Here is a 72,089-nt window from a genome sequence, read left to right as displayed (position 1 = left end):
TACCAGTCTCTGGACACTGGTGCCACCTGCAAAAGCATCATCATCCTATTGTTCTTATGTATTTGGACAAGAGTGACACCATGCTCAGGCCCTAGAAACATGAGTACAAGAGTGAAGTAACCCTTGATGATGAGTTTTCTCAGCAAACACTGTTGTTCTTGAGACTAGAACATATTGAACTCCTAGCAAAGGTTAGTAAGTATTGAGTCTCCCCTTCCTTTACTTAAGGATTACTAAGGATTTTCAATGCGGGGAGAAAACAGCATTCTTGTAGAAATAAGAACACAAAAAAAAATATCTATAAAGAAAATTAAAAATCAAATCCAAAGTTCATATGATCACAACGAAAAGACAGGTTTTGCAAGATTATACACCAACAAGAGATATATATTAAACGCATTAGAATGTGTTCTTGCAGTTGAAAAGGAAAATGGGACTGTGGATAAAGAGAATAAATAGAGAAAATAAACAAAATAGAATTTTAAAAGTATTTGTTTATTGGGGGCATGAAGTAGTAGTGACAGCAGTACTATTTTCCTACAAGAAATATCAATTCATTATGAACCATATCACTTGACCTGACTACATAAGGAACTCAGGTGTCAAAGTTGTTAAGTCTATGACACAAATTTGTAATAAAATCTTACATTCTGTGGTTTTTATAAGAGTGTCCTGTGAGAGCTTTATTAAAACGCAAAATGCTGTGAATTACTGCATTCAACCAGGACAGAGAGGCAGCTTGGAATGAAAGGAAAAAAAAATGCCAACTGAAACACATTGTTGGGCCAATTGGGTTTACTCTATCTAACACCTAAGGTTTCACAGGGCATTGTAAAATGACCATTTGGTTTTCTTTTGATAATGAGCTACTGAGAATATTAGCATCCTGACAATTTCTACATATGGGGTGAACACAGACTGTGGCAGAGATTAGAAGGAAAAAACTCCAGGAAAATGAGGGGGAGCCTCAAATGAAGCCTAGGGTTTAATCCTGAAAAGTATGTGGAAAGAACATAGATTGAGGCAAGAGGAACCACGGAACCTACCGAGACGCAAGGCTTTCTGCCAACAAGGAGTTTTTTCTTTGCAGGATGAACTTATACATTCAGGAAATTCAGCAGCAGTTTTAATTTTTAGTTGGCTATTTTAAAAATATGAAACATAAGAAATAGCTGTACCCCTCAAAATATATGGCCCCTGGAATCCAAAGGAGGTTGTTGTCATAAAATTTAAAGCCTAATGCAACTTTCCACAAAAGTTCTTATTTTCTGGCCCTCCACCTTCCCCCACACTTCATGAATAGCCTGTTTTCAGCAGCTTTCATTTCTGTTCCTATGTAAGGTATTAGCTCACTTTCTTTTCCCCTTGGCCTCTGGCCTTGAGAGAGATTTTGAGTACTACATGGAGGAGAGCAACACAGGACAACTCTTCAGCCGCTCCACTTCCTCCTCAGGTGTCAACCAAGTTCACCCAGCACCTCTTTATTTAAGAAGCCTTGTCCAGAAACCAGAGGATACTGGGAAAAGTGGTGAGCTACAAGGATTGGCTACATTCTAAACCATTTAACGACTACCTTCTCAGAGTGACACTAGAGAAAAGCAGGCTGGCTCCAAGAGGCTTCTTGACAGTATGGAATAAAAGTCCAGAATAGTCCCTCTGTACCATGTCTGTTTGTTAGAGTCACCCAGGGGAGCTTTAAACATATACCCATGCTCAGGTCCACCCCAAACTAATTAAATCAGAATCTCTGAGGGTGGGGGTTAGCCTGAGTATTATTAAAGCCCCTTGGATAATTGTAATAGACAGTCAGGGGTGAGAAACTATTGTTCTAGAAGATCTAAGGAACAGATAATTAATATAATCTAGTTGCTTATTAAGGGCGGTTTTCTAACAAAACATTTAATTAGTAGCTAATCAAGGCAGCTGAAATGGAGAATTAACCCCAGGCTTTGTCTCACTGCAGCTTTCGAGATCAGAGCCAGATGCTAATTTATAAAGTGACAAAGTACAGAAGGCTGAGAAGAATGGAAGGGAGTTAGGTGTGCTGGAAGGTGGGTGGACTTCAGCAAAAGGGAACTTTCCCAGCTTCTGCGAGTGGGGACTGTTTCAGTCATCTTGGAATTCTCCTCACCTAACATGGTGAGTGTCTGCACGTAGTGGGTTTATAACTCCCACAATGTGACTGAACAGTCAGGATTCTTTTGGTCTGTGCAATAGATCCAGATTTCCAAGTGTTTTCCTTCTGAAAAGCAGCATCCTTTCAGTGGGCACCTGCAGGCAAGATGGGCTAGTGACATGAGGGCACATGGGACTGACTGATAATTTGGTGCCTCTAACAACTGATAATCACTTTCAATGGGCTGGCCATTGTTTAGGAGAAGCCAAAGGCTCCATTGGGAAAGGACAGAGAAAGTGCTGGTAGTAATCTGGCTCTCATTTAGTATATAAACGAATCAGCACTGGTACCAAACTTGAATACAGGGCTTTGCAAAACAAAAGCCCTGTAGTTAACTAATCTACCCTACTCAAAGTAATTTAGTGACAATCTGTTGTCACTTAAACTTGTTGCTGAAGGTATCATCTCAATCACCCCCAAGTGGTTCCTTTTTCAATATTTCTACTAACTACATCAGTATTTTCCCTCAAAAGGACCCTGGGAGATAAAATTCGGTGCTTGTTTATAGTTCCTTGGTTCCTCAGAAATGTACGTATGCCTGGAGAAGGTTCATATCCAGCTTATTTTCCTGATTAATTTTCAATACTGCCACATTGCAAGGCAGAAACTCAGAAATTTTCTGGGTCCTATTGGAAATCTCATTTTCCTTGCCAGACCCTCTTATTCACCTTCATGTTTTCCCATCTGAAGCATTACTCAATTCCCCGCACTGGCTTCAGGTCAATTCCCCACTGCTCCTCCTTGGAAATTCTGTGCTTCCATCACACTGTTAATACTTGACTATCCACGAATTCAACCCACTCTTGGCCACCTGTGAACATTTTATCATGCTGCTTCTTATCTTTCATCTCGGCTACAAAATCTAATCTAAAAAGTTTGTCTCAAATGTCATCATGTAATAAAACTCTTTTAGAACCAATTATGATTTTCTGTTTCCGGAGCCTCTATGACATTTGGCAATTCTTTTGTAGCACTCATACTGTTTTACTCCATGTACGTGTAGGTCTGTCATAGATGGAATCTTTCAGTTATAAAACATAAAACTCACTCATGCTGCTAATACAACACAATATTTAACTGAGAAGTTGAGAAATAGAACAGACTTTCAGGCATGGTTAAAGCAGAAGCTGAGGTCCAAATATCTGTGACTCTTCAATTCTTTTCACTCAGTTCTATGTGTTGGCTTCGTCCTCAGAGATGACTTCCCTCATGGTGGTATGTTGGCTGCTGGCAGCAACCATAATTTTCTCTTTCACCTATGACAGATACAGGATATATTATCCCATAATAATTGAAAAATGAAATTTTGAGTTTCTTGCTGACTGAACCTGCTTGCCAAGAATCTCTTTTAATCACAGAAATGTGATACATTGATTGGCTCCAGCCTAAACTGGTCACTGTAGCACTGGAGTTTGTTTTAGATCAGGGGTTGGCACTGCCACAAACTGCATAGATCAAAGGGAGCAAATCTGGCCCACAACCTGCTTTTGTAGATAAAGTTTTATTGTAACACGGCCATACCCATTTATTTATGTTGTCACTGTGGCTATTACAAGGGTAGAGGTAAATTGCGAAAGAGACTAGTCAGCTCCATAAAACCTAAAATTGTTACACTCTGACCCTTCAGAGAAAAAGTTTCCCAATCCCTGGTTTAGACAAATTAAGACACATCCTTGAAACTGGGCTTAGGGTCGTTTAGCTGCTACAGAAGGAAGGAGAGATGGGTTCCCAAAGGAAAACCTAGGTCTCACTAGGAAAGGGGGAGAGGATCTTTGAAAGCAGTGACCAAACTGTACTTATTTTTTTAATGCTTTATTTATAAATTATATGAAAAAATATACTTAATTTACCATTAATATAGTCACAGGTAAAATGCACTCTTCAAAACATACAATGGATTTTTTTTTCTTTTTAAGTTCCAGGATATATGTGCAGAATGTGCTGGTTTGTTACATAGGTATAAATGTGCCATGGTGGTTTACTGCACCTATCAATTCATCATTTAGGTTTTAAGCCCTGCATGCGTTAGGTATTTGTCCTAATGTTCTCCCTCCCCTTGCCCTCCACCCCACCAACAGGCCCTGGTGTATGTTGTTCCCCTCCCTGTGTCCATGTGTTCTCATTTTTCAACTTTCACTTATGAGTGAGAACATATGGTGTCGGGCTTTCTGCTTCTGTGTTAGATTGATGAGAATGATGGTTTCCTGCTTCATCCATGTCCCTGCAAAGGACATGATTTCATTCCTTTTTATAGCTGCATAGTATTCCATGGTGTATATATGTCATATTTTCTTTATCCACTCTATCATTGATGGGCATTTGGGTTGGTTCCAAGTCTTTGCTATTGTAAATAGTGTTGCAGTAAACATACGTTTGCATGTGTCTTTATAGTAGAATGATTTATAATCCTTTGGGTATATACCCAGTAATGGGATTGTTGGGTCAAATTGAATTTCTGCTTCTAGATCCTTGAGGAATCACCGCACTGCCTTCCACAATGGTTGAACTAATTTACACTCCCACCAACAGTATAAAAGTATTCCTATTTCTCCATGCCTCGCCAGCATCTATTGTTTCTTAACTTCTTAATAATTGCCATTCTGACTGGCATAGACTGTACTTATTTTCATACTTTGCACAGTGATTTGAATCAAATTCAATTCAATAATTTTATGGGTAATTGAGTTTAATTGATGGATTCTTTCCTTTTAACTTCCTTTTCCCTTTCCTTTGGGAATGTAGGTATTGAATACTCTAGAAATTCTCTTGGGTATAAAGCAAAGTTTTTTCAGTTTGCTTTTTCCATATTTTGTTGAGAGAAATTAATGGATGTGACATTGGACTTATAGTCACCTCTGTTTATGTGCCCCCATCAACTATAAACCCTAAAAACACTACAGGAACTTCAAGAAGGGAGAAGGACATGTATTTCTTAGAAAAAAATAATACTGAAAATTCTATAATCACACTAAGTAAAATCTCCTTATTTTGTCTCACACACTTTACAAATATAGGTTAAGTTTTAAAGTACAGTCTTCCTTTTTTATAAGCCTACAATAAATTCATATTTTCATGGAATAACCAAGACAGATCTGCAGATTTTAGTTTAGATTTCCTGGGTTTCTGAATGATATAATTCTCATTATTTGAAATGAAAATAAAGCTAAAAGTACATATAATCATTTAATATTCATAGTTCTGCCATGAGGAAATCATACATCTGAATGGAATATTTTGACTATAAATGAAGCCTACATACCTAAATTATTTTGCTTAATAAAATGCCAATTGTTTCATGAAGTCAGTTCATCAACTGTCATTCCTGTTAGGTTATTAGCAGGCATATATTAGCCTTACTGCTTTATCCCTCTTATACAATGCTAATTTTTTAAAAAGCAGGGGATAGGATAAGGACTAAGTATGGAGAGTAGCAAAAATTACATATTAATTGCAATAAAAATCACAGCACTATAAAAAATACGCTACACTAAGAACCAAAATAGTCAATGTTGTATGTGAATATCAAACAGAAAAAGTAAAAATAACCTAATTTTTTCAAAACAAACTGCATAATTTCATGCTGAAAAGAGAAATTGGACAGATAAGGATTTGATGCCATGACTTATGCTGAGTTTAGAAACCTGCAATTTCTAAGGATTAAAATACTAGAAGATTCAAAACTATAATTCTGTCTGGCATTTGAATAGTCATTTACTATTCGGTTCCCTCCTGATCACTCGAAGCAAACAAGTATTCTCCGGCTGCAAATTGGAGAGGACTGCTCCTGTGGCCCCACTGCACACCACAAAGGGAAACGTCTCGCCTCATAACACCTAATGTCTTCTCTTCCTATTTGGATTATGCATTGCCCACAATGGATTTCAAAACAACCTTGAAATGTTATATTAGAAACTCATTACTTGATATTACCCACTGATTCTTTTCTGTCCAAAATATAATTTTATGTCTTTAATGTATCAGCATAAACAAACCACTTTTGATACCTGTGTCTACTCACACACCGTGGAATTGGTTGTAACTCAGATTCAGTTGTTCTGATTTGCCACAGCTGTTTAGGGCAGCCTCTAGAGTCAAATACTCTGTTTCTTCCTTGCAAACTGTAACCCACCCTTGCCTGAAAGCTATGTGTAATTTGTCTGATTTTGCAAAAATACACAGCCTGTAGCACTATAGATTGCAATGAAACATAGAAACTTTTACTTTGGTTCAAACATTCAGTCTCCTCAAAAACCAACTTTAGTCTCTCAAAACCTTTTACCACCCTGTAATTTTTACGGTTCCCATCTCTATATTGTCAATAGCTTCTGACTCTTCCACTCTACTTCCCACTCTGTCATTGGGAGTAAGAGTTCCAGACAACAGAACTGAAACTGTTTCACCTGTTTTATAAAACATCAAAGGTTAGGGTGAAACTTATGTCACTTTTTTCATCCTCAGTAGCTTTCTGCTTCCTTCTATCCTACCTGATCTGGTCTTCAAGTAGTCATTTATGAACTGTTTTGAAAGTTCCTTTTTATTTTATTTTATTTTGAGACAGAGTCTCGCTCTGTCGCCTGGGCTGGAGTACAGTGGCGTGATCTCGGCTCACTGCAACCTCCGCCTCCCCGGTTCAAGTGATTCTCCTGCCTCAGCCTCTAGAGTAGTTGGGATTACAGGCACATGCCACCATACCTGGCTAATTTTTGTATTTTTAGTAGAGACGGGGTTTCACCATGTTGTCTAGGCTGGTCTTGAAATCCTGACCTCAAGTGATTTGCCCATCTCAGCCTCCCAAAGTTTTGGGATTACAGGCATGAGTCACTGCACCAGGTCAGCTCTACAATTTAGATATGACTGTGTTGTAGTGTTGTGTTCTATCATAGACTTGAGAAAATTGGAGAGAGAGATATATATACACATATATATAATTAGTATGTGTAATATATGTAATATAATACTTATATATAATACTTATATATTACATATATTATATATTACATATTTATATATAATATTCTTCTCAGATGCTATGGTCTGCTGCTGTTTAAGACTTCACCTACGTAAAGCTGGAAAAGGAGAGAATAATGGCATGGTACCTTCATATCTGAAGTTACACTGAGATATAGATGAGGGTATTGTCTGTTCGTGTGTGTGTGTGTGTGTGTGTGTGTGTGTGTGTGTGTGTGTGCCTGTCTGTCTTTGTGTCAGCATGGGCACATCCAAGTAAATCCAAGTGACAAAGTGGAGATAGGACAAAGAAAATGTATCAATAAAAGGATGTATCAATAAATTATGGAAAGGAGAGAACCTACACAATTTAGTCCTACAGATATGTCAAATGAGTGTTGAACGAACGAATCAACAAGATACGACAACGTGGAATTTATTGCTAACTCTACTGAGTAAGAGTCTTGTAGGGGGCAAAGCAAGGTCTGACTCCTTGAGATTTTGGAGTCTGGCTTAAGGCAGATTTTTCAGTGTGGGGGTTTGATTGGGATGGAGTAAAGATCTTGGTATAATAGGTTTGGATTGGTAGAAACAACAAAGTGGGGATTTTGAGGTGAGAGTTTCAAAGAGTGTTAGAAAGTAAATACACCACTGGCAATTTTTTTTTTTTCCTTGAGATGGAGTCTCACTCTGTCACCCAGGCTGGAGCGCAGTGGCAGATCTCAGCTCACTGCAAGCTCTGCCTCCCGGGTTCATGCCATTCTCCTGCCTCAGCCTCCTGAGTAGCTGGGACTACAGGTGCCCGCCACCACACCTGGCTATTTTTTTTTATTTATTTATTTTTAGTAGAGACAGGGTTTCGCTGTGTTAGCCAGGATGGTCTCGATCTCCTGACCTCGTGATCCGCCTGCCCCAGCCTCCCAAAGTGCTGGGATTAAAGGAGTGAGCCACTATGCCCGGCCACCATAGGCACTTTCTATTGAACAGTGAATGGGCCAGGAAATCCCTGGAATGAATAATAAAGTTAATCACAATCTTTATCTTCCTGGGCAAGAGTCTCCTGGAAGAGCAAAGTCATGTTGATGCAGACATAGTGATAACAGATCCTACATTTACAATCTCTGCAAACTAGCAAATCATTTACCATCTGTATGTCTCATTTTCCCCATCTCTAAAATGGGAATACCTTTTACCTTGCAGCTTGCCTATAAAGACTAAATGAGGTATTTGTTAAGTTCTAGGCATAGTACCTGACATAAAACAGGTCTTCAACAAATACTTATTTTCCTTCCCTCTTCCCTAATTTCTGACTCTCACTCCAAGGATTCAGCCAGCTTTTAAATCTACCTCACGAGTTGCCTCTTTCCACTTTCCTGTCTCCGAGGACAGCTGTCAATAATGACACAACCCTCCCAAATGTGTTTTGCTGGGTGTTGTGGGAAATGAGTACATGAGATCTTTTCATTTTAAACTTTTAGTTTTAATCACTGTGGGGGAATAGAGGTGAAGAAATTGTACAAGTTCCAAATAACTCAGGAAATGCATGTCCTAGTTATTCCCAGGTTTATTGACACATCCAAGCTAGGCCTCTCTTTATTTCTCCTGGCCAACTTATTTCTTAGAGGTGTCTTATATTATTTTCATATTTGTATTATATTTTTATTCATTTTTTAAATTTATATTTTTAGTGACTGATAACAGCTTAATATGCCACCTGTTGTAAAGTAATGTGCATATCAGATGAGAGGCTGTATATACAGATTGACAGTGACCAGACCATGTATGAAAATAGAACTCTGACCAGCAGCCTCTGCCACAATCAGTTCAAGAAGTCAAACCGTGACTTTTGCAGTAATTGCAAGGCCCAAAATAGTCAAGACTTGCTCAACAACTGCCAGATTCCCTAATTTTTTCTCTGTCCCCAACTCAGAACAACTCACAGAATAGGAAACATATTTCCCAAACCAATCATACAAAATGCCACATTTCTAATTAGCACACCTCCAGCTTTTCTTTGCCAACTACTTCTAATCACAGCACACATACAGTCTTCCTTTTCTTCTTTTCTACTTTTTTGCTATAAAGCTTTACCATTTCCTGGCCTGTCTTTCAGTCGCTACCAAATGCAAGTGATGGTGGCTGACTCCATTGTTGTAGCAAGCTCTGAATAAATAGCCTCTGCTTGTTCTCATTTAGGTATTCTTTATTCCGACACAACAAGCCTTCCACAAAAGCCAGAGTCCACAGTCACCTTCAGATATCCACTTGCTGAACAGATCACTCATATGGGAACACCTGGTTTCCTCTTATTCTTCCAGCACTCAATGGAAAGTGCACTGAATCGGAGCAAGCCACATGCCTCCCCACCAGCTTGTGCCAGAAGCCAGGGATTAACATGTAATGATTTTCATCACCCCAGTCTGCAAAGCTTATGTTGAAGACTCACTGAGTTAGATCCTCTGAGTTCAAAAATTTATCTCCAAAGAGTAGGCCTCAGGCACCAGAGCACAATTAGGTGGCAAAGAAATTTAGCTGCTCAACAAAGTAACTGATCCCCTGCTTACTGAAAGTCAGGCCATAAAAATAATGACAGGACAATGCACTGGATTTCAGACCCCATTTTAGTTGGCCAGAAGAACACCCATGTGCCTTCTTAACTTTGAGTAGATTTTATGAGTCTGTGTGAGAAAGAGAGATTTAATTCTCAGAGAAATCCTATGACATCAATAGGTGAGAAAACCGAGTTCAATGACAAGAGCATACCCACAGCCAAGCAGAAACTATCTGGCTGCTAAAGGACAAGTACATATTGCCTGATTCTGTTCTACCCTAAAGAAGTAGATAGTGTGTTTCCCAAAGAACAAGTTCACATGAGAAAACCAATGTCAAGCTCATGGAAATGTGAGTCATATTAACATTCGTTCAACTTAGGAATTTAATTAGCTCTTCCTGAGTGCCAAATACAGCAGGGGATCTGTATGGTATTTTACTGCTGTTATGGCCCTTATCACATTGCTCTGTAATCATCAGATGTCTTTCAGTCTCTCCTTGGTGTTAGAGACCAAGGTTTTTTTGTGTTTTTTTTTTTTTTTTTGTATTGTAAATCTTAACACACTTTGCAGCATATTGCGGACAGACAGACTATAAATGTTTGCTTAATGAATGTGGAAATTTTGTGAGGAATTCAAGAGATTTGAGACAGAGGGCTATATTGCCACAAAGTAACTGTGAAAGTCAGGTCAGCTAACCTATCTGGCACTGAGACAGGAGAGTTTCCCCTGAACCCCTCGTGGGACTTGTGACAGGGTTGGCTCATTTACTTGGCCACCATGCTCAAACCCCTTGTGGGAGGGGGAGCACACAGGTAAATGGGTGCAGGAGCTGCAGCAAACGCATTTGGGTATCGGTGAAAACAAACCCCATACTGGCCCACGGTAGCATCTGGGGTTTGCCCACAATCTCTGGAGCCCCAGAGGGCATGTATTACAAACAATGCTCTTTTGGCATTTGCCATCCGCAGACAGCTAAGTGTTAAACCAGCTCAGTGAAGGGTCAGGGTGACAGCCTTTTACACCCTGCCCTCTTGGTACCCAGGTTCTTGTCTGGCAGCCAGGAAGAATCAGGTCACATGGACTTGAAGGATAATGAATGCAAAGATTTTATTGAGTGGTGGAAGTGGCTCTTAGTGGGATGGAGAGCTGGAAAGGGGATGGAGTGGAAAGATAACCTTCCTCTGAAGTTTGGCAAACTCCTCTCCAACCATAGTCTCCAATGTCCAGCTGCCTCTTCTCTTCTCTCCTTCCCTGCCCATGCCACTCTGCTCCTCTGCCAGTGGAGTTTGGGTTTTTTATGGGCACAGGATACAGGGCACGATGGGTCAAAAGGCAACACTGAAGCTGGAAAATGGGGGTGTGACATTCTCATTTAGTGTCATGAGTCCAAGCTTGAGGGAGGAACTCTTGTCAGGGACCCCACACTTCTCTACCTAGTATTTCCCTACCCAGTCCATATCATCCCTGTTATACAATGTGGGACTTGCCCTAGATCAGTGCTTCTCAATCTTTTTTGTTTCATTATTATTCCCTAAGAAGTCACTCTGCTAAAAAATTCTACCACACCTATACTACATATAGGTTTATGGAATATATTACACCTGTGTTTTATAAGACTTTCTTCATCTCCCATTTGATTTCTTAAATTTTACCAATTATCACAAATTGTACTTCAGCCTCCAGGGAGGTGAGAAGCCACAAGTCCATAATTTTGACAATAAAAACGATAGGATCACGACAAACATGAAGCTTATTCTGATTATACATAATCAGATTCCTCCTCTTCTAAGAATATTGCCTTTGGATCAAGGAGCAGGGAGCAGGTAGAAATCTCATGGTACTGCTTTATGTTTTGGACTGTTTTTCTCCCAAGGGCCCCCATGCTTCTAGACCTCACTCAGAAATGGTGTACAATAAAGGAGAAGCTGCCACTCATGAATCAAGTCCCGGAGTGAGCAAGCTAAAGCCTCTAACTGTGAACTCCTCAACAGGAACTCTAACATCACACATTTAATCTGAACGTTCTGATTTTTGCCCTAAGTATTTAAGTCTCTTGGCTTAAAATCAAGGAACAAGCATATACTTGACAGTAGATTTAATTAATAATTTGTGCCTGAATTTATTTATATTGCATTACAATTGAATAAAGATTAAAATAACGATTTGTCTCCTTCAATACAACATGCTATGCCGAAGTTATCTAGGCTCGTTTTTACATTTTTATGCAATAATATATTTCTCTGTTATTTGTTCTCCCCCCACCCCCCTTCCTCCATCCCTCAGAATTCTTCAGTACTTTCTCTCCTTCCCTCAGAATTCTCCAGTATGATTGATGGACAAATGAAGTCTACAACAAATCCAAGCTATATCATAATAGGTCATGAGGGAACATTAGAGTGATACTGACTTCAAAAATATCGCCATGGTAACTAGCAACATTTGGTTTTGAATGCAGTGAGAGAAAATGACTGTCTCAACAAACAAAAGAAAAAATATCAGTCAAGGATACAGAGTGATTTTGCCTTGTAACCTGATTAACAAAGCACTGTGTGAGGAGCCTCACTCCGTGGTAGCATTATCCTTCATTTCCTTGGCTTTGACATGAATAAACAGTAGGACAAGGAAAACAAACTAGGACTGGATAATAAGCTAATGAAAACTCCAGTTATAAAATGTGATATCTGGGGCTGGGTTGCCAGAGACTGGGCTTTGAGTGAATAGATCTCGGTAGTCATTTACCAAAGGGTATGCTAAACCAGCAATGTTAAAACCCAGGTTTAGTCAATCTCTGTTAAATTTGGTTCAAGATAGTCACAGGTCCCTGCTGAACATGATTTCAAAGCCTATGCTATCCTCTCACCAGACTTTCCTAAATATACAAAGTCAAACTGATTCCCAGAAGGTTTTTTTTCTTTTGTTTTCAGATAATCTCTTCATCTCCCACCCAATCAGATGGGCTTTCCATACATTTTGTCCTGTTCAGCTTTTCAGATTTGGTTTTACAAATCATTAGAATACGCTTGTCATTAAAAGATGTATGTGCTGTTGCATATTTGATGATATTGTTTTGAAGTTAGAGCCATCCTGTTTGCAAACAGCAGTTTCCATAGGAACAGGTTTTCCAACTAGATCTTACAAGGAGAAGTATGTCATAAATAATTGGCAATGCCCTGAAGGAGCTGTTAAACACCCAAAGAAAGCCAAGAAAAGAAAAAGGAGAGAGATACCAGAGGACAACCACACAATGACATTCCGTAAGGGTAAAGCAAATGCTGTCTAAATACCCTTGATACTGACTGAGGTGATAAATTAAACTTTCAGATTCCAAATCAATACCTGAAATGCAGTGCTGAGTTAATTCTAGCGCAGAGTTAAAAGAAAAGTGGTCATAAATAAAAGACCAGATCACATTCAGTATTAATAACTCTCTATCCAGGAGTGAATTAATGGCACTCAGTTCCCTATTACATAAATTAAGACAAGTTAAAAAAAAATAAAAAGAGCATATATTATTGTTCAGTGAGGCTTTCTTAAATGCAAAGATTTCTCTTCAGGAAGAGCTACTCACCCATAAAGAACTTGGCAGCCGGGACGCAGGAATCAGCCTGATGTTATGACAGAGACGGGGAAAGTGGCCACTTAGGCCCTTTGCTCTGGGCTCTTTTTTGCATAGAATGTTAATTTTTAATCTTATCTCTTCCTTTCATTTTCTCTCCAAGCCTGCTCCTCCCACTTTAATCTCTAGCTATAGCTCTATCTTTGCTGATTTCCCACAGGGAAAGATGTCACTTAGAATTTAAAACTAGCTAGAGGGAAACAAAAAGAAAAACCTATGGCCTGTATCTGGGATTCATGTGAAGTAAACAAAACAAACAAAAAAAGTATGTTGGGCCGGACGCGGTGGCTCACGCCTGTAATCCCAGCACTTTGGGTCGCTGAGGTGTGTGGATAACCTGAGGTCAGGAGTTTGAGACCAGACTGACCAACACGGTGAAACCCCGTCTCCACGAAAAATACAAAGAGTCAGCCGGGCGTGGCGGCAGGCGCCGTAATCCCAGCTGCTCGGGAGGCTGAGGCAGGAGAATTGATTGCACCTGGGAGGCGGAGGTTGCAGTGAGCCGAGATCACGCCATTGCACTCCAGCCTGGGCAAAGAGATTGACATTCCGTCTCTTAAAAAAAAAAAAAAAAAAAAAAAAAAAAAAAGTATGTTGGAGACCTAGAGTAAGTATGGAAAATGTAAAGCTATTCTTTGAGATACTTATTTAGGAGATCGCTCTGTAAGGACTCTGTTTACATGGACCCTCCCCTGCCTTTAGTTGAAAACTGACGAAAGATTTAGCCCCTGACTGCAAGATGAGTTCCTCCTCCTCTTTCAGGCTCTGGTCGGTTCCCCAGACCTCTGCAGGGGCAGCTCTTCATCCAGTGAAATACTGGAGCCCCTCACACAGCTTCTTTCCTTACTTCCCCTTACCATAGCTGTGGCAGGCCAGCTTATTTTTCAGATATAAATCTACTACATACTAGGATAATTCAACAAGAAAACAATTCAAAAGAATGGAGACCACGTATCTCCAGACAAGTTTTCAAAGTCCATGATCATAAAAGGAAAACTCCCTAATCCCAAAGTTGTCAGAAGGTACCTGTCTTGTCCTAGCTTTGTTTCTCTGATGTCTTCATGTGGTGAATGTGGTTTACATGGAGTTAAGATGCAAAATTCTAGGTTTTAATCAAAGGAGTATGTTTGCTGTACTGCATAGAAAGGATCATTAAGCCCAAAGATTTTGGCAACAATTAGGATAACTCTTTTGCAGTTTACAGCCAGAGAAAGGGCAGGCAAAAGATCCCTTTGAAAATAAGTTGCCTGAATTAAAAAGAGAAGAAAGGAGGAGGAGAAGGAGGAGGAGGAAAAACATGACAAAAGTTTTTCAAAGTGTTTTGTAGGAAAACAGAACTTTCTTAAGTTTTCCATGATAAAGCCCAGAATATATGGTGGATAAGAATGCTCTTTTAAAATCCAGAAACTAGGCAATTGCACACTATGTGGCTAAGAATTCCCTTAATTTACTCAAGTAAGTAGTGGGATAATGCATACGCTGGTCTCAGAGAGAAGAGGAGAAACCAGAGCAAATCATGAAGCAGATATTGCTTTTAACCACATAGGATTCAGAGTGCCATTATTTCTCAGAGAGAAAAGATTTGAAAATACATATTATTAAAATTAATTTTAAATAGTAATAGTAACTGGATATAATTTTCATACTATTTTATCTCAGTTTCCTTTGATGGACTCCTCAGCTTGCAGACCTCTAGATGGAGAAACCACAGCTTACTCTCTGTGATGGGCAATTTTATATATCAACTTACATGGGCCACAGATGCCTAGATATTTGGTTAAACATTATTTCTGGATGTGTCTGTGACAGTGTTTCCAGTTGATATTTGCATATGAATCCATAAACTGTGTAAAGTAGATTGCCCTCCCCAATGTGGATGGGCCTCATCCAATCCACTGAGGGCTTGCATAAAACGAAAAGGTAGAGAAAGGAGGAATTTGCAGTCTCTGCTTAACTACTTGAGCTAGAACATCAGTCTTCTCATGCCCTCATACTGGGGCTTACACCACCAGCTTCCTGGGTCTCCAGCTTTCAGAAGACATATCATGGGACTTAGCCTCCATATTTGTGTGAGCCAATTCCTAAATATTATACACACACACACACAATGTACACATATATGTGCATCTATATATAGCGTATGCGTATATATGTATATATTTAAAACGTGTGTGTGTGTGTGTGTGTTTCTCTGGACAACCTTGTCCATTTTCCATGTTTATATCCACTTTCTAGAAAATGATATCATCTAGTTCAATGGTTTGTTGTTGTTGTTTTTGAGACAAGGTCTCACTCTGTCTCCCAGGCTGGAGCACAGTGGCGTGATCATGGCTTACTGCAGCCTCCACCTTCTGGCTCAAGCAATCCAACCACTGAGTAGCTGAGACCACTGGTGCGAGCCACCACACTTGGCTATGTTTTAATATTTTTTTGTAGAGACAAGGTCTCCCTGTGTTACCCAGCTGGTCTTGAGAACTGGCCTCAAGGGATCCTCCCACCTTGACCTCCCAAAATGCTGAGATTATAGGCATGAGCCACTGTACTTGGCCCAGTTCAATGGTTTTAAATTATGTCTATACACTGAAAATTCAAAAATTTGTCTATTCCCTATGTTCTCTAGATTGTAGACTTGTATATAACTGCCTATACAATATATTCATTTGTATATGTCATAGGCATCTCAAACTTACTATGTCTTAAAATGAACCCAATCTCTCCTACAAATCTACTCTTCTCATCTTTTACATGTCAATAAAAGGCAACCTCATTCACCTAGCTAGGCCTGGAACTAGGTATTATCCCTGACATATTTCTCTCCCAAAATTTATATTCAGTCCATCAAGAAATCCTGCTGGTTCTTGCCTTCAAGTTAGATTCAGTATTCAATTGCTTTCTATAGCTTTCACCTTTACCTAGTGAGCCCTAATGAATCACATAGCTCCTTGAATCCATGCCCATTTGTAATATGACTTTGTGTCCGCCCCCTCCAACAGGTGGAATCTATTTCTCTACTTGTTGACCTAAGGTCAGGATTTATGGTAAATACAAGCTCTTATACAAGGAACAGTAGATAAAATAGAAATCTTAGAGGTACTCCTGGAACTGGGGTTAATCAGAAGTCACCATGGCGAATTAGCATCCAAGGTGGAGTTTCTTTAGCCTCCACGCTAGTCCTTGAAAGTTGTAAGTTGCTTTGACCAAGACCAAGTTCAATGCTTCTCTTATGGAAAAGTACTCACATTATTCTTTTTGTTGTGCACTAAACTAACTGGTTTATTTATGAAATCACATTTTGACTTGAAAGCATATCTGACAAACTACAGTTATTCAGAATTGAGTATTTGGAAGAATATTGTCCTTAAAAACGAACAAAGAACCTGTCACTTCAAGTATAAAAACAGACAGGATTTTATTCTGGTCATAAAATTTTGAGTTTACAAGGGAAAATTAGAATTTTGGAAAACTTGTATTTACTACTGTGAGGTACATAGCTTTCCAATACTTAAGGACTATACTCACGAGAATGGTGGCAATATTAACAAATTGAATTTTTGTATATTTTATAATAATATGCATCAATGTTTTGATAATCTGTATAACCCAGGGAACCTAATATTTTCCAAATGACCAATGCATGATGTCCCAAAATAACATTCAAAGTGTAAGAGAGACCAATGGATTTTAGTGTAACAGAATATTAAAAGCACATTGATACGGTTGCAGATTTATCATTGCAACTTACCTTTAAGAATCTAACACCTGTAGAATTTTAGCATAGTATCAAAGAATATCTATAATTATCTTTAAAAGCTAATAAAATACTTCTTATTGCCAAACATGTTTGTGTGAGGCTGACTTGTCTTAGAATACTTCAACCCATATAACCTATAACGATTGAATTCAGAAGCAGAGATGAAAATCCAACTAACTTCTAAGAAGAAAAGAAATCTGCAATAATTGCAAGAGATTTGCATTAAAAAGATTTTCAGCAGTTTAAAACAATGCCACTCACTAAAATTTTTTTGTTTTAGAAAATATAGGATTTTTTCATATAATATTATTTATGCTAACATTCAATGAGTTTATCCTAAATGAATTAATAAATGGATGTTTTTAGCTTTTGTCAGTTTAATTTCCAATACATGTAATACATATTGATTAATATTGGTCACACAGAATAAAGTTTTCTGTATCCTCAATAATTTTTAAGAGGCTAAAGGAGTCTAGTGACCAAAAACTTTGAAAATTGATTATTTAAGAAATTCTGGTCTAGACTAGTAGGGGATGAAAGACTAATAGCCTCAGCCAACTTCCACACATGTATATCTGACTGTGTGAGGTCGATGAGCCCCCTGCTATCTTGACAACTGTCTGAAAATACACAAGTGAGCCATGAACATGCCAAGCACATTTCCACCTCAGGTCCTCTCAACTTGTACTCTGCTGGGAATGTGCTTTCTTCCAAACAGAGCTGGCTTGCTACCTCACTTGATTCTGGTGTCTGCTCAGATGTCACTTTATCAAAGATACCTTCTCTGATTACTTTATATGAAACAGTGAATAGAACCTATCATTTTCTATCATGTTATTCTGATTTCATTTTTCTCTTTTAAATGTTAATTTTTCTTATGAAAACTTGTAAAGTACAGACAACAGTATAACAAACTCCTGATACACTCATTACCTAGATTTTTAATTAATAACATTTTAACATGTTAACTGAATCTATTTTCTTATTGATGAATTATTATTTAAAGAAATCTAGACATCATGACATTTTACTCATTTTATACGCTTCAGTATATGTCCCCAAAACATAAGGATATTTTCTTGTATAACTACAGGATTGTCATCATACTTAACAAAATTAACAGTTTTTAATACAATCGTATTTCCCAAGCTAACATAAAATGTTGTTATTGTTGTTGTTTTTTATTACAAATTCTTAAGGGTAATATTTATAAACTGTTAAAGATTTTAACACTTCCAAGAAAAAAAATGGCAGTTCTAATATTTCTGCATCTGCCACAATATTAGATAATACTAGTCTTTTTTATTGAATCTGTACTAATGGATGTGTGGTAGTATCTCATTTTAGTGTTTTTATTTGAATGGTGAACAATGATGTCGAATGCTTTTCATGTGCTTATCATTCACATCTTTGCGATGCACGATGCTTATTGGTCTTTTGTCAATTTTTTTTCTTGCTGTTTTTGTCATTTGTCAGATAAACATTTTATGAATGTGTTATCACAGTGCCTGTTCTATTTTCTTAAAGCTATCTCTGTTATGAATGGAAGTTTTAAATTTTAATGGTATCTAGTTTCTTATTTTTATGATGTTTGCTTTCTGTGTCCTAAGAAATCTTTGCTTACTCCATTCACGAATACATTCTTCTATGTTTTCTTCTACAAGCTTTATAGTTTTGCTTTTATGTTCATTTTCAATCTCAAATTACTTTTGGTGTATGATGTGAGGTAAAGGTTGAAGCTCATCTTTTTGCATATGTGTATCCAACTGTTCCATGTGTTGAAAAGACTTTCTCTTCTCTGCTGAGTTAGAGTAAGAAAAGCATGGCTTTATTACTGCGGTATTTGTGCCAAAAATAATTACCTGAATCTGGGTTTGGTCATTAGGAAACATTAAATGGACCAAGGATGAATGTCATTTTACAGAATCTAAGGCTTGTACTCTTAATTTAAAAGTATCAATGATATGAAATCCAGGAAAATACTGAGGCCTGCTCCAAGACAGAAGAGACTGAAAATAAATCATGACCAAATACAATGTTTGTTCTTGGATAAGATTCTGGAACATAAAGAAAAAAGAACCGTTTTACATCACTTGATAGAATTTGAATGGTGTCTGTGGATTTGAGGGTAGTGTTCTATCAGTGTTCACTTCCTGACTTGGAAATAGGTATGTGGTCATGTACTTTGTTTTGGAGTGTTTAGGGACAATGGGGCATTAAGAGTACAACTTGCCCTCAAACATAGTCTAAAAAAATAACAAATGATAATGGAGAAAGTGAGAAAGTGATGAAGCAGCTGCAATGAGATAGTAATAGCTGAGAAACCTAGTTGGAGGGGTAGGGAGGATATAATTCTTTGTACTAAACTTGCAACTTTTCTGTTTGTTCAAAATCATTTCAAAATAAATTATTATAAAAAAGAATTAATCAGAGTGGCATTCAAGACACATTGCTTTAGGCCAGTTCAAAAGTGATTGCAACACATTTGGAAATAATTTGGGTAAAATATAATCAAGAATCATAAAAAAGTCTGTATTCTTTGACTCAGTAATCCAATTCTTGAGAGTTTATCTTAATATTAATCATGATAAATGAAGTATGCAGAAAATAAGCATTGCAGAATTATATGTTGTGGAAAAAAATTATTAAAGAGCCCCAATGTTTAACAATGAGGGATAGTTTAAATCATAGTACACTAACTTGATGAAATATGAAAGTTAAAGTACAGAGACCTTTTAGGAGAAATGAAATATATGTTTAATTTGGAAGCAGAATACAAAAATTTATCTCTAAAAGTTTATAATTTAAACAGTGTACTTTTTAAGTACCAAGGAATTGGAGATACATTTGTGTTTCTTCTTATGCTGGTATAATGTTTTTTCCATAATAAATATTTTTATGGGAGTTCTAGCACCAAGTGACTAAAACTCCATGAGTTTGAATTTCAATGGAAATCAAGTAACAATCTAGTAACAGTTATCAGGAGCTCTTTTAATGACTTCCATCCATTAACATAGAAAAAATGGCAAGATGAGCATGAGTAAAAATTAAAATGTGTGCAGAAATTGGATAAGCACATACAAATAACTTTATCTTTGCTTAAACACTTCGTAGCTACTCTATGAAACACAGATAATAATAATAATATAAATGGTCGTGGCTGTGAAAAGAGACATTTTGAAAAAAATGTCATTAAAAATGATGGAATATAAGTTGAATTCAGGGTTTTGAACTTAGAAAATTAGCAAAACATGATAATGCTATTGACTGAGAAAATAATTGAGAGCAGAAATTTGTTTTATGGGTAGAATGATGAAGTCACCCTTGGGGATGTTTCATCTAAGATGACAACAAACTTAAAAGTGTGCATTTGGGAGTATCATGGTAATACAGTTCAAAGAGGATGGAATTAGAGGCATAACTTTTAAAAGTTTTATTAATGTAGTTAAAGGTAGATAAAGATGATTTATATTTAAAGGCAACATCTTGAAAGCAGAGACTGAACAGCGAAATAAATAAAGCTTTCTGAATTTTTACTTTAAACAAAAATGTCTCTCTTGTTGATGGCTTAGAGCTCCTTTTTGATACTCTTGATACTTATCTAGTCTGACAATCTGTGCCTTTCAATTGGAGTTTTTAGTCCATTTTCATTTAATATTATTGATATGATTGTATTTTGGTCTATTATTTTTGTTATTGACTGCATGTTTATGTCCCCTCAAAATTGTATGCTGAATCCTAACTCCAAATGTGATGATATTAGGAGGCAGAGCATTTAGTATATAATTTAAGTCATGAGGGTGGAGCCCTCGTAAATGGGATTAATGCCCTTGTTAAAGAGATGCCTGAGAGCTCTCTTGCTCTGCTCTTCACCGTGTGGACATACAACAAGAAGTTAGCTGTCTAAAGCTTGGAACAGGGTTTTCTCCAATGTCTTCCTAAACTGCAAGACATCTAATATGAGTTGACCTCTTCTAGCTCTCAGCCTTGAAGCAGGAAATCTCTTCTAGGTCTTGTGAATACTGCCCTGCATATGTGCAGCTCAATCCTTGGCCAATTATATATGAGGAACTTCCACAAACTTCTGGATTTCCCTCACTGTTCAGCTCCTCTTCTTAGAGGAGCTGTTCCATACCTGCAGTATCAGCAGAATGGAACTTTGATCCTCTACTTCCTCAGCCCAGCAATATGACTATTCTGCTTGGGCTCTTTAGGTTGATTTAATCGCAATCTTAATTTTTGGTGTTATTTATTATTGTTTTATTCATCTTTCTAGTTGTGTTTGTTATACATGAACACATATATGTGTTCTTTTACTTCTAATTTCCAGATGACATGTTTACTATATATAGTCTATGATTTTATACTAAACACTATTGTTGATATTCATATGTGCTGATGCATGTAGCTGTGGCTTCATTTTCTATGATCTATCAACATATGAATATACTAAAATATAGTATAGCCATCTTACTGCTGATGAACATTTGCGCTGCTTCCACTTTTTTGCTATTACAAAAATTTTGTGCAGGATGGTGTTATACACATCTTCAGGTATACACGTGCCCATGTTTCTGTCAGGTCTGTATATCTGCAAGTGAAATTTTTGAAGTCTTTGGTATGGAAATTTTAAAACTTAAAAGATAATTTCAAATAGGTTTTCAAAGAGCTTGTTTCAATATACACTCCGAAACCCAGCCCATGAGAGTTTCCATTGCTCAGTGTACTTATCAATATTTAGTTCTATCCAACTTATAAATTTTAGCCACTCTGGTGGATGAAAATCTTATTTTATTATACTTAATGTGCCTTTCCCTGACTACTAAAGAGGCTAAGCATATTTTCATTTGTTTGTGGGTCATGCATATTTCCCCTAGCAAAAAGTATCTATATATACGTATTGCCCACTTTTCTACAATGTTGCCTTTTTAAATGTATAGGCATTCTGTATATAGTATGGGTATTAATAATACCTTGGTTATGATGTTTATCAAACTGCCTCTCCCAGTTTTTGGCTTATCTCTTTCTCTCAATGGTCACTTTTGAAGACTAGAAGTTTTTCATTTGAATATAACCAAATTTCTCTGTCTTTTCCTTATCATAAGAGCTCTTTGTGTCTTGTATAAAAATCCCTCTATACCCCAAGGATGTACCTTTATTCTCCCTTGTTCTTTTCTGAAGTTTTACAATTTTACCTCTCTTATTATTGTTCCAATTTAATTTGATGTTTGTATATGTTATGAAGTAGAGATTTATATTCACCTTTCCATATCAACAGTATTCCCAGTACCATTTATTGAGGAGTCCCTTTTTTACTCTCTGTTCAGCCACACCAATTCCTTTAATTATCATACTTCCATATTTGAGCATGAATCCATTTTTAAGCCCACTATTTCAGTCCATTGTTACATGTGAGCTGGCGGATCTCCTTTTTAGGTTGCTGCTATAAGTGTAGTCCCACTCCCTATATTTTCTGGTCTCTGTGGCTTTTTAGACTTTCTGGCTATAAATCCCAGTTTCATATTCACAAAAAGAGGATCCAGTGGGCCCAAATTAATCAGATGTCTACTCCAAGCCCCATTAGATGTAACATGGGATCAGAGTCTCCACATAGCACATATATGGCCACTAGGGGCCCACCTCTACATCCAGAGAAGATGAAGCTATTGTGGATAAAAGAGGCTGCTCGGAGCCTTTTGTTCCCAGGAATGGTGGAAGCATCATACTGTAGCCATTCACAGTCACAAAAAAGTTTGACCAAATTTGCTTCTCAGCAAAGAGCCCCCAAAATAATTCTGACAACAAAATATACTTATTAACAAGACAAGGATTTATTCGAGTGATGATTGATAATACTCCAGAGGGTGCTATGGAAAGCGTATGTGTATGTTGATGGCAGGAACTTACGTCCATACAACTTTTCCAGAGAGCAAATAAGCAGTATCTATCAAACACTTTAAAAAGGTGTAAACCTTGTGATTGAATAATTCTAAGACATTATCTTATGAGACTAATCATTAGTTTATGAAAAGATGTCTTAGGGCAGTTTTCCCAGAAGCAGACCCCAGGCAGGGATTTATTGCCAGTGATTTATTAAGGAAATGCTCCCATGGGAAAGTGGTAAACAAGTAGAGGAAGTAGAAGCAGAAAAAGAGAGGAAGCCAAGTAAGGGTGCGATTTCAGGGAAAGTTCCAGGCAAGCATCAGCTGATTCTTCAGGGAAACTCAGGAGTTGAAGTCATGCCTCAGTGTTGTCCCATCTGAGACAAAGTTCCTGTGCAGTCATAGCTGGACACCTGCCAGTCATTGTTTAAGCACTGAATTTCCAAGGCACTTACTGACGTTGTTACAACAGGTGTTTTATTCACAGAGTTAATTATAATAGAAAAAAGAAACCAAAACAAAACTGAAATGATGTAATTAACAATAAAAAATAATAAAAATGTAATCATTAAACATCTAAAATTTAATATTTAATACTATTTAATATTTAATAAAATGGCAAAATGATCATGACCATGCATTTTAAATAGCAAAATATAAAATTATGCATATAGTAAGAGCTAAATTATATTGTAGGAAGAGAGGGATCCCACATTAACATGTATGAATATAAATAAGTAAGTTGCCACAGGCTGGATGCCAAATCCGTTGTGGACTACTGTCAATGGGAAACTATTTGGAAAGTGCTTCTCTCACCTCATCCTTAATTAGTCTAGCCAACATCTGGTTACTTATTCCCTTTTTATAGGACAATGTGTGTACCATAGCTTTGACTTAACATGCCTTGATGATCCTAAGTGCTATGGCTGTGTGTGTGTGTGTGTGTGTGTGTGCGCGTGCGCATGCTTAATTTCCACAGGATAACACAATGAATTGTTCCATTTGGTACATTCGAAATTGTAACTTGGAGCCGTTGCACAGAAGACAATGGGGTGGATTGGACTAACTTAGAAAGGCCTCGGTGAGCTAGAGGCCTCATTCTCGCATTGCTATAAAGAAATACCGGAGACTAGGTAATTTGTAAAGAAAAGAGATTGAATTGGCTCATAACTTCACAGGCTGTACAGAAAGCATGATGTTGGCCTCTGCTCAGTTTCCTGGGAGGCCTCAGCAAACTTACAATCATGGCAGAAGGTGAAGGAGGAGCAGACCCCTCACCTGGCTAGAGCAAGAGCAAGAGAGAGAGTGAGCACGGGGGTGCTACACACTTTTAAATGACCATATCTCAGGAGAACTCTCTCACAATCACGAGAAGAGCACCAAGGGTATGGTGCTACACCATTCATAAGAAACCACCCCCATGATTCAATTACCTCCCAGCAGGCCCCACTTCTAACATTGGGGATTGCAATTTGACATGAGATTGAGATTTGGTGGGGACACATCCAAATCATCAGAAATGCCGAGCTGCTTGGGCCACTGCTGACCACAGGAAGAGCTTCTGATCTGCCACCTCTCAGTAGACAGTGTTTCACAGGTGCTGATGTGGATCTTCCCAGGAGAAGCCCCAAGGAGTCTGCTAGGGTAGCATCCTACATGAGCCAGTGGTTATCCCTACAAGCAGGACACCTCTTTCAACAGTCTCCTCTTTGCTATTTCCAGTCCAAATTATTCCAAGTCAAGTAAAAGCACTACCTAAAGGCCAAATCTGTTCAGATGATCAAATTTTAAAGTTATTTCAAAAGCATTCTCTAACTGAACAACAGCCTTTCACATTTGGATGCCTCAGATTTGGCCAAATGAAGTTTTGTGTAACCTCACAATATGTGGCTGAAATTTAGATGAAGCATGAAAAATTTCAGCAAACAAGACTTTAGAATATATACATACAAGAAATAGGAATTTTAAATGGAAATGACTTTTTCAACCTTAACTATAGGATTGGCACTTTCACATTACTGTACAATCCATTTAACATCCTTGGGCAACAAAGAACTTTATCATCCATGGTTTACACCTGTTTCAAGCAGCATTTTTCTCATCTCTTTTAAAAAATGAATTCTAGATTATACCAGATTATGTAAATGTATATATATATGTGTGTGTGTGTGTGTATATATATATATATGACCCCATCACATTCTTTACATTAGGGTGTATTTTACTATAGTAACAGTCCTCACAGTAAAGCAGAATCTGAAAATCCATGTGGAACTGTAAATTAAATGTTAATATCACATTTTATGTTATTGCCTCTAACAAAAATGAATCATTTATTTTAAAGTTGTTTAAAGGTTATTATTCTAGAGATATATAGCAAGAGCATTATCCTAACTATGGGTAAGAAATTTGCTTTGAAAGATAATTTATTTATTTTTAAAAATTATTTATTTTTTATTGCTTATCAGCTTAAAGAGATTGTGAGCTGAGACGATGGGGTTTTCTAAATTATACAATCATGTCATCTGCAAACAGACAATTTGACTTCCTGTCTTCCTATTTGAATACCCTTTATTTTTTACACATTATTCCTCACTTGTGAAATCAACTCTATTCTTTTTTCATGTTTTCAGATACTATTTATTTTCCAAGACCCAACTCCAATCCCCCCTCTGGTGATATTTCTTCAAATATGTTGGCTTGGATTTCTCCTCATCTCTTCACTTACAGGCACTGCTACACAGTTTACTTCTTGAATGGTCTTGGTTTAATGTATACCTTACATCTTGTTTTGCTCCCAGCTAGACGGTAAAATTAGAGAGGGTAAATACTCTAGATTCTATTCTTGTCTATACAGCAACCATTACAGTTAAGGGATTATAGTAGGTTTGAATATATATATATGTATATGTATGTGTGTGTATATATATACACATATGTATACACATATATACATATGTATACACATATATACATATATACACACACATGCATATATACATATATATGCATTGGCTAGTAATACTTTGTCTCTATTCTATAGAAAACCATTTACTGTCTAGTTGGATAAACAGCCAATGAAATTAATGATTGCAATATGTTTGATAGGTAATTTTAGCATGAAGAACAGCCATCATCACAGAGAAAATGTGGAACCACCAAAGGATTTTACCCATAGAGCGACATGATTAAGTTGCATTTTTTTAAAGTCACTGTCAGCATGATGGCTGGAGATGGGGAAGCTACGGTGATAAGTCAGGCACTTGTCTAATGGCAGTGGGATTGTAGAGAGACAAAGAGATTAGATAAATACTTAGGAGGTATAATTAATAGGCACAGCTGTGGAACATATAGGGAGGTTTAAATGGCAGTTTTCAGGATTGAATAGTGGAGTGGACAGACACATTATTTAAGAGAAAAGAAGAACAGGTATGGGAAGATGACGGTTTCATGTTTGATCATGTTGAGCCTGCGGTATTGAATACCCAAGTAGAGACACTTAGGAAAATATGCTAAGATGAATGTCACGAGAAAAATGTTTGATGGAGTTGAAGATTTGGAAATCACTTGCATATAAATATTAATTATACTTTAAAATCATGGAAGTAGATGGGCTTTACCCAAAAAAGAGGACATGGTAAAAAGAGAAAAGGACCTAAAACCCCAAAAAGTACCAACATTTAAAAGTTAAATAGAATAGGAGCTCTCAAAGAAAACTGAAATAAGAGACCAGCAAAACAGAAGGAAAATCAGGGGAGTGAGATCTTTGGAAGACATGAGAAGACAGCGCTTAAAGGAGCAGTTAGTGGTTTATAATGTCAAATGTTCCCAAATGACCAAACAATAAGAGGACTGAAATGTGGGCATTTAATTTATAAATAAAAGTCATTGGTGACCCAAATGATTGTGCTGATGTAGCAAAGGCAGGGCCAAATGACAGTAGGAGGAATGAATGGAAGATAAGAGAGTAAATACATGAAGTAGAGAGAACTCCTTCAATTGTCTATTCTTTTGTCTATTCTATTTACACCACAGAGTATATTCCAGAGTTAGTTGATTTTCTAAGTCAGTATAAGGCCCAATCAAGATTAAAGTTTATGCAAATTAACTGTTATTTTTAACAACAATCTATTAATCTATTAAGAAGTCCTTAAAATAGATTACAAGGACTTCTTTGATTTGTCTCTTATGTGGCTGAATTCCTTGACCTTTGAGGCCACTACCCAGCATCTCATCACATGTACATCCTGTTACCCAAAAGTACCAGAGTGTTTCATGCTTCCCATTTTTATACACAGTGCTTTTCTCTGCATGCATTGCATTTTACGTCATACTTTCTCCACCTGACAAACTCCTTCACATCCTTTTATGATTCATTCAGCTCTCCTTCTCTTCAAAGCCTCCCATCATATTTTCCTCCTTCAAGGTAAGAGAGATGCCTCTGATACCAACACCATGCTTTGCATCTGTCTCTTTTATGGCAATTATATAGTTCAAATCCACACACTTTTTGTATTTCCTTAAAGGACTTTGCCACATTTTATTTGAATAGAGACAAATTCCTCAGAAAATCTTAGTTAGCAATGCCTATTTTATTATAATCCACTGGGATCTTATGTATTTTACGTAATTTATGTATCTTATGTATTTTATGTTACAATACCTAAAAATAATTTTTGGTTGTTTCTAATATTAAGCAGAGATGACTTATATTAATACTATTGGTATCTGAAATGAACTGTAGCACCCACTTCCATAATAGAAATAGTTCTTAAGGTCAATTTAACCATTTACTGAATTGTCCCATGCCTCACAAATGTTATCAGCTTCAGAAAATAATGAGTGTGCCACTCTCAGATGAAATTTAGAAACATTAGGAGCTACCATGTTGGAAATGAATACGAGGGAAAAAAAAGTTCTATAGGAAATAAGGATTTGGGAGAAAGTAAAGAAAGATCTTTTTGTCCCTCAAGGAAGAAAACAACTCTAATGGTGATGCTATAATGTACAAGAAATGGTAAAAAATAATAATCCTCTTCCAAACTATTAGCCATCATTAAGTGGAAAATAAAAGTAAAAATAAAGAAAGTAAATTATATAATTTTCAAATTCAGCTGAAGTATTGATAAACTAAAATGATAGGAAATAAGATAAAAAATGCATTGTTAGTAAAATGCATGAAAGGGAGATTCCATCCTGAATATAGATGCTAGTCAGATATTGGAATTACAGAGATTATTATGCAAATATAATCATTCTGGAGGAAAATAATGTGATCAAGTTTGTTAAAACCTATTCAAACCTATTTTTGTAGCTCATTATAGAATAGAAAAGGTAATTAAACATGTAAAACTGCTACCAAATCCAGTTTCAAAGCATTAAGCCTAGAAATATTTATATTCCTTTTAAAAATAAATCTAACATAGAACTGTAGATTCAGAGAGTACGAAGCAGAACAGGATAAATAATGCATCCAATTTACTTAATAATTTTTCTGTTTTTTCTCTAGACTGAAACTCTGCACAGGCGTGGAAGCAAATTGCTTCAGAAACTATGAGAAAGGAAATCAAGCTAGTAATATGGAATTGGACCAAACATAGACTATGATGTCAAAAGGATTTTTTTTTTTCAGAATCAATAGGTGATGAAAGACTTATGAAAATCATCCAGAGATTTATTTGATCAAAACCAGATGGCTTCCCAACCAAGGCAGCTTTGTAGTAAAACTAGTCAATTTTCGTATGGTTGGTGCTCAAAGCATACCTTTTTTCGTAACAACAAAAGTAATTGCCTTTCAGTTTCAAAAATATAGCATGTTAATATTATTTTTAAAAATGTTGAATTGGTAACACATTCACGCTTTTCAATATGAAAGCAATACAGTAGAAAGTCTGATTGCTTTCTTTGTCCCTCATTCAAACTTTTGTGAGTTTCTTGTTGCATATCCTTTCAGTTTCTTTATGAAAATGAAAGTGAATATGAATACACCATAGTGTTTTCACCCTTTTTACCCACAAAAAGTTATAGCCACTGTTTCTCACTTTATTCTTATTATTAAGTGCATATATTAGAAATCTTTCTATGGCAATAGCATTTTCAGATTTATATGAATTAGATTGGGAAAATATATACTATCTCATAGTGTTTATGATCTTCTAATTTTCACTGTTTCCAAATTGCTTTTACTTTTTTTCAGTTTTACATTTTTGCCTTCTTTTTTTGATAGAGTTAGATTGTGGTTTATCTGTCTTATGATTTGTTGAAATACAAATAAGTACACATAAAAATATATACATATATAGTTTTACATGTATACATATATAATTTACATATATAGTACACATATATAATTTTAATGGAAATTCCACTCTACATTAATTTGGAAAAACTGACTTCTTTATAATTTTTGTCTTCCCATCCAAGAACAATGATATGATCTTAATTTTGCCCAATCTTTTTTGTCATTTAGCAAATTTTATTTTTCATGTTTGTTCCTTACCTTCTAATTAAATATCTTAGCCTTCTTTTGAATGCTTGAATAGTAGGAGTCTAACAGTTGAATATTCTTCTTTATATTCAGAATGGTTCAAAGTGCTGGATTCCTTTTTTTGTTTATTTGTTTTTGCAAAACATAGTTATTAAGCGAAAGTGTTTTGGAGTCCATTAGGTTGTCTTTGGACCCATACCTCACCATGTTCTAACTGTAGGACTTTGGGCAAGTTATCTAATCTCTGTGAGCTTCATTTTTCTCATCTTTGATATGAGAATGATTATAATAACAGTGCCTTTATCATAGGCTTGTTGTGATAATTAACTGAGTAATAGATACAATGGCCTAGTAATGTTTCCTGGCATAAAAACCACATGAAAATGATGATAATGATAAAGTAGAAGAGTCACTTGATTTGATCACCCTTGCAAGGAATGTGCAAGGGGTGGGTATGTGTGTTTATGTTTGTCTCAATAACCATCTGCTTAAACAAATTCAATTTGCTTCCCTTTAATTGTCACAAAACTAACTTATTACCAATTATCCTCTTTTTCAAGACAAAGTTGAAGAATACACCCCTTATTCCTCTTTCTCACGAGCCAGTCCTGTGGTTTTTCCTGTAAAATATAACCTGATTCAGACTCCTGTGCACACTCTCCAATGCAAACACTGCATTCAAACCCTTCATCTCCAGCGTGGTCTGTTGTATGCTCTTCCTAACACTTCTTCCTAGCTCCATCTCTCATCCTCACACAGGCTTTTCATATAGTAGCCATAGCGTTGTTGTGGTTTTTTTTTATTATTATTTTAACTTAAATTAGATTTCATTATTCCTTGCAAAAACTTCCTAGTGGCTTTCCATCAGATGAACTCCAATTTATCTGCAGTGGCTTAATGGACCTCCATGATGTGACTTCTGTCTGTATTTCCAATGCAAACTGGCATTCAGCTCCTCCCTCAATCCACACCAGCCACAATGGCTTTTCTGCTGTTCCTTGGACAGCCATGATCTTCCTGCCACAAGACTTTGTATTTTTTGTTGTTGTTGTTGTTGTTGTTGTTTGTTTTTTTAATATTAAAATCTAACCCTCAAATCTACTATATAGATGGTTTTCTCACGGTTTTTAGGTCTTGGCTCAAATGTGGGGTTGTCAGATTAGAAAATAAAAATGCAAGACACCTAGTTAAATTTGAATTTCAAATAAACAATACCTAATTGTATACTCAATGTCCCAAACATTGCATGTGACATATTTATGCTAAAAAGTTGCCATTTATCAAAAATTCAAGTGTAATTGCTCATCCTGCATTTTATTTGACCACATTACAATTATCTCCTCAGAGAGGTCTCCTCTGATTACTCTGTATACAATAGACTCCTCCTTTTCTCTCTTACTCTCTAATTTCCTACTAGCTTTAGTTTTCTTCTTAGTACTTAAAACCACCTGAAGTGTTTTTTACTTTTTGTGTTTATGGGAGAATTTTTCTATGTAAAAATGTAGATTTTATGAAGACAGAAAATTTGTCTTTTATTAAACCCTATTTCCAATGCTCAAATATAATGGATGCTCAAAATATATGCAATGAATGGGTGGCAAACAGTTATGCCAAACTTAACACACCCAAGATCCTTTCATACATTTTTTTTGAACATGGACTATTTCTAAAGAAATTTAAAGGTAATTCTATCATACAGACTCGGACAATTTAAAAATCAATGTGAGACTGTTCCCTAAGACACCTTCACGGACAAACCATAAAACGTCATCTTCTTCACTTTTATGTTACCCTTATGCAACATCCAGTCTCAGTTAAGATTTTTTCTTAGATGGTTAAAAACAAATTAAAATCTAAAGCAGAACATTAACTTGTAGATGTAGGAGAAAATTAGAATTCAACCATTAGAAATATGAAGTCTCAGAAACATAAAAGATTTTCCCAATGCCATGAAGTTAACATAAGCTAACTTTTAAAAAATACGTTTTACTGTTTTATCTCTTCTGTGTTACAAGTTCTGCGAAAACTAAGCCTTTACCTATTCAGTTGACTGACTGATTGCTTACAGCACCTTCAAGAGTCCTGACGCATGGTAGATACTCAGTAAATATTTGTGGTTGCTGATGAATCGATGAACTCCTGTGACCTTCAGCCAAATGGTCTTCCATAAGATATGACATATTGTTATATTTAACCATGATGGGCATTTACTTAATTAAATCAATTATTTCATTTAAAAACCTGAAGAAAAAAATAATTTATCATATTATAAATAAGCCCCAAGGTATTGGCATTTAATTAAGTCACAATATCCACATATAAAAAGAAAATCCCATCTTTAGTAATTAATTGACTCAACCCTCATAAAATTATATATGAGAAACACAAAGCTTTACATTTTCTTTAATTTATACAAGAGGAGATTTATGAGATCAAATACTACTAATGAACGTCTTTGGGGCATATCAAATAATAATCTGTCTTCAGTATATTTCAATGGTCATAAAGCGTGTGCTCATTGTCTTGCTAAAAGAACAACTGCTTTGCCAAAGGATTTGATGACAAGAGACAATTTTATGAAAGCGAAACAGAGCAAGTATTATATCTTCAAAGGTGAGCTGTGTTTTCAGAAGTATAAATCGGGGGATTTTTGTGTGTACTGGAGACATATGAGTGACAGAGAAGCACAGGGAAGGTGGTCCACCTAAATGCTTATAGGGTCTGATAGATAAATGAGTAAAAAAGGATATCAGAAGAATACATGTTTTACCTAAAACTATAATCTCTACTCATCAAGAAAAAACATGGCCCTACCATGACCAGATCTTTCAATTTTTCAAAAGAAGTTAAAATTTCTGATTTTGTAAAAATAGGAAATAAGTTGTGTTATAAATATCATATAAGCCAAACAAAATCGAGGGTTAGACTGAATATGAATGTGAGAGATGAAATAAACATACAGAAAAAAGAAGTTGAATATACAGATAATATAGGGAGAAAAACAATCACTTTTTTAAATTTAGCTAACATAAGTGGAAAGATAAAATCATTATATCCATTAAAAATGCTATTAAATTATTTTTTAAAAAATGAAAGAACTTTAAAATGAAAAACATAATAGTCAAAATGTAAAATTAATTGTGTGGAAAAAAATCACTTGAATGAATGGAGGTTAAAGTCAAAATAGCCTTTCAGGCATTATAACAAAAAGGCAATTGGAGAGAAAAAAAAAATAAGAGAATTAGAAGATCAAGGATGTCTTTCCTCTATATTATAGGAATTTCAGGAAAAGACAAATGTGAAAATGGAAGGGAAGACACTGTCAAATCAATAGTGCAGAATAATTTCCCCAAAGTGTTGGAAATGAATTTCTAGTTTGAAAGAACCACCAAATGCCCAACAGAACACATTTTTAAAGATCCACATTTCATTGTAAAACTTCAGAAGACAGGGAATAAAAGAAACCTCTTAATATGTTCAAATGGACTTAGTAGCCCCTCAGTGCAGAACTATAGCTCATAAACAATGAAACAGACATCAGAATGATGTCAGGTTTCTCAACTGCAATCCTAAATCCTAAAATGGCCTCAATACTTTCAAAATTCTATGGAAGACTGATTTTCAAGCTAGGATTCTAAATAAAGTCAAACTATCTATAATTATGGCAAAATTGTCATCTTCACACAAATATTTAGTAACATTCTATGCTACTTTAAATCAAGAAACAAGGATATATATAATTCAAGAAATAGGAGATTCAACAACAAAAAAATGATGTTCTAAAACAACAAGTGTACTGTAGTCTTGGAGAGGAATTAGTTCAGACGGGAGCAGGAGAAGAAAGGTTAAGGGAGAAGGAAGTCTCCAGTACAGATGTGAGGAGTGCAGAGTGTTTCTGTGTTAGAGCAGCACTTTGTTTTGCAGGATGAGTGAGTGAGAGAGAGAGAAGCAGAGAGACGCAGAGAGAGAGAGAGAGAGAGAGAGAGAGAGAGAGAGAGAGAAGAGGAGGAGGAGGAGGGGGAGGAGGAAGAGGAAAAGAAAAGGAGGAGGAAAGACAGAGGAGTTGAGGTTATTCACAAGGAAGTTATGATAATTATCAATGTGGGGATCTATGCTGAGGAAGGATACAAGTGGAGACCATGAGTTGTCATACAGAGCAAATGGAAAACTCTGTCTTGAATCTTCAACTCTGTCTCCTAAATTTTAAACTGATTCCCTATCACTTTATTTGCATGTTTACTTGAGTACTCTGCAGGTCCTTAAGCAGAATTTCCCAAAAGGAAGCCATCATTGTCCCTAGATGTTCTTCTCCTCATGTAATCCCTCTTGAAATGAATGATTTATAATCCAGAACCAGGAAGTTATGATTATTTTCCTGCAACTGAAACATACTAAATATTTCCAAAGTACATTATTTCCTTTTCATCTTCCCAGACATTGCCTTAAAGTTCTCATCAATCTTTACTGATCTTTTATTATAGCCTCCTACCTTTTCCCCTGCTCCTAATTTCTCATTCTTTCAATATATCCCCTACATTGATTTTATTATTCCCCAGAAGAAACCATTTAATAGTCTCTTGTTCCCATAGAATAATGCTCATCATGGCTAGTAAAATATTTAAAGAGAATTTCAATCTATCTTCGAAGCTTCATTTCCTATTGTTCCAAATCCCCTAAATGACTTGACATTACCTAATGTACTTTTTCTCAGATCCTTGTCTAACTAAAATACCCCAAAAGTGAGTAGGGCTGGAAAAATGATTCAGAAAATGATCCATTCATTCTTAGCTATAAAAAACCAATGTGAATGACTCATGCATTAAATCATTGTACTGATGGTTATTTTGTAACTTTATGTATTTCTCACAGCAACTCTGGATTTTGGGATTATTATCATTTTACTGGTGAAGAAAATTATTCTCATGAAAGTTAGTCAATTTGATCAGATCATAAAGCAGTAAATGACACAGGGCCCATATTAACCAAAATTCTATGTAAATTAAAAGCCCATTTTTCAGAGATGGCATGATCTTGTATATAGAAAATTCTAAGGAATCCACTAATAAACATTTTAGCAAAGTTGCAAGATACATCAAACATACAGAAATCAATTGTTTATACACTAGTATTGAATAAATCTGAAAATAAAATAATAAAATATTCCATTTACAATAGCATCAAAAATTAAAATATTTAGGAACAATTTTAAAAGAAAAAGTTCAAGGTTTGTACAGTGAAAACTAAAATAACATTATTGAAATGAATTAAAGAAGACCAAATAGATGGAAAGGCATCCCATGTTCATGAAAAGATTTAACATTATAAAGATAGCAGTATTCCTCAACTTTTTCTACAGATTCAATGCAATCTCTATCAAAACCCTAGCTGCCTTTGTTTGCAGAAATTGGCAAGATGATATTAAAATTCATGTGGAAATGCAAAGGACTCAGAACAGTCAAAACAATTTTGAAAAAGAACAAAGTTGGAGAACTCAAACTTTAAGATTTTAAACTTACTACAGAGTTACCATAATCAAGACACAGTGGTATCAACGTTAAGGATAGACATAGACCAATAAATCAATGCAACAGAATTTAGTTTCAGAAATAAACCCTCACATTTAGGGCCAACCGATTTTCAACAAAAGTGCCAAGACAATTTAATATTAAAAGAATAATCTTTTTAATAGATAGTACTGATACATTGCCAAATGCGAAAGAATCAATTACAACTACCTCATGCCACATACAAAAATTAACTCAAAATAGATCAAGACCTAAACGTAAGAACTATAAAACTCTTAAAAGAAAACATAGGCATAAATCCTTGGCCTTGGGTTAGGCTATGGGGTTTCTTAAATATGACACCAAAAGCATAAGCAACAAAAGAAAAATAAATTGTATGTCATCAAAAGCAAAAGCTTTTGTACTCCAAAGGACACTATTAAGAAAGTAAAAAGATAGCCCACAGAATTAGAGAGAATATTTGCATGTAATATATTTCGTTTGGGACATAAATTCAGAATATATAAAGAACTCTTGTAACTCAATAATGAAAAGACAGATAACCCCATTTTTAAAAAAGCAAAGAATTTGAATAGCCAATTTTCTAATAGATTTATGAATGGCCTATAAGCACATGAAAAGTTGTTTAAAATCATTAGTCATGAGGAAAATGGAAATCAAAACCACCATGAGATACAACTTCACACTTGCTAGAACAGCTATAATAATTTTTAAAAAAGTAGAAAATAACATGTGTATGAGATTGAGATGAAATTGAAACCGTCTGTATTTTGCGTTTTTTCATTGTTGATTTATATTGCTGATGCAAATGTAAAATGGTATGGCTGTTTTGTAAAACAGTTTAGCAATTTCTCAGAAAGTTAAACATAGAATTACCATATCACGCCGAAATTCCACTAGTAGGTATATATCCAAGATGTTCAAAAACATGTAATCACACAAAAAGTTTTACATGTTAGTAACGCTATTCATAATGGTCAAAAGATTAAAATAACCCAAACGTTAATGATGAATGGATACACAAAATGTGGTATAACCTATATAATTGCGCACTGAAATTAGCGAAGTACTGATAATGCTACAAGGGTGACACTTGAAAACATGCTAACTGAAAAAGCTAGACACAAAAGGCCATGTATTGTATGATCCCATTTATATGAAATGTCCAGAATAGCAAATCTATAGAGACAAAAAGTAGATTAGTAGTTGCCAGAGGCTTGGAGGTGGGAGGTGAGAAACAGGGAGTTATTTGTAAGAGGTTTATTTTTGCGGTGATATAAAGTGTTCTGGGCCGGGCACAGTGGTTCACGCCTGTAATCCCAGCACTTTGGGAGGTGGAGGCGGGCGGATTACCTGAGGTCAGGAGTTTGAGACCAGCCAGGCCAACATGGCAAAAACCTGTCTCTGCTAAAAGTAGAAAGAAAAAAAAAATTAGCCGGGCGTGGTGGTGGGCACCTGTAATCTGAGCTGCGCGGGAGGCTGAGACAATGAGAATCCTTTGAACCCGGGAGGTAGAGGTTGCTGTGGGCCGATGTTGCACCATTGCACTCCAGCCTGGGCAACAAGAGTGAAATTCCATCTCAAAAATAAATAAATAAATAAATAAATAAATAAATAAATAAATAAATAAATAAAAACTGTTCTGGAACTACATAATGGTGATGGTTGTATAACTTTGTGAATATACTTAAAATCAGCATATTGTATAATTTAATAGCATTAATTTTATGCTATGTGATTTATGTTTTCAACATTAAAAAAAAAATGGTTATTTGGTTCAGAGTATGACCATCACTCACCAATGAGCCAAATGTTTAAGACCAAAAACTAGAACTTTGCTGGAGATTTCTAAGGTGGCAGAAATCAGGAAAATAAAATAGTTTTTAGCATTTAACTTTAATCAAAACAAACAAAAGACTTGCCTCTACTTGCAGAGTTCAAAAGTGCACCAAGCAGGGGGAATGTCCATGAGAGAATGGAACAATAGGAAATAGGACAGTTGTTTTGTATGCTGGGAGTGTGAGATGCATATGGGGGACTAATGGGTAATATTTGGGAAAATATAGACAAGGGTCTATTATGATAGGATAAGGAAATAAACCAAGTAGTTCTAAAACTAGCATTACTTAAAAGTCAGCTGGGAAAATTTTGAAAGTTGTGCACTTTCCTAGTTGCTATCACTGCAGAGCTGCTGATTCTATGCATCTCAGAGGGTCCATAAATCTGTCATTCCAGGTGATTCTAATGTGAATCCAGGTTCCACAAATGTTCTGGTAGGCAATGTCTGTAATGAAAGTCCTGGTAAGTACTGAGGAGGTTCTGCATTAAAGCAGTAGTAATGAAGGTATAAAGGAATGCAAAGATTAGAAGGACATTAGAGACGCTTAGTAAAATTCATTTCACAAACTCATTCTTTCAACATATTTTAATTAAATGAGGACCTGCTCTGTAGGAAACGAAGGGTCTAAAATGGCAAAATCAATCCTCACAGAGCTTTTAATCTATTTGACAAAATACAGGATTACAAAAGAGGAAGAATTTAAGTGATAATGTTAGGCTTTCTAGAAAGACTGGCTGAATAAGTGGTTGATGTTGGCACCATTCATTAGAATAGGGATTATAATGATGGTAGCAGCAAGCCTCTGTGTGCCAGATAGGGACTTTACCCACATTCACTGATATTGAATGAGTGCCTCATAGTGGGCATATCTGAATCATCATCCCTGTTTTGGAGTTGTGCAAACTCTGGCACTGGGAGGAAAGCCCACTGCCGCATGTGCTACACCAGGGGTTGAAAAGATGGAGCCATATTTAAACAAGTTCTGGCTCTTGAGAGAGCCAATCGTGAAGTCAATGCTCTACTCATTTCTGTTGGATTACCCCACCCTAATTCCCATCACCAGAGTCCTCAATATTTATTCTAGATATGACACTCTTCATTTTAGGTCTACAGTTGAGTTTCAGGATGTCCATGAATCCTCGAAATGGAATGGAAATTGTACAGGTGTGTGTGTGCTTACTTGCATTCTTCTTGGAGAGAGACTCCATAGCTTCAGTAAAATGAGTTTATATCCAAAAATGTTTAAAAATCTATATTTTGGCATCCATTTAACCCATTTCATCACATGTATGAAGAAATTTGTAGGAGAATGCTCCCTGTGCATGAGTCTCGTCATGATGCTTTAGCCTAGAAACCCCTCCTCTCCCACCCTCCTTCCTAACTCTCTCAGGAACACATTGTCAAGCAAGATACCAAGTCTTTCTGCATGGTGCATCCAACCTTAATGCACAACTGAGGCCTTCCAATACAGAGAAAATCATGGGTCTGTTCCTTTGCCATGCTTTTTAATACTAAAGTTTTTCCTTGTCTCTAAATACATTACTACTAAATTTCATGAATTTACTAACATGTCTAAAAGTGACTTTTCTGAGCTGCTTGTCTCACATCTTGCATGCTCGCTTTGCTCTCCTGCAAAGTGTATCTGACCACAGTTCCCATTGACTTCAAAGAGAGCTCTCCCCTTGAAGGGGCACCACAGGTTGAGGGGGCCACATCAGTTGGTCCTTGAGTATCTCTGTGGTGTCTGCTTTACCTAGGAAAGGCATGTCTCTTCTAATAGTAGCCTAGTCTTCCAAGACAAAGTTCTAATTTCAGAACATTTTCCAGTTAGGTTTAATTTTTAAAGAACATTTTGTGGTAATTGTATTAGGCTGTTCTTATATTGCTATCAAGAAATACTTGAGACCATGTAATTTATAAAGAAAGACGTTTAATTGACTCACAGTTCTGTAGGGTGTATAGGAAGCATGATGTTGGTATCTGCTTGACTTCTGGGAAGGCCTCAGGTAACTTAGAATCACGGCAGAAGGCAAAGGGGGAGTAGGCACTTCACATGGCCATACCAAGAGCAAGAGAGCAGGGGGAGGTGCCATACACTTTTTAACAACCAGATCTCATGAGAACAGATTCATTGTCATGAGAACAGCACCAAGGAGATGGTGCTAAACCATTCGTGAGAAATCCACTCCACCATCCAATCACCTCCCACCAGGCCCCACCTTCAACATTGGGAATTACAATCCAACATGAGATTTGGGTGGGGACACTCCAAACCATATCAGTAGTTTTTCAAAAGCAGTATCTATTGTTGCTGCATATCTTGGGAGTTGGGGGAAAGAAGGAAGAGAGAGACATTTTAAAGGCCAACTCGGTATTAGAGCATTTTTTTTTTAATGTGGCTAATGAGTCACCAGTATTAGAACCACCAAGGATTCTTGTTAAAAACTACAGATTTTGGCTTTCTACAGTGGTTCACACCTGAAGTTCAAGCTACTTGGGAGGCAGAGGTATGAGGATTGCTTGAGCCTGGGAGCCCAGGAGTACAAGGCTGCAGCATGTTATGATTGCACCACTGCACTCTACCCTGGGTGACAGAGTGAGACCCTGTCTCTAAATACAATACAACACAGACACACACACACACACACACACACACACACACACACAAATGTTCTGAACTGAGCTCTTCATTGTTAACAAGCTCTCCAGAGATTCTTATGTGATCTGGAGGTGGCCTAAGTGGCTGCGAAATATAGGAAGCTAGATTTCATAGTGGAGTATTGAAATTGTGGGATGCTGTATCATATTTCTAGAGGTTGTTCAGCCAAACTGCTACTTCCCTTTAATTCCTATACAACCTCAAGGGCAGAGAGATTGATGCAGACTAGAGGCAGGCACTGGGTGGTCCCCTATTGCCACAGGGCTTTCAGAGTCACTAACTAAATCCCACCTTCAAGCAAATGCTGTGGCTTGGGGAGTCCAGCTTACACTTTCTCACAGTGCTGACTTCCTTGCAGCAGGTTTAGCAGTGTAAGCTTTGCAAGCCAAGAGGCTCTATTGGGGTAAACATATTTCAAGAGCTTATGAGAAAAAAGGTTTCGGGGCATAGAGATGAAAGAAAGAATTGTTTTTAAATCCCCCTCCTTGTGTCATTTCACTCCCAACTATTTACCCTGGACTGAACTCAAAAGTGAAAGTGGGGAAGAAAGACCCAGCTTCCAAAACTGAACAATCTGGGTAGTTAAATAACTATGGAAATGCCCTCCCTTCCTTTGCCCACTGCCAAATCTCACTTTGATCTCCTTAGTTTTCAGTCAATTCTTCAAATACCCTCCTAACTCAATCTTTTCGGTCCTCTGACTCTCTCAAAGGCTTAACCTCCAGCTCACCCCCAAACGCCCTCCTATCTTGCTCAATCCCAGAACCACCCACAATCTCCGTTTTAATGACTCATCCCAACAGGCACAATCTCCCACAGAGCCAACCTTTGGGCTCTGCTCATCCTCTCCAATGAACAGCAGGTGCAGAGTCCTCCTTTGTTCTTTGGTCTCCTGCAGCAATTAAGAAGAGAACTAAAGGGCCATTTGATGAGTGGAATCGTGCTGGTCAGGAGCAAGCAAGCCCGAAGAGACTGCTTACTTTTCTCTAATTTGCTTTGATAGAGCTGCCACAGGGCCGCATGTGTTACAGTCACAACATTCCTAATCATAACCAAACTCTAATTTTAAAAATAGCTAAATTCCATGCGGCTGGCCCTGTGTTAACTGCTTTAAATACAGCATGCCATTTAATCCGTTCAACCATCCAGTAAGTTGAACTCCATTATTTCCCCCATTTTAGAGATGAGAAAACTGAGGCTTAAAAGGGTTAGGTTACACAGTTAAAATGTAATACAATTATTAATTTATGAAGCTGAGATTCAAATTCAGGACTGTTTGATTCCATAGTGCAAACTCTTTAACAGGATTATGTCAGTTTTGTATCAATAGTATGGTTTTGCCTGCAAATAACAAAATATCTAAGACAAGATGGGGTAGCTATTTCAGATAACAAGACTAAAGTCACGTGTTTCCAGGATTAGCGAAGTCATAAGCTCTTCAGTGTCAGGGCATGGGTCATATTCTGTGGACTGTTCTAGCCTTTATCCTCAGGATCATAAGATGGCTACCATGTTGCCAAACATCATTTCTTCCTGTGAAAACATCCAAGGGCAGAAAATAAATGGGGAAGATGTCTCTTATTACATGTGTCTTTTTTTTTTTTTCTGAGATGGCGTTTCGTTCTTGTTGTTCAGGCTGGAATGCAATGGCGCGATCTCAGCTCACCACAACCTCTGCCTCCCAGGTTCAAGCAATTGTCCTGCCTCAGCTTCCCGAATAGCTGAAATTACAGGCATGCGCCACCACAGCCGGCTATTTTTGTAATTTTAGTAGAGACGGGGTATCCCCATGTTGGTCAGGCTGGTCTCGAACTCCCGACCTCAGGTGATCCATCCGCCTCGGCCTCCCAAAGTGCTGGGATTACAGGCGTGAGCCACCGTGCCCGGACTACATGTATCTATTTTGAACAAGAAGAAAAATATTTTCCAGAATTCCCCAACAAACACTCCCTTCTAAGTTGCTGGTCAGAACTGAGTCACCTGCCCTACCCTTCCTTAAGCAGTTGCTGGTGAAAGGGAATAGGATTATCTCACCTTGTTTAAGTCTAATCGTGATTTACCCTATGCAGCCTGAAAAACAGCCCATCTCCCCTGGGCACACTGCTACTCACGTGAATGCCTGAAAAAAAATCTGTCAGCTGAGAATGAGAGGGCAAATGGCTATTCTGTATAGCAGTGCCCCCTACACATATTTTTCCATTTTGCCCCTTAACTCTCCCGGATAATCCAGATTTCCATTTGTTTATCCAGGTTGCTGAATCTCCTGTCCAGTATGAAAATGCACCATGTATTCTATACAGTTTTAACCAATCAGAAAAAAAAATACTAAGTATGAAAATTTTGGTGTATTTTGTTTGTTTGTTTGTATGTATGTATTTATTTATTTTGAGACAGGATCTTGTTCTGTCACCCAGGCTGGAGTGCAGTGGCGCAATCTCAGTTCACTGCAACCTCTGTCCCCCAAGCACTTCTCCTATCTCAGCCACCTGAGTAGCTGGGATTACAGGCGCACACCACTTCTCCTGGTTAATTTTTGTATTTTTAGTAGAGATGAGGTTTCACCATGTTGGTCAGACTGGTCTTGAGCTCCTGACCTCAAGTGATCCACCTGCCTTGGCCCCCCAAAGTGCTGGGATTACAGCCATGAGCCACTACGCCTGATCAAATTTTAGTGTATTTCAAATACAAAATATGTGCGTCAAATGATAATGATTTGGCTATTATTCTCAAATAATCATCAGACTAAAAAGGTCAAATTATCTTTCAACTTATAATGTTCTGACTCTATGTCACATAATCCTCTTTCATAGCTTTTTACTGACGTTTCATAGAGCTTCTATTTTCTCTTATAAACTTCCTATTTCTCAAAATTTCTTCATCGTCTACCTCCGTTTTGTGTGACAACAGTTATTTATGGATGAGAGAGGTTATAAATTTTTCTGTTATTTTTTTAATTGTCCAAATACTTCCACAAAAAATAATGCTATTTTTATGTTATTTTCTGAGTTGGTCCAATACCTTCACAAAATATAAATTGACTTGAATAATTGGAAGTTTATGTCATTGGGTAGTCCATCACACTGAGACATTCTGTTTCTAAATGTTGGGTAATTGGAAGCTTCTAAATAAGAAGGATATTTTATTTATGCGTAATTTTTTTCTTGTCTATTTTATGTAACAAATCTCTTCAACCCATTGGAACCCCTTTGCAGTAGAGAAGCTTCTGTCATCTTGCGTCTCCCACAGCCCTGGCTCATACATACCATACATAGTGCTGCAGGTGCATTTACATTCTTGCTTCTAGCAGTTAGTTCTTTCACATCTCCAAGTTGGCCTGACTCGACTAATCCCCCATTTTGTTTTATTTTAAAACACCAGTTAGAAGCCTTTTGAAACTTACCTGTTTTTAGAAAAGTACCACTCATTCTAAATCATTCTTTCCACTCCAGAACTCACAGAATTATATTTTCAGGTTAAAAATAATATTAGAATAATATTGCCAACTTCTTCCATTTTATAAATTAGAAATCTTGGGCCTGGATGAAGCGAGGCTGCTTGTTCACCATCATGCAGCTCCTTCAGAAGATTTTCTGCTCCACAAACTAACAAGAATAGGGATGACAGAAGCAAATGGGACAGCTGATGGGGCATCAGTGAAGGGAAAGAGTAGAAGATCTAGGAGTCCTGGGGCAGAGCAGAGGAGAACTTCCATCTAAGGGCTGAAGAAGCAGGGTGGCATGCACTTAATGTTTCCTTGTCCTTGACTATAGACCCTCCTCTCACCAACTTGCAAATAACTCCCCTCCAAGAAGAGTTCCATGCTTTTGACCTTGACCATCCCCAATTCAGCACTGCTAGGCAGTCCATTACTAAATTCTGCAGGGCAAACAACTTTGTTTTCTGCAAAACTCATCTCAAGAGAAACAAACCTATAAATGAGATTGCATTACTTGTGTCTGTTAATTGCAAGTGACTGAAACTCATATTTCAATTGTGCATTAAGCAATGAGGCTCAGATAACCAAAAATGTTACCTGGATTCTTGCTCACCATCCATTTTCTCTACTTTTCATAGTGATATACCAGCCTCATTATTTCATAGTGATGATGAACTTGGTAAGAACACTCGCAGTCTCACTGGCAAAAGGAGAATTGACCCCTACTTTCCCTAGTTCCCCAAGCCCAGTGTGAGTCATGGGCCTATTCTTCCACCAGAGAAAGATAATGCAGGAGAAGAGAATTACCTGGGATCTGCAAGACCTCAGTAGCTGCCATGTCCCTCCTGGGTGGGGGCAGGAGAAGAACTTCTTAGTAGACAGGAAGAATGGTGAGGTGCTGAGTAAATAAATTATTAATTGTCCACTACAAGCTTGTGTTTGGGAGGCAGTGATAAAAGTGTTCTACTCAGTAAATTTTTCTTTAACCTCAAGGGAATATAATGGTATTTCAGGGCTTTATAACATATAAGTATAGACAAATAGATGTCAGATAACCAATAACTGTTAAGAAAGTTGATATAGGGAACCAAAAATAACAAATGTAAAGTAACCAAATCAGTACTCATAAGAATATCCTACTGATCTCAGCACAGATATGTCATGTTTTAATTAAACTTGTGATATTTGCTTTGAATACCTATAGGATGTCATCATTTAAATAAATATATATACATAGTTGTATTTAGATTTGTTGTGTTTAATTGCATTTAGATTACTTAGTTGCATTTGACAGAACCTTCCAATATTTTAAATATGGATACACACTCACAAATATATACATATAAATTATAAATATATAAAATTTATTTTACAAGTATTAAAATCCCAATTCAAAGTAACTTAAACAAAAAAAGAAGCCGATTTGTTTTCATCATAAATAGCAGTAAGTCCTGGAGATAGTTGCAGCTCCATCCTAGAGTGGTTTGAATTTTTCCTGACTGCTTTGGATTCTGATTGATAAAGAAATGCATTTATCTCCCTCCTTCTCATGACTGGATATTCCTAATTTTAAAAAATCTTTTATTTTGATGAAATTAGTTTTAAGTTATAAATTTTTCTGTTAGTTATATTTAACATGCCTTCATATAGTTATCGTTTATATTTCCTGTTCTGGAATTGCCTGTACGTACAATTTGCCCATTTCTCTATTTGATGGTGTGACTTTTTCTTAATTTTAGGGAATAACTTTATTTTATTTTATCAGAGTTGAACCTTTGCCTGTTATTTTATTGCAAATATATTCTTGCTACGTTTATGTTATCTCTTGCAATCCAACCTTTATTTTTATCTGCTCAAATCTATTATATTTGCCTTTATGATACATATTACATTATTTATAACCAAAAGTTATCCAAAATATTCTTGTGTGGTTTATTCTGATAAATTATATTTTCTTTTTCTAATGAGATTTTTTCATTCATCTGGAATTTACTTTTATATTTTATAAGTTGAATATCAAACTTTATTTCCTTCTAAATTGATAGTCAAAACATATTTATCAAATAGTATCAGTCAAATAGTCAAAAAATATTTATCAACTAAGCCATTCTTTTCTCTACAGAATCGAATAGAATCTCTAGCATATGTTTAATTCTCATGTATAGTCAAGCTTATCTGGGGCCCTCTGTTCAACTCTGTTGCTCTACTCGCTCATTCCTTTTTTTAATCAGTACATTTGTTGACAGTTTTAATATCTGGGGTAAGACAAATCCCCTTCTATTACATATCTTTTTCAATATTTTCTTAGCAATGTTATATACGCTTCTTTAACATGGCATTTGATGTCCATGTTTGTCTCTACAATTCCTCCCCCACCCCCCCACTCCTGCCTTTACCCTTCTGCTCTGTATGTTGGGATTCTGACATCTGTGGACTGTTTCACCCTGAATCTCTTACCTCTTGTTTCCATTTGAGTTTGGCCAATGAGAGGCACTGACAGAAAATTGAAGGGCAGGCAAGGTCTTTGTTCCCTCAGTTCCTTCCCAGCAGGGCTACCAGTCCCTCCCAGCTTCCCTCCTGTAGGCCACAGTTCTCCAGTGATCCTCTCCTGCAGCTATGATTGGAATTCTGGTTGCAACTACCTCTCCTGTCCCCTTTAGGCCTGGGAATGGTAATGTGAGTTCCAAGTGGCTTGACTGTCTCCTGTGGGTCCCTCTTCACCCTATCCAAACCTTTGTAAATCATCCGTTCATTAAACTTTTCTCAGTTACTCCATTTTCATGTGCCATCTGTTTTCTGCCAAGAAGCTAATGATATCTAGGGAACTGTAGAAAAAACTCAGGAGATACCACTAGGATTATTATAGGAACACATTAAATGTATGTAATAATTTGGGAGGATTTCTATGTTTGTTAGTGCATCTTCCCCTTCAAAGCATGGTCACTTCTCATTGTTTTCTTCAATGAATGTTTTTTAAGCAGTTTTTAAAAAAATTTCACGTTAGTTTATTTTTGGGAAGTTTATGAATAATGTTGCTATTAAGATTAGAATAATTTGGAAAATTTCCATTCTATCATGTTTCCGTCACTATAAAGGAAAGTCATTAAGTTATGTATTTATTATGTATCCAAGTAATTTACTGTATTCTCTTATCATTTATAATTGACTTTTTTTCTAACTCAAGTGATATTCTAGGTTTACAAACAACTCATATGAAAATCATGATAATTTTATTTCTTGTTTTCAAAGGTTGGTACCATTTACTTTATTCTTTTGTTATGTAGCATGACCTATAAATGCAAAATAAAATTGAGAATAGTTATTTCTAGGAATAATTACACCCTTGTATTTGGTTTTAACATTGGTGACTGCTATTTCATCATTCATTAGGGTTTATTTTCCCTTTTTCTGTAAAACAATTCTTACCATTTTTATTCCCAATTTATTTTTGTTTTTAAAATGAGTTATTTTAATTCAATTATTTACCATAGTATATCACTACTGAGATGTTTTCTCTTTATGATTTAACATTATATCTTAATTTTGAAACATTTTGGCATCTCTGGAATAAACTCTATTTGGCCGCAACATATTATTATTATTATTACTTTAGAACATTGCTGAAATCTATTTGCTAAACTTATAATCAGGATATTTCACTCTGTATGCACAGGTGACCTAGACTAAATTTTATACTATTATTTCAAGCTTTTATTCTATTTATTTTATATTGAAAAGTGATATGTTTGCAATCATTTCCATCTTGTTTTATGTTAATTTTTAATATACTTCTTTTTTTCTTATTTTTGTTACTTTTACGGTCTTAATCAAATTATTGTTGTGTTCTGTTTATTTTGATTTGTAATTTAAATTGTCCCCTACCAACAATTTGAAAATAGTAAAATGTATTTAACTTTCTCATGAAAACCCATACTTCTTGCTATTCTATTGAAAATAATAAGACTTTGATCATTCCCCATAATGAGAGAATCTTAACAATATTTTACTTTCCCACTCCCTTGCACCATTTCTAAATCCTATATTTTTTCAAATTACTTTAGAAATTTAATTTCATATTATTTTTAAGTTTTTCCTTAGAGTATGCCTGTTCTCTTCTTTGTGTGTTTAACACCAACATTATGTTTTACAATCACTTTATCCTCACCCACCCACATAGGCTCACCTACATACTTTACTGGATTCACTGCTCACTACCTATTTATTGTACTCTTTATATTCTACTTGTTTTAGATCTCTATTTAAATTTTCTATTATTTATGCTGGAGTATATCCTTAAGTAATTTTGAATGGAAAAATAAGTAGAATATTTTGAGTTTCTACATATCCTGGAAATTTATATGAATGACAACCTTTCAGAATGTAGAATTTTATACCACAGTGCTTTCTCCCTCACAAGTTTATAAACATTATTCCACTAGCTTTGAGTGTGGCATACAAGAAGTCAACATCAACTTGTTTCTTTCCCGTTATATGTAAAATTCTCTAACTGTCTGAGAAAATGTATTTTTCTCTATCCACAGGGGCCAGAAAGTGTGCAAATATATGTCTAGTTGTGGGTATTTTCATCCCCTCTGCATGGCATTTAGTCAGCCCTTTTGATCTTTTTTTTTTTTTCCAGATCTAGAAGCTGAAGATTATTGCTTTGATTATTGATTCCATTTCCATCTGCTCCTTTTGCTCCTTCTGGAATGCTGATGATAATTTGCATGTTATTTCTCCAGGGCTGCTCTCAGTGTCTCTTATCTTTTCAGTCATGATTTACATCTCTTAGGATTTCTCCTTTGTGTTGAAATATGGTTTCTCCATTTAATCTTCTGATCACAAACCCAGATTTTCAGAGTATTGATTCCATTTCCACTCTTCCTGGTGCAGCTTCCCCAGGTGGAGACACCTGCTTCAGCTGTCCAGCTGTGTCTCCTTCCTGAACTTTCTTAGCCTGCTCCTATTACAAATGAGAGTCTCTGCAGCATACGCTTTCATCCCAGCTCTTCTGCAGTGGTGAATTGTCAGGCAGTGAAAGATACAAGAGTGTCTCTACCAGCAGATGGAAGCTGACAGGGCTGAACAGCATCCTTTATACTGAGGCTTAGCCCAGAGGCTTCTCCAGTGTAGAAAACCATCCTTTCCCAGCTCCGTGGAAAAGGAATAATTCTGCCCTACCTGCTCATTGCCCTCAGACAATTGGTGTCAGCAGCAAAAACATTTATTCTGGGGATGCACATAGCAAGAGGACAGATCTGTTCTTCTGTCTGCATTAGCTAAGGCGCTCCACCTGAATTAACTGTGAGTCAGAGGTTCCCACCGTGGGCTTTCCAAAGAGTCAGTGCCACATTAAATGACTCAATCATCTTAGCATTGACAACAGTGGTGCCTTGAACTTGTATCTTCTCATCAGTAAATCTGGCCATATGTAACATTTACTGTCTTACCCAGATTTGTCATTTTTAGAGCAGATTTAGGCTAGTACTTTAGGGACCTAATAGCAGGAAGGTCATAAGGGTATATGATCAGGCCATTTTCACACATCGATGTTAATCTTTATTGTTTGGGGGAGGACTTCTTTCTCACCAAAACATTATTCATTTTGTACAAAGTTCAAACATTTGAGAAATATATAATGTTCCCTAATGGGAACATTGTATATTTAGAATATTCTCATTGCTATAATCCCACATTCCCATTCTACTCCACCCACCCCACTTCCAAATCACCATTAATGATTTGATATGATTTTTCTTAAGGTTATTTTTCTATGCATCTACTATTATAATAAGTATAAAATGTATCATCAAAAGTTTAAATATATGAAATAAAAATGAGTTATCTTTACTTTTCTAATGAATTCGTATCTAGCTCTGAAACCTCAGCCTACCTAATGTACTGCAATCAATTTCAGGATTAAATATACTGATTTTCTGATGGACTCAAGTTTATGATTCACTTGCTTGCTAGCTTATGGTTTATTTCCAAGTTTTCCTCTGCCTCCACTGTTCTCTCACTTGTTCTGCATTCCTATGGGTTTGCGAGCCTGCTGCCCAATAGGGTTGGTAAGAAGGAAGAGATCATTCTTTAGACTGGAGCCATTGTTAGGCAGCAGGACTCTGCAGATCTGTCACTCACATCTGTCCCCACACTTCCTAGAGCTTCCTCAGCTTTCAGCCCAGCTGGTGTTTTCTTCATAAGGCTTCTTTGGAGATTTCCACCACATAGGCTGAAAATCCATGAAGTGGACTGTCTGCTCCTCACTGCTGCTATTATTTTCCCATCACACTATGATTCTGCAAATTCTTCACAGGCCTCCTGGCCCTTCCTCTCTGTTACTTCTATATCCCACTCAGGAACAATTTAACTGTCTCTATTCCTTGTAGAAGCCAAAGGAAATGCTCTCCTATATCCTTCTTCTCCTATCTCCACAGCCAAACAGCCATTTCTTCTGTTCTTTCATACCTTATTGTCCTTGAGTACTTCAACTGGCTTCCCCCTTAAAGAATTACCTACAGATTTCCTGACTCTTAGATCTTCTCAAACAACAAGGGGAAATCTGGCTTTCTTCTGTCTCCACTCCCATTGTGTGTGTGTGTGTGTGTGTGTGTGTGTGTGTGTGTGTGTGTGTGTGTGTATGTCCATTAGTGGGGTGGAAGGCAGGAAAAAGCAACAAACTTGAACACTCCATTTTTCCCCCTCTTTTCTGCCAACATCAGCCACCCTCTTTTTCATGCTTTACCAACACATCTTTCCTTTCACACTAGGAAAGAAGAACAAAACTAATAGTTACCATAACAAATTATGGGCATCAAGGTATTAGTCTATCACAAACTAAAACCTTACATAGCAATAAAACATACCAATACTTTATTGTTGCACTCTCAGATATGCAGAGATTCCTATATACACAAGCTTTTACCATCACCCACATTACACAAATATTTCATGGAATATACTAAAAAATTATTCATAGTTTATTTGAAATTCAAACATATCTAGGTATCCCATATTTTATCTGGAATATCTCAATAGTCCCTTACAAATGCATAGGCTCTTGACCAGCCTACATTCTCAGTCATCTGTCTATTACCCTGTGGGATAAAATAGCCCCAGTGCCAGCCTTTTCTCCCTGTGCTTCATTGTCTTCAGAATTCTAATTTGGTAATTCAGCATTTGGTTGGTTGGTTGGTTTTCAGTACCTTCAAGCAAATTTTCAAAATATATTTTATCTATTATCAACTTGATCTCAGAGAAAGGGTTGACATTGAATTGCCTATCATATCTAGAAAAGATAAGTTCCTTTGTTTATTTCTGAACCTGTTCCATACTGTGATCTACAAGGTGTCAAAGGGTTGCTAAGCATGTGACCTCAGGAGTTATATTTTTGACCAAAATAATCATCCTGAAACAAAGTAAAGTAGCGGGCCCTACCCCAGGCACTACGCTGACTGTGAGGGCTTCTCATGAGGGAGGGGACCTGCAAGGACACAGTGTGTATGGCAGCCAAGCTCAGAGGGATAAGTCGCCTCTGGACTACTTCTAGCTCCTCAGTTGAGCACTGAAACTTTGACGTCCAGAAAATCAGTAAAGCTTCCTCTCTCTTCCTCCCACAATGTTTCACTAAAATTGAGAATTTGGGGACTCCTCCAGTTTCTGGTAAAGAATGGACTTTTCCAAAAAGACTGAACTGGTCTAGTCAAACCGAGGCTCCAAGCTGCACTCTACACACACAAATGGATCCGTCCACAGTCCTGCTGATTTATGACATAGAGTTAAGGTGGGCAACCTCCCACTTGATCATACACCCTTCAGGTAACGTTAGACATTCAGCCACAGAAACAAAGGGATTGTTATAAAGCCATGTTCAATTCCAAAGTATGTCCTGTAAACTGCTATCTAATGTTGACAGACTGGTAACATTTCAAGGCTATGTTTCAACCACAGTTCCTTTACAATAAGATCATATTATACATTCTATGATGCAATTTGATTTAATATCTTTGTGAAATCTTCTTATGTACGTACATTTAGTCCTATCTTATTTCTTTTAATATATAAAATATTTAATTGCATTAATATGCCATAGTTTTGACATTTTGTTAAAATTCAAAATTGACAAAGTTTTTCTTATAATCTTATAAAATCATCTTACTACATATATTTAATTTGATAGAATAATATAACTGAGAAAAATAGTTTGTTTCTTCTAGTCTCTCAAATTAATATCTAGGCGTATTTAAGCATTAGGAGACCAGCGGCAGCTTTATCAGCATTTATCCTGAAATTACATCCTGGTCATATTGCAAGCTTGCACAGGTCACATGGCTCTGGGAGCCAGAAAGTTGTTCACTATTGTTTTCCTTGTCCCTAGTCAGCCTTCTTCACATTCCCTGTGGCAGCTACTCTAAGACACTATGATCCCTTTTAAGCCTGCTTTCCCAGCTCTTCACACTAAGTCGCAATATTGCCTTGTGTTCCACAGGGAAAATAGAAATATTTGAGCAGAATTCTCACCTTACTTTACTGCAACCTCTGACTGACTTAAAACATTCTCATCCTTTTTGCTAGTGTCCTGTCTGGGCAGAAGTACTTGTCTTCTCCATCTGAACTCTATGAGATGGTGAGATGCCACAAGAGAATTCAAATATGTAGATACCCAGTCAATAAACTACATGTAAAGTTAACATGAGTACCTGACCTGGAAGGTATGAAATGGAAGAAAACTGCACACTGAGAGAAGAAAGGGGGGGAAATATGAACAATATATTAACAATACTACCCCGAACATAACTGGACTTCCTGATATTACAGAGTGAAATAAAGTTACAGAATTCAAGCAGAGATCTCCCTCAGTGCCTAATAATACTTAACATTCTGAGTGACAAGGGTGTATGATATTAACTGTGATTTTACAGAACTGAAACAATAAGAGGACTTCTCAAACAACAGAAAAAGAAAACAAATTTTGTTATTAAGCCTGAAGCACAGATTACTTGTTTCAATATTAAAAACTATTTCTCCTTTTAAATGAGTACATGTATGATGTGAAATGTTTTTTAAAAGACATTGCAGTTATCCAAATAAAGCACACCGAAACATTTTGGAAAATGTAGCCAAACATCACAAGGTTATATACATTTATCAACATACAGATTATACGTTACAGTCTTTAAATATTAAGGGACTGGAATCCACTACTCTTTGTGGATCCTTAGGGAGCCTGTGTGAGGAGTTATTTGGGCTTGGTAGTCAAGAAAAAGTGCTTTGAAGTTAAGCAAACCTGGATTCTAATCCCAACTAGATCACTTGTACACTGTATAACCTGCTATGGATTACTTAAATTAATTATAAGTACTTTTTCCAAGTCATGGTTTTCTTGTGCATAAATAGGACTGAGAACACCTACCTCATAGCATTGGTGTTATGAAGATGAAATAAGCTCATATACACCACATAGCTTAGCATATAATTCATTAATACATAGTAGCTATTATGATTAGTGTCATAAGAAATAATTATTTAACATCAGTTGCATATACATGGTTTAAATGTGTTCCAATATGTTTTAAAAGTTTGTTTAAATTTAACTCAGTTTCTGAAATACTAGGCTACTACTTGCTTTATTTACTAAATGTAAAATGTATTTAAGTGGGATTAGACTAAAATACATATTTTATGCATTATTTGATGATGAATATTTATAACTTGATACGTGTATTGTTATACTATACATGTATTGCTATTATACATGAGAAAATATCACAGTACAGAAGCAGAGAGCCTGGGAATCCCCAGAGGTTAGCAGCAGAAGATACAGGAGCTAGAGAGAGAATAGTAGCACCTTAGAATGGCACAAGCTATGATGATGCTCCAGGAACACACATTTGAAGGCAGTTATGTCTCCTCTAATTTTGTTTTACTTTTTCATGCTTGCCATCCTTGAAAATTTTTTTTTTTAAAAAACTAATAAGGCTTTCTAGACGACTGGTGTTGGTAAGTAGTCAAATATTTAGAAGCCAAGGGTCTTTAATCACATAAGTGCTTTTCTATGAATACTGATGTGACAAAGGTTCATATTTAATTGATTCCAAAGTGACTCAGTGCTAAGCAAAGATTCAGGAAAGAATTGGAGAGCATAGTTCCTCCCAATTAAAAAGTATACATCTTCTTCTATGTCAGAGTTGTTACCAGATGTGTCAGAGCAAGTCACCAGGTCACCAAGACAAGGTGGACAGAGGTAGTAAATATAAGCATGTCTGTATGCATTTGGGCAGCTGTGGGAGGAAAGATGGAAAAGCAGGGACTTCGATTATTTTTAAAACTTGTCTTATAGATCTAAGTAAATTTCCTTTGAAAGGCCCTAAAGTCACAGGTAGTTGACTTCATCAAAATGTTACATTTTCAGAATTAACTACAAGAAAACCAGCATAATCTAAGTTTACCAATTACTGATACTAGAAATAAATGTTTTGTTGTAGCATAATGAATCCCAACAAGGCCTGTGTAGTCCTCTAATCTTGCTAAAGGGCACATATATATTTCAGACATTCATAAATATTTCCTCTACTATTAGCACTTTTTATTATTGCAAGAGCTGAATGTAAATCTCAGAAGCTCTATTCCATTAATGTGTAAAATTACCATCTTCTCACATCGACCTATCACTGCAATCATTATTCTAACTAGAAGCATGCTAGAATGGTTTGAAAGCCAGAAGAGAGTAATCAGTGATTTAAATCACTTGTCTTATTACCTATTAACAGAAACCACCAAGAGAAGTTGACTTTTAGGAGAATCAGAGCAGCTGGAAAGAAAGATAAGGAGACAGGAACTTGTGGTGAATGCCTATTTTCACTGAGCTTTTCTGTGAAGTTTAATGAAAAGAATGTTGTATTCTTTAAAGACATTTTAATTCCATTTTCATAAAGGTGGAGGAGAGTATTTATGATGCCATTTCTTTAACAAATACTGTATTTATGATAAATATTAAATTCAGCCAATGTTGCCGAGTAATCATCCACCTAGGTAATGCATTACTATTATGTTTAGCAAAGTCCTTCATATATGAATTTAAATTATCTTAAATCACACAGCTGTTGTATGTTTCACATTTAATTATTGCTTTGATGATTATGGTAAAGAAAGGCTCTCCTCTTATACCTCCCCAGACACATATAAATAAACATAAGCATAAGAATATATATAGGCATATCAGAAGAACACTAATATACTTTAAAAGTTTAGTTTTGCTGTTTACAGATGAGTACAGTAATTTTTTGAAGTGTATAAAAAAGACAATTCTTCAACCCATCCCAAATAGCAACTAAATTTTTGAGGACTAATGACATGAAGAAAACAGTCACTCTCTTTAGTTTTCCTAAATGTTTTAACTAAATGGAAAAAAAAAAATAAGTAAGTGACGGTTTGGTCAGTTAAAACTTTTAAAAAATTATTTCTTTGTTGAGAAAGATGTTATTATTTTATTCAATATATAGGTTTCATGGACCTAAGATGTGCTGCATAATATTCTCAACACTGTAAAAGATAATAAAGCTCTCAGCTCTAAGGAACCTCATCATTTGTTGAGAAAAATTAAAAATGAAATAATTCAAGAACAACGGAAACCATAATATCAGGCACCAAAATAATTGCAAATGTCTCACAATTTAAAAAGGGAGAACTTACCATGAAAATTCAGTATGTTAAAAGTCTTTATGGAGAAGGCTGGGTTTTAATGATTTCTTAAAACAGATTTAGGATTAGAAAGAAGAAAAGATGGCATGCTTTCCTTTCTCAAGATTACTATTTTTGTTGAATATTTTCTGTTTTCCCTTCAAATATACATTCACAATATTATATTCTAGTATAAACCAGAAACAATATACTCTTGACATTTGAAAGAGATATACTGGAGAACTTTTTAATCTTCAATTCGCAAATGCTGCACTACCATAAAATGTTTCCCCATAAAATAAAGTAAAATTGATTAAATATTTCAAGTTGCCCTTTCTGTCCCTTAATAAGATTTACTGGGTAGAAGAAAACTTGGAGAAACACTGCAATTGGGAGTGCTGGATTTTCTTTCTGGCTCAGAGAAGGGGATACATTCATAGAATGACCTCACCAAGATGACAAATGATGGACCTTTGGGTTACTCAACAGTTTAGAAAAATCTCTGTCTCCTAAGGGTTTGCACTATAATCGGTGGTGAAAAAATTTATGTATACATCTGAATCATGCCTGGAACTTTTCAAAAATACAGATGCTGCATGTGCCCTCTTGCACATTCTGAAGAGGACTGAGACATTTGAATTTTTTAAAGATTTTTTTTATTGAGACAGTGTCTGGCTCTGTCACCCAGTCTGGAATGCAGTAGTGCAATCACAGCTCACTGAAGCCTTGATCCTCCCACCCTAGCTTCCTAAGTAGCTGGGACTACAAGTACACACCATTGTGCCTGGCTAATTATTTTAGTTTTTGTAGAGATGAGGTCTCGCTATGTGTCTCAGGCTGGACTCCAACTCCTGGGCTTAGCTGATCCTTGTACCTCAGCCTCCCAAAATGCTGGGATGACAGGTGTGAGCCACTGCATTCAGCCTTCAAAGTTTTATAAAGGGATTCTGATGTTCACCTACTGGAACCACTTGCTAAAATCACCTACACAGGTTTAGAATTCCTAATCCAAAACCCAGAATCTGAATGCTCCAAAATCTGAATTTGTTTCATGCACAAAATTATTTAAAATATTAATATTAATAAAATTATCCTCAGGCTATGTGCATAAGGTGTATATGAAATGTAAATAAATTTTGTGTTTAGGTTTGGGTCTCATCCCCCAAGATATCTCATTAAGTATATAAAAATATTCCAAAATTTGAAAAAATCCCAAATGCTTCTGGTCCTAAGAATTTCAGATAAGGGATATTCAACCTGTACTAGAAAAGTGATCTGCCCAAATTGTTGCATTAAATCATATTAAATATAGGTGTCTCAGAAGTATATGCAAGAGGAAATTCTGATGAGTAATTAACCCCATTCTGACATGTCAGAATTTCCTCTTGTACATACTTCTGAAACACAAACCATCTTAAATATCTGCATTAAAACAGTTACTTGGTTATCAAAATCAGGACAATTGAATATCAAATGCTTGCCATAAGAGATGAGTAGGTATAAAATGTCTAGAAACCTCGGAGTTATGAGGTGGTCATGAAACTATTATTTCAGCCTTTAAGAATTGTTTTGTGTATACTCTGAACCAGTGTTGAAGACCATGTAGTATTTTAGAGAGATAAGACAGCTTTATATTTACATTTATTCGTCATCTGTAATCATATAGTGAATAAAACCAACTCACGGAAGAGCATTTCAAAAGAATTTGGGTGAAATTGTATTTATTTAAGCTAACCTTGTTTAAGGAACCCAATTGTTGCTTCTTATATATTATAGAAGTTCACCTAAGTTAAATGCCCATCTCCTGCCAATCTTAATAATACTCATTTTCCCTCTGTGTTTACCCACAAGAAAGTTACTTTATAAAAAATATGCTGCTGATTCTCTGAAAAATGAAAATCTGTTTCATTGGAAATATTAGTACAAGAAATTTCTCAGAGAGTCTATAAATTTTTTCTCAAAAAGAAAAAAATATGTTTTATTGGAAAGGAATATTAAATATTTAAATATGTAAACTCTTTAAATATTAGTGGGTGGCATTAATCGAAATTCAAAAACAAATAACTCAGGAACAATTTTTATTAAATTGATGTATTAGTTTGCTATGACTATTGTAACAAATTACCACAAACTTGATGGCTTAAAAGAACACCCATTTATTCGCATACAATTCTGAAGATAGAAGTTCAAAATAAGTTTCAGGCTGGGCGCAGTGGCTCACGCCTGTAATCCCAGCACTTTGGGGGGCCGAGGCAGCCGGATCACGAGGTCAGGAGTTCAAGACCAGTCTGACCAACATGGTGAAACCCCGTCTCTACTAAAAATACAAAAATTAGCTGGACAAGGTAGTGCGTGCCTGTAGTCCCAGCTACTTGGGAGGCTGAGGCAGGAGAATCGGTTGAACCCTGGAGATGGAGGTTGCAGTGAGCCGAGATTGCGCCATAGCACTCCAGCCTGGCGACAGAATGAGACTTCATAAAAAGATAGAAAGAAAAGAGAGAGAAGAAAGAAAGAAAGAAAGAAAGAAAGAAAGAAAGAAAGAAAGAAAGAAAGAAAGAAAGAAAGAAAGGAAGGAAGGAAGGAAGGAAGGAAGGAAGGAAGGAAGGAAGGAAGGAAGGAAGGAAGGAAGGAAGGAAGGAAGGAAGGGAGAGAGAGGGGGGGAGGGAGGGAGGGAGGGAGGAAGGAGAGAGAGAGAGAGACAGAGAGAAAGAAAGAAAGAAAGAAAGAAAGAAAGAAAGAAAGAAAGAAAGAAAGAAAGAAAGAAAGAAAGAAAGAAAGAAAGAAAGAAAGAAAGAAAGAAAGAGAAAGAAAGAGAAGAAAGAAAAGAAAAGAGAGAATGAAGGAAGGTAGGAAGGAAGGAGGGAAGGAAGGAGGGAAGAGAAAGAGAAAATCAGTTTCACTGGGCTGAAATGACAGTGTTGGCAGGACTGCACTTCCTGGGTAGGTCTAATGGAGATTCGTTTTCTTAACCTTCTCTAGCTTCTAGAGCTGCATTTCCTGCATTACTTGGCTCAGGGTCCCTTGCTCCTTCTTCAAAGCCAGCAGCAAAGCATCTTCAAATATCCCTCTTTTCTATAGTCAAATCTTTCTCTACCTCCCTTTTATGAGGACTTCTGTGATTACAACTAAAGCCTACCATAATTATCCAGAACAATCCCCCCACCCCTGCCCCACTCAAAAGGATTGTGGAGTATCTCTTAATTTAATCACATCTGCAAAGACCCTTTTTTCATATAAGGTAGCATTTACTGGTTCCAGGGATTAAAACCTGTTTATCTTTGAGGGCCGTTATTAGCTGACTAGAGTTGAAAAGATGATTCTTTATTTATTTAGAAGAATAAACAAGTAATAACAGGTGAAAAAAATTCAAACAACAGCAAGGAGGGGAAAATTTTTTACTGGGTACTAAAATATAACTCAAACCTGCAATAATTACAGAAAAAGGCACCAGTGTAGGTTTCCAGCTAGCCTTCTTGAATACATGAGAAAAGAACATGTGATTTAAAAAAAAAAAAAAAAAAAAAAGCATTATAAACCAATGAGGAGGAAATGGATAATTCAGAAAATATTGAGTTACTCTTTTTTTAAAAAAATAAAGACAAATTGTATCATTGACACCATACCGTAGGAAATATTTTAGAATGCCTAAAAGGTTAAATAATAAGTGGGAATAAAAAACAAGTGTGTTCGACAAAATTTAGGTGGATGTTTAACTTAGTCATGTGTAAGGATATTTAACTTAGTCACACTAAATATAAAGGTAGAGGGAAAAGGCTATAAAGGCAAAGTTTAGTCATTGAGTATACAAAAATTTTAAAAGATGAGGAGAAATACCTAATGTAGATGACGGGTTGAAGGCTGCAGCAAACCATCATGGCACGTGTATACCTATGTAACAAACCTGTACGTTCTGCACATGTATCCCAGAACTTAAAGTATAATAAAAATAAATAAATAAAAATTTTTAGAGATTATCAACCAGAAGTGTAAACAAAATGAAAAATCAGCAATAAATCTGAAAAATCTTTGCAGTAACGTTATAGACAAGTATTTCATAGTCTTAATATAAAATTGACCCTACATATTAATTAAAAAAACTAAAATGGGAAAAAAATGCACAAAAATTGCATAGCTAGAAAAATAAATACAAATGTTTAAAACAGATAAAATATGATTACTCTTGAGAAATCAAATAAATGCAAGTTATGGTTTTTTAAAATGCCATTTCTTGCCTATAAAATTGCATTATTTTTGAAGAATAAATACTCAGTGCTGCTTGTAGTATGTAAGACAGGTATTCCCAAATGCTACTCACAGGAATTCAAATTGTAATCTTTCCGGAAAGATGAATTTTTTCAACATGTATCAAGCCTTTAAAAGGTATATTCTCTTTAATCCTGTAATTCCACTTCCTATAGTGAATTCTAAAAAAATAATTAAAGGTATAAATTTTTATCTACAAACATATTCATAGTAATGTTTCATAAAATAATGTTAAAACGTGAAAAGAAGATACGTTATAAAACAGAAGTGGTTAAATAAGCCAGTGTGATCCATATGACCAAATAATATATAAATATCCAATAGTTATGTTATAAATAGACTTTTAATGGGAGTAAAATATATATTATAAACCACTAGGTTATTATTACATAATTTGAAATTAAATACATATCCAAACAGAAACTCACATTGTATACAGTTCTCAGAATTTTACTGCACAAATCTTACGTGGACAAGTGAATTCCATCAATAATAAAATTTAATAACAACTGTAATATTGGCTTTAAAGAGACAGAGACTAGGAATAGGGGATAACTGACCCGCAAGGGAAGTCTCCTTAGATACTTATGAAAGGCCTCTCTGAGGTGATGACATTTGGGAGATCTGAAGGAAAAAAGTAAGAGACCCAGCAAAGCGTCTATTGAACAGCATTCCGGGCAGAGGGGCCTGCCCATTCACAAGCTTTATGGGAGAGAAGAGTTTAGCAGATTCAAGGCTTTAAAAAGAGGCCAGTGGGGCTGGAAGGAGTGGGTAAGAGCAGAGAGTCTTGGACATGTTGGCAGAGGTAATAAGCACCCAGATGGCATAGCCATTCACACTACTCTGGTGCTTATATCTGATGTTCATGGTTCCAGTTATTTAATATGCCATATTTGTGGATATCAGTATTTTTCAACTAGATACCAAGATTGATCAATACTTTCGGTCCATGTTAAAAAAAAACTCTCATTTAACTATTATTATTTCCCCATTTTATAAGCTTTGAAAGTACTTTAGCCAAGATCACATTGCTAGCAAGTGGCAGAGTGGAATTTGAACTAGGGTTATGACAACACAGAGCATGTCCTTTTAACCACTCTTTCATGGTGCTTTTCTAGAATACTAACACATAGTTTAAAAATTGTTATTTTGTGATGAAAAAGAACAAGTACTTCACAGAGCCATTTACTAATTGTGTCGTTTTAACTGTGTGTCTCTAGGCCTTACTTATTTTTATCTCTAAGTAGGGTCAGTCACACACTCTTACTTTACAAGTAACTAACAACATGCAATATATGCAATTGTTCTTTGTAAACTGTATATGGAGGACAGTTATTATACCTCTAAAAGAAAGGAAATTGACTCAGTGTCTGGTCACTGCATGGAGAAGCTCACAGATGAAGCAACATGCATAAAATAATTTTTAAAAATTCAAGAAATAAGTTCACAATAATAACTCTAAAGACTTGCTTCAAATTACAAAGCTCCATTAAATCAATTGTAACACTTCTGTTATGACCACATTATATGGCCATAATGAATATAATAAATACCTGGCATTTACAGAGTTTCTTTCGTCTAAATATTCCCACAGAGCTCAATCAACTTTATGTGCAAATTGATTATGAGCTATATACAGGTGAGACAGAACAGGAGTATAAATCACACTAACAACAATGCGGCTCACTCTTCTTTCCGCCAGTTTCTTTCAAGTTTACTAATTGATGGATGAATAAGAGCCAAATGTTTTTAAAAATAATAAAAATGGAAGATAATTCTAACAAGCCTCTTATCAATGGCCCACATTCTAGCAAAAGGAGTTAGAAAGTAGAATAGTTTGATATCATAGTCATCATTTGTATTTTAGTGATTAAGACAGGGCTATACTTAGAGAGGTCAGCTTTATAAATCATCCGAATATGAGAGAAAGCACAGAACTTTCTTCCTAGCAGACCATGGCAATGCTGGTAGTCTATGTATGTCTCCTGGCATTTTCCCAAACAATGAGAACCAAATGTTGATGCTTTCATGCTTTCATTGTTTTGTGTTTCAAAAGGCAGAGTCCAGTTCTCACCTCATAATCTCAGTAAAATAGTACATAAATTCTAATGTTACTGGAATACTTTTAATTATGCTTGGAACAACCATATATGAATCGACTTTTTTAACAGTAAGTTATATAAAATCTAAATGTAGGTCAAGTATTTCTGATAAAAATTTAGCATCCAAATTGAGATGTGCTGAAGGTGAAATCATGCACACAAGATTTCAAAAATTAATAAGAAAAAAAGAATGTATCCGCACCCTGGGAGGCCCAGGTGGGAGGATCACTTGAGCCCAGGAGTTTGAAACCAGCCTGTGTGACAAAGTGAGACCTTGTCTCTACAAAAAAATAAAAAATAAAAAAATTTTAAAAGCCAGGCATAGTGGCATGTGCCTATAATGCAAGCTACTTGAAAGGCTGAGATGGGAGGGTCACTTGAACCCAGGAGTTTGAGGCTGTGACAGCTATGATCGTGCCACTGCACTCCAGCCTGGAAGACAGAGTGAGACTCTGTCTTAAAAAAAAAAAAAAGAAAAGAAAGGAAAATATTATATGAACAGTTTTTATGTTTATATTGAGTACAAGTTGAAATGATAATGTTTTAGACATATTAGGTTAAATAAAATATATTTTTAAAGCTGTTTCTCTTTAACTCATTTTTAATGTGGCTATTATGATATTTAAAAATTGCATGTGCAGCCCTTATGATATGTGATTTGGACAACTGTTTTGGAGGTTTGAATTTTATTTCCATCTTCCTGTGTATCCTCATGATGGCAGGAATCAGATGTCACTCAGAGAACTCAACCCAGCTGAAGAATGCAATATATATTTTCAGTGTTGACTCGAATACTGGGATGTAGTCCTTCTATCCTTGCATCATTGTTCCACTCTCTGGTCCCATCCTTTGGCTTCCAGACCTTTATCCTATCAGTCTCTTCGTCCTTCTTTGGCCTCCATCAATGTCTTCAGCTGCCCACACTTGCCTTTTACAATCCTAGCTCTTTGCTCCTGAGTCCTATTAACCCACTCATAGACAATCCACTGAACTCCTTGTAGAAGCTGTTGAAACCCTTTTCCAGGTCTTCTCAAGTCCCTTGGCCCTTACCCACACACCAACAGATTGAGAGAAATTCAAGGCCAATGGGTTTCTTTGCTCCCTTCCTCAAAGTCTTCCTCAACCTCAAAGATTTCCTAAATCATTCCTTGACCACATCTTTCTCTTTCCATTTTTTTCTTCATTCCAGATCCAATGACCTGCTCTTCACCCATGTATCTCCTTCCTCATTCTAAGAGGCTAGGCTTAATCAACCATCCCTCCTCAGCCTCTCATTACTTCAACTTCTTCCCATCTGTTGATGACTTTTTAACCCCTTCAGATGGGTAGGCCCTGACCCTACTCCTGGACAGAGCAGGGAGAGTGGCCTAAGAAATAGGCCTCTTAGGTTCTCTGAGTCCAGGTCCTTTATCCAGGCTACCAGGAGAATCACACGTCCCCATTCTACAATTCAAGGTTTCCTCCAATCAGTAATACTGGCTAATAAGACACCTTATTTCACAATTACATGACTTCTAATTGAATACTGATTTCATCCCAAAACAGATAGTAAGGTAACAAGCTTGTAGTACCAAGAAAAATCTTAGAATACAAGCTTATATTTGTGTGTTTTTGCAAAGCTCCACAAGCCTCCCTCCTTTGTTCTGTTTTTACTGTCTCCGGGTTCCTGCCCAGGACGTCCTTCCAGGTTTCTACGCTGGAACCAGATCAGACCCACACTTCCTGCCATTATCATGTCATTATAATGCCAGGAGTGGCTGGTGCCCAGGCTCCCTTGCTTAGCCCCTCTTCAGTCCTTCGTTGGAGATAACCTTATTGCTAGTTGGTTTCCCTCCAAGTGTGTGCACACCACATGTAACCAAAACTGCTGTGATCAAAACTACTTAGAGCCAGATATTCTTTTCTAGCAGTCATCTGATGTCTACTGATGTTAAATTGACCTATTTTCCATTCTTCTTATCCTTTGGGCCTGTTTTTTGTTTGTTTGTTTGTTTTTGGTTTTTGTTTTGTTTTGTTTTGTTTTGTTTTTTACCAGGCATCTACTACTTTCATTTGTTTATATCTATGTGTTTCTCCAGCATGATGATAACTAATTTTATGTGTCATTAATTCTCTGTAATGCTCCCTTCATTCCTTCTCCACCTACACACACATTCTAGGCATATTCCCAGAATTTGCCCTCTGACCTATCTCCTTCTCAAGCTCATGTCTCACCTCTTGCCTTTTATTAACTCCTCAACCTCATGTAATCTGAGTTCCTCCCTCATTTCTATAGGGAAATTGCTTTTCTATATTATTAATATCTAGCTGATTAGCAAATTCAAGACTTCTTCACATTCTTCATCTACTCATTCTGTCTTCTATTCATAACTCATTCTCTTAGCTTTCTTGATAGGAAATATTCCTGGTTTCATAACTGGGCTTAGCCAGCACCTATTCTTTAGCCAGACTTTCTGTAAATATACCTCAGGGTTCTAGGCTTTCTCTTTGCCTTCTACTCTCTATAACTTAATTATTATTGCTCTGTAATAATTATTACCAAATATGCTCCCCATTTCTGATTCAGTCCATGCATCTTTAATTACATGTGGAACATCATTCCATCAATAACCTATAGGCATTTTAAAATTAATGTATACACCACTGAACACACCATGTTCTACTAGTTCTTCCTCGTTACTCCCAAACTTCCTCTGTTATATTCTGTATCTCAGTAAATAGAATTACCCTCCCGCCTATATTTTCAGGCTCAGAACTTTGGAGACATCCTTAAGTACTTTATCTTTCTATTAAAGTATTTTCTTTCCCTTCTCCATCCAAGCATAAAATCCTATCAATTGATTCTTGAGGTATCTCTTATTCTCAGTCCTTCAATCTGGTCTCATTGACATTGTCCTAGGTCCAGCCATCATTAAAGCTTATCAGGGGCATTCTAAGAATTTCCTAAGTCCTCTCTCCTCTTTCACCCTGTCACCAATGTTAGCTCTAAACCTAAGCCCTATCATCTTATATATCATTCCCCTTCCCAAAACATTCAGTGGTCCCCAACGACACATAAACTGAACATGCTTGATGATTTGGATGCAGCAGATTTTCCACATTGCCTCTCACTATGCCATCCCTGTTGGAGTTGGTGCTGTGGTCACATATGCATGCATCGCAAACATTTCCTACAATTTCCTGACTGTGCCTTTTCCCATGATGTCCCCTGAGCCTTCAATACTCTGACCTCATTTCCCACTATTGAATTTCTACAGTCTTTAAGCAATGCTTCCTCTATCAGGTCTGCTAGGGATTCCTTCATACAAAGCTAACCTCTCGACTCTCTTTTCTCTATTGCGCATTCGACCTCAACTCTAACTCTCACAATAGGCTGTAGTGTTTCTTCTCTTTGTGACAGTCTCCAGTGAATTGTGAGTTCCTAGAAGCAGAAGACATATTTCATTCAACTTCATATCCCTGGTAGTGCTCCTCCAGAGTACTTCCTCTGAGTAGTTAGATATACAGTAAAGGTTTACTCAGTTGTTAAGAAACTAGATCGCAACAAAAGACAATCTTTCTTTAGAACTTATATGGTTCTAAGACGAGCTCCAGTATTTGCCACACTGGTGAGGGTGGTGGATTAATATCCTTCTTTAAAGCTAAACAAACACTCAGAAGCCCTGAGTGTGACATAGCTTTTGAAGATTAGAATCACTTTACATTGACAAATTTTAGCTTTTCCTATATTCCTTCCCCTTCTCTTTTTGTCATTTTAAGTAAAAAAAAAAAAAAAATAGAATTGCATAAAAATCTCCAAAGTCACATTAAAAAGTAAAAATATGTATACTTCCTATGACTGAACTCACAGGGGCTGTCCTTCAGAAAATATTAATATCTTGGGTTCCTTTATATTTTGTCCTTTTACATACTATTCAACCAATACAGACTAAGGATATGATATGACCCTAAAATTATGTACAGCATTTTGGTGATTGAAATAATGCAAGATACAGACCCGGGGGAAAGCTAGTAAAGAATTTCCCATGGAACGGATCCTCGGAAAAGGCTGAGGCCATGAACAGATACATGGATAGATGGAGAAAATGGAAAGGGCTTTCCTAGATGGAAGAATAAAAAAGAAGCAATGAGCAAAGGCAAACAAACAATTGTAACATGTGTGTTATTAAAGGGTGGAGACAATCAGGTAGTCAGACTGATCAGAATAGATGGTTTATCCTAAAACAATAATAATATATTAGTCACTAACCTCCAGTGAAATCAGATGAAGGAGTGCAATATGTAAAACAAACAGAATTGGAGCTGCTACCATAAAGAGAGGAGGGAAGTGAGAGATTGTGACTGCTTGCTGAGTGACCTCTGACAACCCTCTCCTCACAGTCCCAGACCCTCCTTCAAGCTCCTCTCAGTGTAACTGGAAAATCACCAGCCAAGTGAAAAACAGAAAATAAGATCAAATTGGTAGAATGGGGGCCAAATTATGGGGAGCCTTGTTACCTGATCTTAGGACTCTTAATTCAGTTCTCTTTCTCACACTGCACATGTTGGAGCTTTATAATTTGTATGCTGAATAAATCCCTCTTTGTGTCCACATGGCTTGTTCCATGCTCTGTGCACATCCAGTACCCCCGAAAATTTAAAAAATTTTTAAATGAATGGACAAATTAATGGCTGAGTGAATGCCAGCCTCCACTGAAGTAAACAATGTTTTCCCAAAGTCTTCATCAATAGTTTTCTGCAATCTAGTTTATCCCCACCCACTGCCAGCAGGAAATTAAGCTTTGGACATGAATGCACAAGCCTTACCAGAAGACTCCACTGTGACTCCACCTATATCACAGCTTAAAGATGCACAACCAAGAGTTTTATATAATGATTCCCGAAAGGGAAAATAATCCCAAAGCACAGTTATTTCCCAATGCCTTAATAATTCACAAACTTCTTAAAGGTACAGGGCTGTATGTTAGCTACTGGACAGATCTCAGAGGAAATGCAGATCCTTTATTAAGAAAGATATTTGTTCATTTAAATAAATTAATTGAAAAAAAAAAAACAGTGAGAAATACACTTCCGGCACAATGTGGTCCCAGGTCTAGCAAATATTTCAGCATGTACAAATAACCTCCGTGTGTGGAATAGACATCTGGGAATGGGCTTTAAAGGATGACAATGGGCTGTTTTCTATTATGTTCTTGTAACCTGTTGGGCCACAGACACATATGCTTGTGTTCTTTCAACCTGGAAATAATACAAGAGAGGCATCATGATTAAGAAAGAATTAATGGATCCAGGGATCGGGCCAATAAAAACTATAGGTTTTGCATTTCATCCAAATAGAAAATTTTGAAAACCTCCTAGATTTATAAGGAAAGAAAAGCAGCAGTTTGATTTAAAAAAAATAGGCCAGGCACGGTGGCTCATGCCTGTAATCCCAGCACTTTGGGAGACCAAGGTAGGCAGATCACAAGGTCAAGAGATCGAGACCATTCTGGCCAACATGGTGAAACCCCATCTCTACTAAAACTACAAAAATTAGCTGGGCATGGTGGCATGCACCTGTAGTCCCAGCTACTTGGGAGGCTGGGGCAGGAGAATCACTTGAACCTGGGAGGCAGAGGTTGCAGTGAGCCGAGATCATGCCACGCCACTCCAGCCTGGTGACAGAGTGAGACTCCATCTCAGAATGAATAAATAAATAAATAAATAAATAAATAAATAAATAAATAAATAAATATATTTAAAAGACTGCCATCACTTTTAGGATACCTCAATCTTCCCCTAAGTAACTGTTACCTCTCTATTGGTCTCTTATGTATGAGAACAAAAAGAAAAAGCCATGCAACTATAATTATGGTTTTTAAAAATTCCTTCTTTTTCTCTTTTACTTTGTATCTACTTAGATTTTTCTCACTATATAGCTTATAATCCCCCTATATTTTGATTTCTGACTAATCAATCTCATTCTCAGCTAGGACAAAACATTTATTCAACAATGTTTTATGAGGCATCTACTTGGTGCCAGGCAAGATGTTAGTTGTTGAGGATACACTAATTTTAAATTTCATTGAATTTTAAATGAATAATTAAAAAACAAACAAACATGCAGAATCCTTACTTCTTTTCAAATTCAGAGTCTAGAATGGGAGTCAAACATCCATCAAATAATCATAAAAACAAATATAATATCACAATTTTCACACAAGATATATGGGATCATGTAAGGATAATAGGGGAATCCACCTCTTTGGTGAATTCACAGGAGTCTCCCTTAAAATGTAACATTTGTGCTTAGAGAGAAAGGATGTATAGAAATAAACTAGATAAGAGAGTGGAGTGGAGCAGGGCATAATAAGGATGAAAATCATAACCAGCAGAAAAGATGCTGCTCTCAAGGCTGTCACTAGGACCAGCGGGTTAGTACAGAGATGGCAGGAGAGTGGCATGGTTCAGGAAGAGACTGAAGAAGTTAGTAGCAGACAGCCATGCCACGCAGCACGTTGTAGGTCATGACATGAATTTTGGTTTTATCTTAAGCACGATGTGAATCTTGTGGGAAGTTTCCAGAAATCAGGGATGAAGTTCCATAATCAGATTTGCTTTTTGAAAAAGTTGCTTTGGTTACATTATTTAGGGGCAGGAGAGCTTTGAGGTAATTCATAGATAATAATAATTTGGACTAGGGTTGAAGTTATGAAGATAGAAAGTAGGTGAAATGTAAATACGTACAGAAGGAAAATCCGCAGAACACTGACAATAGGAATTGAGGGAGAGAAACGTATCAAGGAGAGATACTCTGCTTTATAAAAGTAAATGGATTTCAGTAATGAGACAACACTACACACCTATTAGAACGGCTAAAATCCAAAGCTCTGGCATCACATGCTGACAAGAATGTGTAGCAAAAGGAATTCACATTCATTACTGGTGGAAATGCAAAATGGTACAACCATTTTGGAAGACAGGTTGGCAGTTTCTGACAAAGCTAAACATAATCTTAACATATGATCCAGGATTGCACTCCCAGTTATTTTTCTAAATGAGCCAAAGAATATGTTCACACAGAAACCTATACACTAATGTTTATAACAGCTTTTATTCATAATTGCGAAAATGTGGAAGCAATTAAGATGTCCTTCAGTAAGTGAATGGGTAAACAGATTGTAGTACATTCATACAATTGAATATTATTTAGCAATAAAAAGGAATGATCTATCAAGGAACAAAAAGACATGAAGGAAACATTAATGCATATTGCTAAGTGAAAGAAGCCAATCTGAAAAGGCTACATGCTCTACTATTTCAATTATGTGACATTTTAGAAGAGGCGAAGCTATGGATACAGTAAAAAAATAAATTAAAAATAAAAACGTAAGTGATTGCCATGGTTCAGGGTTTGAGGAAGGGATGGAGGAATAAGTAAGTGGACCATGGGGGATTTTTAGGGGAGTGAAGCTATTCTGAACGATAATATAAGGTGAATATATGACATTGTACGTTTGGCCAAACCAGTAGAACTATACAGTACCATGAGTAAATCCTAACATAAACTATAGACTCTGGTTAATAATAATGTATCAATGTTGGTTTATAAAAATAACAAACGTATCACATCAGTGCAAAATAATGTTAACTAAGTACAGAAGGAGAGGGTATACATGGAAACTCTGTATTTTCTGCTCAACTTTTCTCTAAAACTAAAATTTCTCTAAGAAATAGTCTATTGAATAAAATAAAAAACTTCAAATACAGTTGTTTTTTTTTTATTTTAAAGAGGACAGATGGCAATAATGTTTCCTTAAGTAAGAATGACTGGAAAAAAAGCCAACTTGGGAGAACATCGTATTTGTTTCAGATCCGTTGAGTGTAGGGTACCTTAAAATATCTAAAGGATATGTGAAAAAGCAGTTGAACTTCAGGTCTAGAGTTCAGAAAAAAACGTATAAGCTAAAGATATAAATATTAATCATTTGCAAATGGATGGTATTTGATGCTAAAAACAGTGATGGAATCTCCCAGGTGGGATTACATTGAAGCACTACATGCCTCAGCCTCCATGCCATGCTTTTGGAACTGACTACTAATAACATAAGGGACAAGAAAGGAAATAAAGAATGGCTGTATTTTGTATTGGGCTTGTTCATGTTTTTGTTTTGTTTGAGTTTGTAAAAAGCATGTGTTGGAGAAATTTTGGAAGTAAGGCTCTCAGAAAACTGGCCAAGAAATAAAAAGGGAAAGATGAGCCCAGGGACCAGAAAAAAGCCTCTCTCAGCTAAAGCAAAAGTCACAGAGGAGAAAATGCCTGTGGTGAAAACCAGTTAAAGAACTAGTTGTCGGCGGGGCACGGTGGTTCACGCCTGTAATCCCAGCACTTTGGCAGGCCGAGGTGGGCGGATCACGAGGTCAGGAGCTCGAGACCAGCAGCCTGGCCAACATAGTGAAACCTTGTCTCTACTAAAAATACAAAAAATTTAGCCAGGTGTGGTGGCAGGCGCCTGCAGTCCCAGCTACTTGGGAGGCTGAGGCAGGAGAATCTCTTGAAACCGGGAGGCGGAGGTTGCAGTGAGCCGAGATTGCGCCGCCGCGCTCCAGCCTGAGACAGAGTGAGATTCCTTCTCAATAAAAAAAAAAAAAAAAAAAAAAAAAAAAAAAAAAAAAAAGAACTAGTTGTCATCTCTTCTGGTAGAATTAACTAGGATGTTAGCAACTGATTAAAAACCAGGGTGGGCACACAGAAACTACTATATTATCTGTGGATCCTTGGCATGAATATAAGGTGAATTGAGAGTTTCATAAACCAGTGGGGGATTAAAGCCAGTGATAGTAGAAAGGGGGGTGAGAGGTTTAGCTGGGACAGATTTCAGTAGTTATTCCCGTGCTAATCCTTATTACATCTATAAAGGATAGCCCTGAAATAGTTGTACTATATGCCCCCTTGAAAAGATATTCAGCTTGGCTTTTGAAGGAAACAGAACTTAGTGCATATAAAGAGACCTTAGGAAATTTGGGAGAATGGGTAGTGTGAAAACAGGAATAGGTTGTACCTCACAGTTTTACATAGTCATTTAGGAGGGCTTATGTAATCATTTCAGGGTAGGATGACTAGGGCTAAAGTCTCTCATTTCCAGGAATTCTCAAGAATCTAGATGCAGCCTATAGAACTTATGTCCCATATCTACGTTTTCTTCAATGTGAATAAAACGTTTTGATATGGCTCTTGGGAAGAGTGAATGCCTAGTATTCCATGCATTTCTATAAATACTGATGCAGGGATTAGGACACTCCAGGAATAACCTATAAAACAAAAAATTATACGCACATATTTATTGAGTCAGTGACCTCTGTTAATAGCAGACTGGATAATTTAAACCAACATTCCCCCTTGGAATAGTTAAAACTACTAGACATTTGAAAATTAACGAAATAGTGAAGAACTGTCAGAACTCGATATGGAGGAGTGTAGATACATAGAAAGGTGAGCCCGACTTTTCAAGCTCCTTTTCCTTGGCAACACCTATCAATTTCAGAGAGGATGGCCATGAAAGTGAGGAGTGTTTTGGGTCATCTTCTGGGGCTAAGTGGATAGAAATTGGAAGTCATAGCCTACTAATAGAGGCCCTGGTCACTCCCTTTTCCCTTGGGTTGAGAGCATAATAGGTTTACAATTAGAAATAAGGGTGAACTCCAAGGAGGAAGTACATAGGTCTTCATAGGTACTAAAAAGCTCAGGTTCAAATATGTTTTATCTCTAAAATTGGAATTAAAGTGTTCATAAATTGCCAGTGCCCTTAGGTACCTGGCAGAAGCAAATTATAAGTCCTTCTCTGAAAGAAGATAGCAGTATCTAGGCCATACATTGTTTCGACACATAATTTTGCAAATATAATGCCTCACATACAATCATAAACAACAGGGCATGTAAGGATGAGGATATAAGACTATATGAACAGAAACAATAGAAGCAGTAGACAACAGAAACAGACCCCTGAGGCTAATATATTCAAATTGTCAACACAGACTTAAAAAAATAACTATACTTACTGTGTTTGAGCAATAAAAAATTGATTAAAAATTTTAGCATAAAAGTAAAATCTACTGACATAGCACCAAATGCAAATTCTAGAACTGAAAAGTAAAGTAAACAAAAATAAGAAATCAGTGGGTTTAAGAGCACATTAGGCATGCCTAAGGGGATAGTGGCAAAATAGAAGATAGATCAAAAAGTGCCTCAAAGGAAATATAAAGACAGCTGACCACTGAAAAAATAAAAGGAAGAGAAAAAAACAGACACATAGAAAATAGTCATTAAGTCTAATATGCACAGATTTGGAGTGGCAGAGGAAAACAGGGGATGAGACGGAAGCAACAGTGAAGAGGTAACTGCTGAAAAATCTTCAAAACGAATGAGAAACATTAAGCCACAGATTCTAGAAACCCTGAGAACTTCAAGCAAGATAAAATAATAAAATAAAATAAAATAAAGCAAAACAAAACAAAACTACACATAGGCACCTTATATTAAAATTACTAATACTAAAACAAAGCTAAAGAACTTAAAAACAGGTTAAAAAAGAGAGATTATCTTTTAAGGATCAACCATTACACTAACCTCTGACTCCTCAACAAAAACTGTAAGATTCAGAAGACCTGGGATATCTTCAAAATACTGAGGGAAAAGCTCAGATAATGTAAAATTATATTCCAAGTGGAAAATATCATTTAAAACTTAAGGTAACCATAGAAAGATCTTCAGAAAAACAAATATGATAACGTTTATTATCATCAGACCCACATTAAAGAAAATAGTAAAGGGCAGTTTTTAGTGAAGGGTACGTTAAAGTAAATAGTGAAAGATAATTATCTCAGATGAGGAATCTTCAATAAAGAAAGGAAAAGAAAGCACTGAAATTCAGGAAAATATAAATTGATATTGATTGAGTATATCAATATTAGTAATGTCTTGAAATTAAAGTATACATTAAAATGAAATACAATACAAAAATGGCATATAGGTTGGAAGGGGAGAGAATTAAAGTGTTCTAAGTAGACTGCATTGTCAATAGTTATTTACAGACAAAAGCATATGTCCTTACATATACAAGAGTACATATGCATACATATACTCTTGTCTGTAGATTCATATGCAAAAGTATATATACATACATATACTCTTGTCT

The sequence above is a fragment of the Macaca fascicularis genome, chromosome 13, assembly GCF_037993035.2.
Source record: "Macaca fascicularis isolate 582-1 chromosome 13, T2T-MFA8v1.1".
Lineage (NCBI taxonomy): Eukaryota > Metazoa > Chordata > Mammalia > Primates > Cercopithecidae > Macaca > Macaca fascicularis.
The sequence above is the reverse complement of the archived record's forward strand: the minus strand, read 5'-3'. Positions refer to the sequence as shown.